The 72089-nt window shown below is 43.4% G+C and overlaps 1 protein-coding gene across 3 annotated transcripts; it reads left to right on the forward strand.

Annotated features, from left to right (window-relative positions):
• Nucleotides 1-12333: 12333 nt before the first annotated feature.
• On the forward strand, nucleotides 12334-47750 carry TMEM174 (transmembrane protein 174). 3 transcript variants are annotated; one of them, XM_077462509.1, is made up of 3 exons: nucleotides 12334-13056; nucleotides 14410-14546; nucleotides 47439-47750. In XM_077462509.1, exons 1-2 carry the CDS (start codon nucleotides 12431-12433, stop codon nucleotides 14507-14509), a joined length of 726 nt encoding a protein of 241 aa, XP_077318635.1. In that variant the 5' UTR covers nucleotides 12334-12430; the 3' UTR covers nucleotides 14510-14546; nucleotides 47439-47750. The 3 variants fall into 3 exon arrangements, with proteins under 3 accessions (XP_077318635.1, XP_077318634.1, XP_077318633.1); XM_077462508.1 differs by lacking the exon at nucleotides 47439-47750 and adding an exon at nucleotides 34666-34955; XM_077462507.1 differs by lacking the exon at nucleotides 47439-47750 and having other exon boundaries at nucleotides 14410-14866.
• Nucleotides 47751-72089: the final 24339 nt, after the last annotated feature.

The following is a 72089-nucleotide window of genomic DNA, read 5'->3' on the forward strand; positions in this document are numbered from 1 at the left end:
TTTTTTTTTGCATCTTTTTTTGTTTGTTTAGCAAAAAATAAAACTCCGAGCTGTAACTAAATACCACCAAAAGAAAGCTCTATTTGTGGGAAAAAAATTATAAAAATTTCATTTGGGTACAGTGTTGTATGCCCGCGCAATTGTCATTCAAAGTGCATCAGTGCTGAAAGCTGAAAATTGGTCTGGGACTGAGGGGGGTTTAAGTGCCCAGTAAGCAAGTGGTTAAACATTAACATTTATCACAATGACATATTCAATGCTGTATGCAGACCACCCAGCTAACTTTCTAAGCCCACCCAGACTCCAATGACCTTGACAGCCGATCTCGATGCATCCTGAAAGAAAAACATAATACAAAAGACAAAACTATACACTATACTATACACAAAGTTTTGAAGGGCAAAATTCCATCATTGACACAACGGAATTTCCTCCTTCATAAGCACATGAAGTATCTCTCTAACACGCTCTAATTGCTTTCCTGCCGACTCACGCCACCTAGTGGTCAGAGCCACTGCAACTCCAAGTCCTTTAACAAATGAACACGGTGGGCCAAAAGTCTGAAGAACTTGACATGCATCTTCTTGTAGACTATCTGTCTAACTGCCCCAGAGTCTTTGTGGATTGCAGAAACACTGAAAAAAATTGAAGACACAAGGAAGCTCTCCTGTCTTTCTGCAAAACTTCTCAAAGACGACTCCAGGAACAGCTCACCAATAGAACCTTGGGCCAGGTAGAGTCAGATCTTTCCCTTGAGCATCAACTGTAGTAATGAAGTAAATGGCACTGTCTTTAACCCGGTCGGCATATTATAACTTTAGCACTGTAGACCGTAGCTCCAGTGTAACAAGCATTCTTGAAATCTGTCTGGAAGAACATCGCTAGCCATGACTCCAAGATTTTAGGCTAGCTTTGTACACTTTCCTCATGTCCCTTCCTTTACAATATCCAAAACTTCGCCCAGTATGAGAGGGGGAAATCAAGTCCATCTCTGTTGCCACCCGCTTATATAAAGTTTCACGGGCTTAACAGCTCCGTCATCCTCCGGCAGTGTCTATGCACAGGCAACATTTAGAACCAAGCTAAAAGCATTTAAAAAGTTAAAACCTTTACTCACGGCAGTCTAGGTTCGAAATACCAATCATCTCCCTCATCGGAGCCGGTCTCAGTTGGTAAACCAGACGAGGAATCTCTGGTGGGCCAATAGTTTCCTGCAACAGCATCCACAGCTACCCACGGTCGACATTTTAACACTTTCCCCCAGATATCCGGTCTAGGGGTGCAGGAGGCAGATCTGCTTCAGCGGTGGCAAGGGTTGCTGAGCCGCTCCTTCACTTTAAGGACTGGTGCTGCAGCAGCAGATTTATCCTGCAGGGTCACGTCCGTGACTTCTGTACAAGTCTCTAGAACTTCAGAAGGGGCAGGATCCCTTCTGGCATTCTGAGCCCCGAAAGATGATGCCGGGGCATATCTGATGGACTCCTCAATAGCGATACCCTTGGCCCAGTCATACTGGAAGGCCCGGGGTTGCACAGTGAGTTGTTCAACTTTGAACACGTACTCGCTGCACTTCCGACACCTGGCGAACGGCTGAGGGTTTGCGACCAACCCGTCACATCTTCCGCACAACATTCCGAGGGCCTCGACATCCCCGATGTTGCACAGAACAAACCGCCCCTGCGGCAGTAACCGAATGCCCGTGTCCGTGATTACTGTGTCGGGCGTCTGCACACTTTCTGGACCCCTCACTGTAGACATCCTGGGTCCTGGTGCTGGCTGCACATGCGGAAGCTGATGCATCCCTTTTTTTTCTCTCCAAGCTCAGAGAAAACAGGCTCACTCCTTCCTTCCGCAACACCCACTCATGCGGTGCCTCGTGCGGAGAAAACATCAGCTCAGACTTCTCCTACTGGGCGCTGGCTTCTGTGTATTTTCGCGGGCTTTTGATACAGACTCCTCCTGTGCTTACACACCTCAGTGAAAGTCTCTCCAAAATGGCGCTGATCTTTGTGGCGCGGTTCAAAAAAACATTCTTCACCCTCTGTTCCAAGGCCCTGCAAGGTAACTGTAAATCCCGGACTACGAGCCCCCACGTGTAGCGGCCACAACCCTTGCTGGGCGGCCTTGACTTATTGCCTCGTGCGGAGAAAACATCAGCTCAGACTCCTCCTACTGGGCGCTGGCTCCTGTGTATTTTTGCGGGCTTTTGATACAGGCTCCTCCCGTGGTTACACACCTCAGTGAAAGTCTCTCCAAAATGGCGCTGATCTTTGTGGCGCGGTTCAAAAAAAACATTCTTCACCCTCTGTTCCAAGGCCCTGCAAGGTAACTGTAAATCCCGGACTGCGAGCCCCCATGTATAGTGGCCACAACCCTTGCTGGGCGGCCTTGACTTATTGGGCTTACCAGTTACCTTCCTTTGGCCTGCTCTTCCACGTCTAGGGGTTCCCAGGGTTGATACCCAATGACTTGAACACTGACACGGATAAAGTCCTTTAACAAAGGTTTTATTTTGCAGTAGTAACATCCAATAACACAGTCTCTCATGAGAACAGAGGGCATGGGTGAAGAACTCAGGCACCTTGAACTGCAGGTCTAGCAAAGTCTCTAATTCCACCCAGAGAGTAGCCACTCACAGCTGGGTACTTTAAAGCTGAACAGATCTCTAGCCAGAGACCATGGCAGTCAGCACGTTGACTTAAAAACTTGGAGCAATCCTATGAACATATGCAAGTTGTAACTAAGGGTAAGCAGGAACCTTTTTCCTCAGTACCTGGAACGTTTCCCGTCTCCTCAATGGTACGGAAAAAACGTGAATTCATCAATGCCCTTCCCAACTCAGTAACCAGGCACTTCCCAGGATGCCACTTGCCGGCCCTCCTCCGAAGAGTCCTCCCCCGGTCACTTCCACAAGCTGTGGTACCTCTCCAAGCCGAGAGCACCTCCAGAGACGCGTTGAATCCACCCTCAGTTACTGCGCCTCGGGCCAGCAGGGTCCGAGACTCGGGAACAGATGGATCCCTAGCCCAGACCAGGCAGATCTATCAGGGGCCTCTAACCGGAACATGTTGCGGGAAGTTGAACACCCCCTGACCGGGACCCTTCACGGGGCTACCCCGGTCCTGGAACCAGAACAGACCACATGGGTCTCACAAATTCCTCTCCTCCCAACACATGACCCACACATCTTATGTACCCCTTCCCAGACTCTTCAGCGGGCCTGGCACTCCCACTTATTGGTTCCGAGAAGGTTGATACTCAAACTGTCCAACCAGGCCTGGTTCTGGCCTGCCATGTACACCTCACTGCTCCCATGACCAGGCAGAACTTCCAACACAGCCCAGCCAGACTGATATCAAGGCCAACCTATGTAATTAACCCTCAGAACCCGTACTGTTCTGAGGCAAAAACTAAATTTACATGCGTATGGCATTTTGTCCAAAACTTTATCCGCTACACAGGATAAAACTTTTTTGCAAAAGGGAGTTTAACAAGACTCGTGGCCACTCATTAAAATGAGAAGAAAAGAGGTTTAACCTTAAACTACGTAGAGGGTTCTTTACTGTAAGAGCGGCAAGGATGGGGAATTCCCTTCCACAGGCGGTGGTCTCAGCGGTGGGCATTGATAGTTTCAAGAAACTATTAGATAACCATCTGAATGACCGCAACATACAGGGATATAAAATGTAATACTGACATATAATCACACACATAGGTTGGACTTGATGGACTTGTGTCTTTTTTTCAACCTCACCTACTATGTAACTATGTAACTATGTCAGTCAGTACCTAACTACACCTAGTCCTGCCCACTGCTTTCTGGATTGGCAGTATTGTCTCTGCTACTGAAACCCTCCCACTGTAGGCTGCAGTGTCTGGAAGGGGAAGCATGTGAGTCCCAAATGAAGGAGGATTTGGCTAACCCGAGGAAGCTATAGGAAGTTTTCTTTATGGGGCTTTTGCATTGCACAGTAACTGAATTTAGTATTTGTTTAGATTGTCATATTGGAGCCTTTGGTTGTAATTTTAGACCAATGCAGGCATATTAAGTCATCTCTGGAACAGGAATAAATTGAATCTTCCAACAAGGACACTTGTTACCTTAACAACTGTCTAAAATTGGCAATACATGGATATAAATTCATCGAGTTCAGCAGGGACCAGACAAACTTTGATCCTTTTAAGGGGACAGTGTTTGTACAGAAGTCAATCTACCAAGCGATTTCTGTACAATCAGCCAGTCAGATAAATGCTGTTCGATCAGCACCACCAGCTACAGCTGGCGGCACTGATCAGTGTACTCTGATGGAGGGGAAGTCTCCCCTTTGTCAGAATACAATAGTTCAGTGGAAGTGATTCCCCCATCAACTTCAAATGTATGGACGGGGATGCAGATCAGTTTTTTTTTCATTCAACCACAGGTTGAACAAAAAAAAAAAAACAGAACCACCTATGGGCTGTTTAAAAGAGGATTTGTATTCTTTGAAGAGATCTTCTTTCTCTTCCTGTTGTTCTGCAAGACAGGAAGTGAGGAAAAATCTCTTCAATTAAATACAGTCAGCAAAAAAACTTGAGAGGAGCATTAACCACTTGCTTACTGGGCACTTAAACCCCCCTCCTGCCCAGACCAATTTTCAGCTTTCAGCGCTGATGCATTTTGAATGACAATTGCGCGGTCATACAACACTGTACCCAAATGAAATTTTTATCATTTTGTTCCCACAAATAGAGCTTTCTTTTGGTGGTATTTAATTACAGCTGGGAGTTTTATTTTTTGCTAAACAAACAAAAAAAGATGCAAAAAAATAAATAAATCATGTTTAATAGTTTGTTATAAAATTTTGCAAACAGGTCATTTTTCTCCTTCATTGAAGTGCACGGATGAGGTGCACTGATAGGCTGCACTGGTGGGCACTGATAGGCTGCACTGGTGGGCAATGATAGGCTGCACTGGTGGGCACTGATAGGCATAGTTAAGGCGGCACTAATAGGCACAGATAAGGTGGCACCGATAGGCACAGATAAGGCAGTACTGATGGACACAGATAAGGCGACACTGATGGGCAAAGATGGGCACAGATAAGATGGCACGGATGGGTGGCACGGATGGGTGGCACTAAGGGGCACTGATAGGTACCACTGATAGATGGGACTGATGGGCACTGATAGGTGGCACTGATAGGTGGCTCTGATAGGTGGCACTGCTGGGCACTGATGGGCGGCACTGATGGGCACTGATGGGCACTGGTAGATGACACTGATGGGCATGGATATGTGGCACTGGGGTGCAGCACCGTTGTTGAGGCAGATTGTGGGTGGCACTGTGGGCACTGATATGTGGCACTGTGAGCACTGCTGGGTGGCAGTTACGGGGGGCACTTATTTATTCCTGAGGGGGGGCAGGTGGGCACTGGTAAGCTGGTGATCGGCCGCCGGTGATCGGCTCTTTTTTTTTCTCCTCGCGCTGTCAGCGTGAGGAGGAATAATAGCCGATTACCGCCTCCGTTATATCACATGATCAGCTGTCATTGGCTGACAGCTGATCACGTGGTAAGGGGTCGGGATCGACCCCTTGCTCGGATCGGTGATCAGGCGAGTCTCATAGACTCGCCGATCACAGAGCGCGCCGCGCGCGTGCCCCTCAGGGGGCGCGCAGGCCGCTCGTGCACAGGATGACGTCAATAGACGTCGTCCCGGCAAAGGAGGTCCGCACTGTAGCCGTCATTCGGCTATAGCGCGGGTCTCAAGTGGTTAATCATTTCCTACTTCATCTAAAGCCAAAAAAGTTTTTTTCTAGAGCTATACATTAAGGCTAAGTCAGGCAAAAGTAAAGTAGTATTAAGCCCTCAGCATTTCTGTTTAACACAATGAGCACAATAAAAAAAATGTTCCTTAGTAAAACCATTTGTTAACATTCCTACCCCAGCACTTGCAACTGTCAATTCTGCTCACTTATGCCGCGTACACACGTAGCGTAGCAATGACTTTCCGAACGAGCTACTTGCCCACACACGGCACTTTTGCAGCAGACTAATACGGCGTGCTAAGTCCGCCGGACTGTGACATCATATTGGGCGGGGACATCATCCGGGATGTCCCTATATAAGTCGCTGCACGCCGCATCCCTGTCATTGTGACCGGAGACAGCGACGAGGCAACATCTCCAGAAGAGAAGAACAGAAGACGGCGATGGCGACATCAGAAGACCGGGCCACCGCTTGTAAAAGAGCTAGAAGAAGGCGCGGTGGCCCGGCAAGAAGTACCGAAGAGGGGGACAAGACCCCCGAAGAGGGGGACAAGACCCCCGAAGTCGGAAGAAGAGGGCGGCGGTGGCGAAGAAGAAAGCCGGGCTCCTCCGCTAGTAAAAGAGCTAGCAGAAGATAGCGGAGGAGTCTGGCGAGAAGACCCCCGAAGACGGAAGACCCCCGGAGCTGTGCAATAAACTATTTTAACCCTTGTGTGTTGTGTTTTTTTTTACTTTATTTTTACAGGTGAATGGGTAGGGGTACATTGTACCCCATACTCATTCACATAGGGTGGGGGGCCGGGATCCGGGGGCCCCCTTATTAAAGGGGGCTCCCGGATTCCGATAAGCCCCCTGCCCGCAGACCCCGGCAACCAATGGCCAGGGTTGTCGGGAAGAGGCCCTTGTCCTCAATCTTTCGGCGTAGGGGTTCCCCTTTAAGTCCATACCAGGTGACGGGGCCAGCGACGCCTCCTTTGCTGGCCCACGGCTACCTGGAGACAGGCTCAAAATGAGCGGACTTTTCTTCAGGCAGGAAAAGTCCGTTCATTTCAAAAGTATGGCGGACTGGCACACACACGACCGGATTGTCCGCCGAAATGCGAGTCCAGCAGACAGATTGGAGTGCAAAAATACTTTCTTAGTCCGCCAGACTTTTGGGTAAAAAAAGAAAGTCCAGACACAACTCTAGTCTCTGCATTCAGGAGTGCCTCCATAGGATGTGGCAGAACACAGGAGCTGTGGTCTTGGCAGCAGTCGTTGCACCAGATTAAAGGCTACGTTCACCTTTTAACAAGTAATAAATGCCCATATTTTTGTAGGTAGAAAAATTTGCACTTAGTTTTTTTCTCTAAGGAATATGTAGCGCAATGCACTTGCGGTCATTAGATCACCAGTGCAGTGTCAGGATCCTGCAGACACTAATTCCAGCTTTCTTGCCCTTACCTATGTACAGGCTGTCAGTTTGAAAGCTGAAGGAAGTGTCAATGAACTACGAGGGTGCTCATCAGCGCCCTCACAGGTAATGGACAACTACAAGCTGTTTACCTCAGTGGAATGGGACTTGTAGTTTCTTCATTCACAGAACCCTGTGAATAAATGACCATCTGTGCAGCCATGCTGATTTTTACTGTGTGGGTACAAAAACCCCCACCCGCTGTCATGGGGGAGGGGGGGTTAAGGAGGCGAGAAGAGGGTACTGCATAGTAATATGTTACTAAAGGTGAACTTATCCTTTAGGCAGATCATACATAATGCACTGTTCTTTCCTTCAACCATGAGTCAAAGGAAAGAAAATTGCCTGATACCCCCATTAACACAATCAGTGTTGATGGGGGAACCCCTCCCGCAGTGCTATTGTGTTCTGCTGGTGGGAGGTGCAGGGAGCCTTCCCCACCAGTAGACTGCAATGATCACTGCTGGTGGCTATAGCCGCCAGCAATGATCAGGCAAAATATAAAAAATGAGAGCCGCGTTTTACTGAATTGAGTACAGTACAACTAGTCTGCCCATAGACGGACTGGAATTCAGCCAGTTTCTGCTGAAATGGCTGAATTCAGATCTGTCTATGGACAGCTTCCAGGTTTGTGGCCTCTGACTACATGAGTGGCCAGGGGGCGTGATGTAGGCTGGACCTTCAGAGAATATGCACCAATGATGTCATCGGCTGAATGCACTCCTAGTATCCCCTAAACTGTGCAGGTTTGGGAGATATCCACAGCACCTACAGGTAAGGTTTACTATAGGCTTGTCTGTAGGTACACAGTTTACAACCACTTTAAGAACTGACTTTAAAGTGATAATAAAGGCAATGTTTTTCTTTTTTTTTAAATAAACATCATACTTACTTGCTCTGTGCAGTAGTTTTGCCCAGAGCAGCCCTGATCCTTCTCTTCTCAGGTCCCCCGCCAGTGTTCCTGGCCTCTCTCTTCTGTCGAGTGCCCCCAGAGCACCTGGCCATGTGGAGGGAGCTCAGATAAGTAATAGGGGGACTGGCGAAGGATGCTGCACATAATGTAAAAAACCTTCAGCCTTTAGAACCACTTTAAGCCTCAACTCAGGGCACAATAACCTTATCCTTAATGTAACCTTAATGTAAGAATTGCCGGTCCCATTGACCTGAGCTCTGTGGTTGTTCCACCCCTCTCCTTCTGGTCTGTTTAGTTAATGGCCAAAGCACTGGTCATGTTGCTTTTGATACAAAGGTGTATATAACTGCTATAACCCCAGTAAGTATATTGTGCCCACTGCCCAGAACAAATAGATTTTAGAGATATACAGTATGAGGCCATTTTTAACAGCTTAAAAATATTGTTTCTTGACTGGAGCTCTTTATTCTGCCTGAACATACAAAACAATATTAGCTTTAGATGCATGACCATCATTTCATATGAACTAACAGAATGAATTGGATTTGTACACAAATGATCATGGTTATTTTGGCACGTGGATAAGGATTGTAGTTCATGAATTTCATTGTTCATTAAACAACAACCATATTCATCGTTTTGTGTAAAACATAAACGTGGATTGCTTTATGCTCTGGATGTTCAGGATAATAAATAGACTTTTCATAAATGATTAAACATTGTTTAAATGCTGCAATATTTTATGGCAATTAAAGATGTCATATTATTTATACCAGAAGAGAATTGAGCAAGGATTTAATGAGGCCTGGGCTCAGGATGAATGTGGCCTTCAGCGAAACTCCTTAACCCTGACATTTTGAGAATTTTACAAGTTGAATACACCATTATGTGAATTTGTTTTACATTGTACATGAAAAATGCCACTCTCTACTAGTATTGTATCTGTATGAGGGAATTGTATTTTAATTTTATCATTCTAGTCCCAGAATTTGTCTTTCTACTGATGTAAAACTTTACATCTTCAGTACTCTACTTAAAACATTTTTTTTTAGTTTTGGCTGGACATCTTTGTAGTCATTTATGGTGTTATAATTACTATACAATATAGTTGTTAATGAAATGCTTGTAGTAAAACTCAGTTGTCTTGTTAGGTCTTGAGAGTCACTGGTTTGGATTAAAAATGTAATGAAATGTGCTTTCAATGAGAAAATTCCAGTTAATAAATCTTAAGATTCTAAGCCATCAGAAGGCTGTGTCACCTTTTATACAAAGGTGGCAAAAGGACTTGGATTTGACATTTACCGATAATCAACAAGACCGTATCTTGTATTTTGCTCTTCCTTAGCTAGTAGGCTCCAGGAATCGGGATATAAGGTTCTGACACAATGGTATAGATTGCCTACCCTTTTACACAGGATCTACCCTGCAGTCTCAATAACGTGTTTTGTGTTGCCAAGAAGAAGATGGTACCATGCTACACATATTCTGGACGCGCTCCTGCATTTGTCCCTTCTGGGACTTGAATTGGAACCTTGTCTTCAAGTTGACTAACATACACTTGGAGGATAGGCCAGAGACACGTCTATTCCACTTAACTCTGCTCTTGCGGCATAGATACAAGAGATCTGTTTTGATACACTTATTAAATGCAACAGAAATCTGTATCCCTTAATAATGGAAATGCTCAGACCTCCCCAAGGTGGGCCACTGCATCACTGTGGTGAAGGAAATTGGCGAAATTTAGCGTTTAACGGCAGCTATATAATGGAAAAAGGAGCAGTACTGGAAAACAAGATGCTATTGGCATGATTTCCAATATTCCAGTAATTACAACACCTATGTATCATGTGCACTTTCTTAGAATGAATGCAGTCAGGAGAGCTAAAGTGGATTGTGTGGGCTGTGACATGGTGGCTCAGCCTCCGGGGGGTCCCAGCTGTATTATTATTACCTCCATTTCCCTCCACTACCCCCTCCCCCCTCCCCTTTTTTTTAATTTTCTTTTCTCTCTATCTTTATCTATTACTGTCTTACACCTATACCATAGGACATGCTAATTGATGCATGTCAGAGGGCCATATACTGTTAGTAATTTGGGGCACTGTGGAAGTGCTACCGGTTTACTCTCTTGACTTTTGGTTCTTGTTTTTTTCTTTTGTTTTAAGTCCTGTTTTAGAAATAACTTAAAATTGTGCAGGCAAGACCTTGCTTAGGAAGTAGCATAATCTCATAATCTTATAGCATATGGCTTTGCTGGGTTCATTTATTAAGGTGATTCTCCCCAATAGGTAGATGCTTTTGATTTAACCACTTAAGGACTAGCCTTGTTTTGAGATTTTGGTGTTTACAAGTTTAAAACATTTTTTTTTTGCTAGAAAATTACTTAGAACCCCCAAACATTATATATTTTTTTCTAACACCCTAGAGAATAAAATGGCGGTCATTGCAATACTTTTTTTCACACGGTATTTGCGCAGCGGTCTTACAAGCACACTTTTTTTGGAAAAAATTCACTTTTTTTAATGAAAAAATAAGACAACAGTAAAGTTAGCCCATTTTTTTATATTGTGAAAGATATTGTTACACCAAGTAAATTGATACCCAACATGTCACACTTCAAAATTGCGCCCGCTCGCGAAATGGCGTCAAACTTTTACCCTTAAAAATCTCCATAGGTGACGTTTAAAAAATTCTACAGGTTGAATGAATTATTGCTCTCACTCTAATGTCTGCAGTGACGGAGCACGTTAAAAAAACATTCTTATTTATTTTACTTGATTTTATTTATTTTTTCACTGTTTAAAAAAAAAAAAAATTGGTCACTTTTATTCCTATTACAAGGAATGTAAACCCCTTGTAATAGAAAAAAGCATGACAGGTCCTCTTAAATATGAGGTCTGCGGTCAAAATTCCTCAGATCTCATATTTAGACTAAAATGCAATGAAAAAAAAAATGTCATTTTAAAAAATTACATTGAAAAAATGGTCCTTTAAGCCCTTGTACACATGACTTTTTCCGTCGGAATGTCCAACCAACAGTTTGAGAGCTGGATATAAAATTTTCCGACAACATGATCCGATCGGAGTTTGTAGAGAATTCCGATCGGATAAAGTGGCATGCATGCTCAGATCAAATTATGAGACCAAAGCTATTGGCTACTAGCCGCAACGTAGTCCCGTCGCAACAAACAAACATCATCACGTTCCGAACGATCGGATTTTCTGACAACTTTGTCCGACTGTGTGTATGCAACACCAGTTTCGGACAAAAGCCATTAGAAAAAAATCAGACGGATTTTGTTGTCACGGGAGAGCGGCAGGAGGGGGGGTGGCACCTCTTCCGCCGCCGATAATGGTGATCTCGCAGAGACCACCATTATCGTAAACACGACTGGCTCCTGAAGAGATAGATATCTCGGTTGTGGCAGCAGCTGCTGCCATTACCGAGATTACCGAGATATCCATCTTCAAAGTGCCGACATATATATACAGGAGCCGGTCGGCAAATGCCACCCTTTATTACATGTCGGGTATGCATTATTTCAGTTTACCGTTTTGTACTTGAAATATGCTGTGACTCATCCTGTTTCACAATTATTGGGATGATGAATGTACCTCCAAATTTTGTATTATTTTTTTCCTTACTCTAAGTTTTAATGCCTTGCTAAAGTACGTAATAAAAGTTCAACTTTAAAATAAATAAATTTAAAAATGTTACCACTGTTACATCCCGTTCTTGTATGATTAATCAAATTCTACACCAATCCATTACAATCCAAATGTGGTGCATGGCCCAAACACTGAATTAATAATGGTAACACAAGCTGAAAAAATAGGGGCAAACTGCACTTCCAAACTATAATGAGTATAACAAAATATTTTGGTATTGCAAAAATATATCAAAATAATTTGACACTCAACCAATAAAAAAAGACAGATCTGTCATTAAAAAGCCACCAAAGGGGCACCACACATATTAATACCACAGCCTGACAATTACTTGTTTTGAGCTGCCCCTGATCCCTCATCAATGTACATAAATTGTATCTATGTTTCTCAAAGCATGCTTTTTTTAAAATATTCCAGTTCGTGTAAGTTTATACTCAGTCTTCTAGGTTATTCTACAAATATACAGTACATTCCCTTGTCCTTTATATTTAAGCTTCACTGCTCAGACCTTTATACCTGCATACCAAAGTCTACTCTCTATGTACAAATCATGTGAGTCTTGTGTTTCTTATACCTCCTGATCTTTTAGCTTGGCAAGCTGCTAAGTATTTCTTTTTAGGCTGCAACAAAAGGCAACCAGCAAATAAGAATGGAACAGAGGAACCCTCCAGTGGATGATTTCTCCCTCAACATATTTTCCATTACCCCATTCACCAACAACCAGCTGGATGTTCAAGTCTCGGAAAGTGATAAAGCTGGGGCCACCTTGCTTTTCTCTGGAATTTTTGTGGGACTTGTTGGAATCACATTTACTGCAATGGGATGGATCCAACGTGATGACAAGAATAGGTTTGAGTGGACACAGTTGCTGGGACCCCTTTTATTATCAGTAGGGGTGACCTTTGCACTGATATCCGTATGCAAGTTTAAACTGCTGTCATGTAAGCCATGTAATAGCAATGAGGATACGGTGCTAGAGGCAGATCAGCTTTCAGCTGGACAGTCCATTGTTTTTACTGGAATAAACCAACCAATAACTTTCCATGGAGCTACTGTGGTACAGTATATTCCTCCTCCATATAGTGCTCAAGATGCCAATGAAATTACATCTCCGGTGCCCACACCTGTCATTACTAGTAATAGTGGATCGAGTACTCCTATTGTGATGGCATCTCCAGTATTTCCTCCTGAATATAACTGTGTTTATGCAAGGGACAATCCAGAATTTGTGGAAGAAATTACAAACCTAACACTTACAGATAATGAAAATGACAGGTATGTGCCTATTGTTAAGTCTGTGCAAATTTCCTTAGAGTTGAAGTTTACCTAAGGCCTTTTTTTGTTCATTTCATTTTAATTTTGTTAATTGCTATTTGTGCATTTCTATTTAATACAGAAAAATATATGGCTAACAACTAAAAGCTGGAAAGCTATATAGCTCTGCTGCCCATAGGTACAGGTCTACTGTGCCTAATGGTGTATCGAGCCCCAAGCTAGGGTATGTCTACTGTAAGATGCAATATGGACAAATAACTGAATTTTAACTCTTGTCATCAATCTTTTACAAAGCAATCATTTGGAAGCCTTCTGAAGAAGTGTAAAGCAGTCTCATACAGTTTGGGGGTTTCTGCAGTTAACTGAAAACATTTAATTAATGTTTGACCAAGAAAATGTACTGTGTCCTTTTCAGAGTCCTGCCCCAGGTTTCCTTAATGATTACCCCTGATATTAATAAGAATGTATAAATCCCATCATATAGAAGTGATTTCTTTTGCTTACTATGTCATGTGATGAATCAATCCAAAATGTTTAAATGTTGGATGAGGTGAAACTGTTTGAATGTCTTATGTCTGCTGGTGAGATCTCTGCATAACATGCCGGTGATATGAAGTCTTCTTGTTTGATTATTAGTATTTTAGAGAAGGATGAGTGATACCTAGGGGCAGGGATAGGACAGAAATGTAAACTAGACAAGGTGATTTATCCCATTTCTCCCATTTATCACTTGTATAAATGTATAACATGGTACCGGGTTATCAGACAAGATGGACCCACTAGACAATGTTGCCACCTTGCTTCCTTCTATTTCACAAAAAAACCTCAAAAAACTCAAAGCCCCCCTTTTTTTTTTACTGAGCCCACCATCATGTGACCCTCCACGTTGCCTCTTCCAGGTGTGTAAACCAAAGATCCACTTCTGCAGCCTGGGTCCACCGCAAACCAGTCTGCAGTGATGTTATCCTGCCACTAGAGTCTTCTAGGACCTGTGAGAACCCTTCTACTGGTTAGCAAATGGGATGTGTCCACATCACCAGGGCAGTAATGTGGGGAACATGTACCAGACCCGTACACACTGCAATACAAAAAAAAAAAAAGACTTGAAACCTGTTTTGTGACATAACCACGGATTCAGGTAAGTATTCGGGGCTTTTAGATTTTCTTTGTTTAAATCCAGCAATTATAAGTGTTGAGGGGTAGTAGGAGAGCAGGGATTTTCAGACATGAAAGCTTTATAGTTTTAGAAAAATACTAGCAAGGTTATTTTAAGAGAACATACTAGATTAATCTTTTCATCTAAGATAAGAATTAAACATTCTCAACTTTGCCTTTATTTCTCCAACTTTACAGATCTCTGTGTTTCAGAAGGCAGCATGAACAGTTCCAGAGTGTAAATACATACAGTGGCCCACCACCTTCATATGCAGAAATATTTCCTGAAACAAACTAGTTCATTCAAAAGTTACAGAAGTCCCACCTTCTATTAAGTAAGGATTTACAGGTTTCTTCACAGTACAGGCTGTGAAAATGTGGAATAGACTCCTTTAAGAGCTGGTTCTGTCCAACTCAGTAGATTGCTTTAAAAAAGACCTGGATTTTTTCCTAAATGTATATAATATAACTGGATACTAACATTTATAGGTAAAGTTGATCCAGGAAATATCTGATTGCCTCTTAGGGGATCAGGAAGGATTTTTTCCCTCTGCTGGAGCAAATTGGATCATGCTTTTTTTTTGCCTTCCCCTGGATCAACTGTTGTATAAGATTGTGTATGTGGGTTTGTATGATTTTTATTGGTTGAACTAGATGGACTTGTGTCTTTTTTCAACCTGATTAACTATGTAACTATGTACAGAAGTCAAATTCTGGGGTAATATATTTTCCGGCCGTGGAAAATATAATACTATAGACACGAAAAGCAATTATTCAGAGAAGCAGTACCAATCATTTATATGGAACGTATAGGTGCTCTCACCATTGGCAGCCCGTCCATAGGGGTGCACAGGTGTGTCCCCACCCCCCCCAAAAAAAGAAGAAAAAAAGGTCCACTGTGTTTGGGCGCTGGACACAGTGCACTATGGGAAGCGTGACGTCTATGCAATCATGTGATTACAGGTGAAACACTTCATTTGCCTGGTTTTGTCCTGCATTGTGGTGCAATGCAATGTGCCTGAACACTCCTATCTTAGAGTCATTCTTGTTGTTTTCTTGTTTTTGATTGGCACCACCGCAGGACATGGGTGGTGCTTTCCCTCTGAGCCGCGGCGTCACTTATGGTTTCTGGTCAGTGAGAAACCAGGAGTGACGCCACAGCTCCGTGGATGGAACGCACGGCCTGAACAGTGCCTTTTTTCAGAATACCTTAATGGCAATCCCTGTCTTAGATCATATTTTGTTTTTACCACCAATGTGATACTTACTTGGTTATATTCTGCAATGCTTCTACTCCTCCTTGTGTTGAATTCTTAGCTATATACACCCACCTTCTTCCTTTCTGTATATAGAGACTCACTATATACAGGAAGGAAGAAGGTGGGTGTATATAGCTGTATACACTACATAGATATACATAAATTGTGATTTCATCTGTCCTGTGTAGTGTATACAGCTATATACACCCACCTTATTCCTTCCTGTATATAGAGACCTTCCTCCATCATCATTAACTGCAGATATACATCATCTGTCCTGTTACTGTATATATACTGTATATATATATATATATACTGTATATATAGCTGTATACAGGACAGATGCTATATATCTGCAGTCACTGATGATGGAGGAAGGTCTGGAGGAAGGTCTCTATATACAGGAAGGAAGGTGGGTGTATACAGCTCGCTGTATACTGGACAGATGATGTATACCTGCATACCCTGATCTGTGAGTCTAAGCTATATACCCTGATCTGTGAGGCTGATCTATATACCCTGATGTGTGAGGCTGAGCTGTATACTCTGTCCAGTGATACTTGGGCTGTATACTCCTGTCCTGTGATTCTGGGGCTGTATACTCTGCTCTGTGATGCTGAGCTGTATACTCCTGACACTATAGGTGGAATCAAGTGAAATACAGGGGATGGAGTGGGTGGTTTCCTTAAGGAGTGGGGCTTATGAGAAGTGGGAGGGGCCAAAAGGAAGCCTGGGGCCTGGTGCCCCCCATCCTAAAACTTCACCTACCACAGTATTCAACAGCACCTTACAGAGAACACTGGTCCATTCCGATCAACCACTTTGCTGATAAGGTATGATTGCACCTTCCACTGCTATGTTTTCTTTGGGTTTACTCTAGGAATGTGACGAAGGGACAATTTCCTTCTGTTCTTCATTACACAATACAATGAACTGTTACCAGTAACACTCTTCTTTGTGACATGATTTTTATTAGTATGTTCCAGTTGCCCTCAGGGAACCTCTTGATCAAACAGTGGTTATTGAAGTATATGCATGACTTGTGAAGAAGTTATGGGATCCAGAACAGTCCAGTTTTTGTAAGATACTTTTGTATGAATCAAGTCTGGCTCATGCAGATTGATTTAATGTCCTAACAGTAGGGGCACAACAGCTATAACCTCGAGAGACCCTTGGATCAATTCCTGACTCTTGCTCTTATTTGGGCAATGCTAATTCCTTTCTCCCTCATTGCACCCAACATAATAATGGAGTCTTTATACTCACATGTCTTAAACAGTATTAGTATATAATGCAGTTAACATAAGCAAATGTAATGAAACCTTTGTTAGCCTTTTACTCAAGGATGCAGAAAAGTTGTAACTTCTGTCCCTAAATACTTTATATCATTGTAAACGTGTTTGTTTTTTTTGTTTTTTTTTTCAAATATATATTTTATTAGATTTCAACAATGGGGCAAGGGCCCGTTTAACATACAGTGGTAGCATAAAAATGGAAGTCGCAGCCTCCAAGTCACTCATCTTGACAGGATATAAAATACAGTGCATATTCCAACGGCACAAGAAAGAGAATATAACCAGGGTCTATATATCCCCGAGGCTCAGTTTGTTGGTATAGCCAAAATCTAAACAATATAGGCAAACATATCGCTACCAGAAAAAAATGAGAGAAGAAAGAAAGGTAAGTTACAGGGGAGAGGGGGGAGGATCGGGAGAGAAGGGGGGCGTGGAGGGACAATGAGAGGCGTGCGATTGAGATACCTGTCCATGGGGTTGGAACCTCCGTGTACTGCCTAGTGTCTATATAATCACAACAGCTCAAGTCGCAAGCAGCGACTTTCCTTCATCTGAAAGTATGAACATATTCCAGAGAGACCAGGTTTTCCTGTAGGTGTCCTGTCTGTGTTGTGCTGTCAACACCAAGCCCTCCATTTTATTCATGTCTTCTACCCTCCTCAACCACATTGCTACGGTCGGAGGACAGTCTTGTTTCCAAAGTAGGGGGATACAGGACTTGGCTGCGTTAGTCAAGTGTCACACTATAGATCTCTTATATCTTCTGGGGGGCAGGGTGGACACATGGAGTAGAAAGAACACTGGGTCGTTGGGAATCAGCAGGTCCGTAAATTTTTGAGACACCGTTCGTACTGCAGTCCAGAAAGGCGTCAACTTAGGGCAGGAACAAAATATGTGTAACATGGACCCCCTCTACTCATGACATCGCCAGCAACGTGCTGACGTGTCTGGGAAAATGGCGTGTAGGCGACTAGGTGTAAGATACCACCGTGTCATGATTTTATAAATGGTCTCTTGAATTTTAGTGCACAGCGACGTTTTAAGAGAATGGTCAATTATATTCTGTTTCTGGACTGCAGTAAAGGTGCATTGAAGCTCTGCCTCCCACTTGTCCAAGCACGCCAGGCTCGGCGGGTGGGCTGGTGTATTCAGTGTCGAGTACATTTTAGAGAGGACCTGAGAAACTGGTTCCGTGCCCTTGAGGAATTCCTCGTATGGGGTCAGCGGTCGTGTGTAAGACTGGGGATTTGGGATGCTTTGAAGAAAATGGTGTATCTGTACTGCGTCCCAGAAGGAGAGCTGGAATGAGCCCGCGGGATCGGTTAGCTCCGTTAACAAGGGCCACCTACCTCGCCGCACAAATCGTGCAGCCGTTACACAATCTGACTCCCTCAGCGTCTGAAAGCGGGTAGGTGAATTCCCAGGGTTGAACCGGTGGTTACCTAGAATCGGGGTCAAGGGAGAGGTTTTGGTAGTCAGGGAGTTTTGGAGTGTCGCCTGAAGACATTGCGTCAGAGTGTTCCCTATCAAAGGATGCGATTTTATCTCAGGGGGGAGGGAGTCACCACACCATAACGCAGATCGCAGGGGAATGTTTACCTGCTTTTGTTCTATCTGTACCCATAATTTCAATTCTTGATGTCTCCCCCAGTCCACGACTCTGCCTAAGTGTATTGCTTGGTAGTATCTCCTAACATCGGGGAGTGCCAGTCGCCCATATCGTTTGGGCGCAGAAAGTTGGGCACGTGGTATGCGCGGCTTCTTGTATGCCCAGACAAATTGGGCAAACAGGGTCTGCACCTGTTTAAAATATGTGGGAGGTATTCTGATCGGGAGAGCCTGAAAGAGGTATAACAATTTGGGCAGCACACTCATTTTTAGTAGATTGCATCTCCCAAACCATGAGTGTAGTCCCTTATGCCATGTGTCTAGCAGTGTCCTGATCTGTATCAACAAGGGGGGAAAGTTATAGTCATAGATGCGAGACAGGTCAGTTGGGATTTTCATGCCCAGGTAAGTCAAGGCAGAGGACGTCCATCTAAATCGGAAGGTGGATTGTAACACCGAGAGAGTACGTGCCGGAATAGATATTCCCATTGCCTCAGATTTAATAAAGTTAATCCTAAGGTTAAAGAGTTTCCCGTATGTCTCGAATGAACTAAGGAGGTTCGGTAGGGAAATCATCGGGTTAGTGATGGAGAAGAGCATATCATCCGCATAGGCTGACAGCTTACAGTGCAGTCGGCCAATTGCCACCCCTTGTATATCGGGGTTCATTCTGATCTTGGCTAAAAACGGTTCCAAGGACAGAGCGAAAAGGAGGGGGGACAATGGGCAACCCTGTCTCGTCCCATTGGTGATCTTAAAAGGTTCTGATAGTATACTGTTTGCCTTCACCTGGGCTGTAGGACTACTATATATACTAGCTATGCGGCTCAGCATCACCTCCCTCAGTCCGATGTGTCGAAGTACTGTAAACATAAACGACCAGTTAACCCGGTCGAACGCCTTTTCGGCATCAGTGTTTAAAAATAGACACGGGGTCTTCTTTGATTTCACAATATGTAACAAATTAAGCACTTTGGTGGTACTATCCCTAGCTTCCCTCGACGGGACAAAACCCACTTGATCCAGGTGGATAAGTTGCTGGAGATGCGATGCCAGCCGAGTAGCCAGTATTTTGGTGAATAGTTTGAGATCTACATTCAGCAGCGATATAGGTCTATAACTGCCACAGGACGCCGGGTCTTTCCCCTCCTTAGGGATCGCGGAGATATGGGCACCCAGGGTAGCGGAGGCGAATGTTTCTCCCGACCCCATGGCATTAAAAACCGTGAGTAGTTGGGGGCCTAATACTGGGAATAGGGTTCTGTAATATTGTAAGGTATAGCTGTCAGGACCCGGCGCTTTTCCAGGCTTCAGGGACTTTATGGCCGTTTGGAGTTCTGGTAAAATTATGGGAGACTCCAAGATTCTTTGCGCATCAGGTGAGAGAGAGGGCATGTGAGAGGTCGCAACGTATTCATCCATTTCTGATTGGGGCGCTGTCACAAGAGGCAGGTTGTACAGGGTGGAGTAGAAAGAGTGAAACTCCCGTGTGATATGTGTGGGTAGGATTGCCCTGTCGCCCCCTGCCTTGTTAATGTGAGGGATGTATGTGGAAAGTTTTAAGTCTCTGACCATTCTTGCCAACAATTTCCCGCATTTGTCCCCTGATTCATATGTCGTTCTACGGCAGATCTGTAAATGTGCCTTAGCTCTGTAGTGGAGGAGATCGTTGATCTGTTTCCGCAAGGTTGTCAAGTCAGATTCCGAGGACAGTGTGGGATTATGCTTATGTTTGCCCTCAGCAACAGCAAGTTTCTGTAAGAGTTGGGTAACTTGTTGGGTACGTTCCCGTTTAATTCGGGCCCCATGCTTAATAAGGATCCCCCTAATCACTGGTTTGTGAGCCTCCCACAAAATCCCAGGTGTACAACCAGGTCGGGCATTCTCCTGGAAGTAACAATGCAGCTCCCTAGACACCTCCGCCAGCACCTCCAGTGCCTGCAGGAGGCTCTCATTCAGACGCCAGAATCAGTGTCTGGAAGAGGCGTGATCAGATATACGGTATGTAAAAAATATAGGTGCATGGTCAGACCAAGTCCTAAGTCCAATAGACGTGTGTTCAATGGCATGTAGTTGCGCATGGGGGATCAGGAAGTAGTCTATTCTAGTGTACACCTGGTGTACAGAGGAATAGTAGGTATAGTCACGCTCTCCCGAATGCTGCAGACGCCAAACGTCTATCAGCTGTGATTTATGGAACGTCTTAGACATACGCTTGAGTTGGCCTATGGGGATGGAAGTCTAACACCTTGTCCCTCACACAGTATAATATTTGCATATGGCGCTTGGGAGCCGTATGGCAGAACCCAGCGACATATACCAACCTATTTGGGGGAGAGGTAGGACAGGGCTCAAAAAGAGAGCGCCCAGTCACTCCTCCCCTCCCCGACAAAGCATAAAAATGAAAAAACATGTATCACTCAAAAATATTGCAACAGGGATAACCCCCAAACCAGAAAAAAATTCAGATTCAGGTTTCCGCAAAGTAAACGATCTCTGATCTTTCTTAAATGTCACTGATAGTGGATATCCCCAGCGGTAAGTTATATTTCTTCTGCGAGCAAGGTCAAGCAGCGGCCTCAGCATGGCTCGTCTTTGCAGGGTGGGGCGGGAAAGGTCCGGGAGGATCTTAATGGTCGCCCCATCGAATTCCAGGTCCCCGGCGTTCCAGGCTTTGCGTAGGATCTGTTCCTTATGAGGATAGTGGTGGATCCTGCAGATAACATCCCGGGGTCGCAGGGGGTCCGTAGATTTAGGGCCTAGTGCTCTGTGGATCCGAACGATCTCCACCCAGTCCGGGAGCTCGATGCCTTCTATAGCGCGGAAGATAGCAAGCGCGGTATCCTGCAAGTCTTCAGGGCCTGTAGCCTCAGGTAAGCCCCGGAGTTGCAGGTTGTTCCTGCGACTCCTGTCCTCCATTTCCTCCAAGTGGAGTTGTTGTGCCACCAGAGTCTCTGCGTGTGCCTCCTGGAGTCTCTCCACCGCCGCTACACGTTGTTCAAAAGCAGCCAGAGAGGTCTCCCCCGCCTCCACCCTAGAATTAAGCGCCGATACGTCTGCCTTAACTGCCGCCATCTCTTTTCGGTGAGCCGCCTCCATAGTCCCTATCAGAGCGGTTATGTCCGCCTTCGTCGGTAACGCTTGGAGCAGCATACGCAGTTCAGCGTCCACTCCGCCTGTCGGCACGGCAGCCCGCCTCAATTCGTCGTCGATGGGGCGGAGGTCCGGCGGAAATTCCCGATAGCCATCTGCCGGTGTATGCTCTATATGCGAGAGTGGTGCTGGACCCGGGGACACGCTCTCCTCCTCCGTGCGAGTCGCCGCCATTTTGGCCTCCGGGGATAGAAATTGCTGGCGGTGAAATAACCGGCTAAGCTCTCCGGAGGTCGGGGTTTGAGGCGCTGATTTCAATAGTTTGTTGTTCCGCTTGGCTCCCTTCTTCTTAGCGGAGTGCATAGTGCTCTGTAAGGCACTGAAATGGTCGGGGTGGTCGAGAGGCGACCGGGCGCTCCAAAAAAGAAAGTGCTCCTACTCAGCCATCTCTAGTCCACTTTTCCGGTAGGACTGCAGGACCCTCGGCCGTAGTGGTAGGCCGGAACGGCCGCGGAGCGCGATCCCGGGCGGCGGCCGCAGGAAACACCGGGGATCCGTAGGCCTTACTAGGCTGCACTAGGCCGGAGCCAGCCCCAGAGTCCAGGGAACGCCACCGGAGGGATCCTGGCAGGAGGGTGATTAATGTGGGGAGACCGATGGAGGCCTCTTACCTCTCCAGATGGCAGGGCCAAGGCTTTTCCGAGAGGCCTCGGGGCAGAAAGCTGGCGGCGGCCGGCGGATAGCGGAGTCCACGGGTCGCCGAGCGCCGCAATATATGTCCGGAACACTGCTGCGCGCTCCAACTAGCCGGCCGAGGTGGCTTGTGTAGGTATTGGGCACCGTATCATGTGGATGGCGACGGATAGCTCCGCAGGTATCAGGAGCATACAATCAAGCATCCGTCGCCATTCGCATCAGGCCACGCCCCCACGTGTTTGTTTTAAAGTGATTGTAAAGGTTCATTTAAAAAAATAAATAACAAACATGTTATATTTACCTCCTATGTCCCTGGATTTGATTGCAAGCAGCAGGAACCAATGGCTCTTGCTCCTATCAATCTATCCAATGATGAGAGAGCCACTGGGCTTGTGCACATTGCTGGATCGGATCGGGTTCAGGTAAGAAAAAGGGGGGCTCTGGGGGCAGCTGCAGCAAAGAAGGCTTTTCACCTTACGCATTTCATTCTTGTGGATTTTTCATTAAGGTGAAAAACCTTGAGACTTTACAGTCCCACAGCACAAGACAATGAAATTACATGGCAAATCCAAGTCCTTGGTTGCCATATAGATTAGTTTAGTACTTCTCTAAAGCCACATACTTGAATTTATACCTTCCCTGTATTTTTATTCTAATGCCCTGTACACGAGGTCGGACTTTGCAATGGAAAATGTGCGATCGGAAAATCTGATCGTGTGTGGGCTCGGTCTTTTTCCATCAGAATTTCCGACACACAGAGCTTGAGAGCTGAATCTAAAATTTTCCGAGAACAAAATCCAATCGTTTAAATTCCGATCATGTGTAGACAATTCCGATGGACAAAGTGGCATGCATGCCCAGAATAAATTACGAGACGAAAGCTATTGGCTACTGGCCCGTTTATAGTCCTGTTGTATGTGGTTTATGTAACCTAGTTCTGAAAGATTGGATTTTCCGACAACTTTGTGTGACCATGTGTATGCAAGACAAGTTTGGGCCAAAATCCGTCGGAAAAAATCAGACGGATTGTATCGTCGGAATGTCCGATTGTGTGTATAGGGCATAAGAATGGATTGTCTGCCACTGAAATATTACAGTTTCACCCCAAATATCTTGGTGGATTATATTTTCACAGAAGTTTGCATTATTGAATATACTAAGGAGAGGACTGGGAACTTTTGGCTTTTACTAAAGTAAGGTAGGCGATTCTCAAAGTGAGTCCCATAACCTACAAGCCACCATAATCTTGCTCATGTGTCTGCTGCTGGGCCTAGTTGGCAGTTACTTGGGTGTCATACTGATACTTCGTCCACAGTACTTGGTACTGCCGTGAGCAGCACAGTAGTGGCATAATATCACACCAAATCTCATAAGACTATACAAAGTTTTATGACTTTTAGCAGTTTTATGTACCTAGGCTCAAGAAGTCCACTACTTTATTTCAGAAGGCATTTAAGGCAAAAGGTAAATCTTTCGGGATAGTGCACAGGCATAATAAACTTTTCTAGATGTTTTCTTTCAGGTACCAAATCCTTACTTTTAGAATTTAGGTCCTCTTTAAACTTTTGCATATTCAATTATTCAGGAGCTCTGCAGCCTAGCCTAGGCATATGAAAGTTATATTTGACCCCATTTGTAGTAATTTCATGAATAATATTGTTGCTTGCATCCACCAGAAGTCCATCTGTTTCTTTGTGATGTGTTTGTACTTTATGTTGAGACTGTTTTGTTTTACTGAATGTAAATGATTGCTATCCATTTAGTGTCTGGTCAGCACTTTATAAACACATTATGAATAATTGTGAAATGATCTCCATAACGAAAGTCATAATAAATGGGACGCTGTGTAGTGCGTATTTTTATCGCCTCTCTAGAGAACACACGGACTGCGTCATTGTCAAACGTACAGCGGTTCCATCGCCATATGGTGCGGATGACTGAAATAGTTACTCAAACTAATTGAGTTTTCGTAAATACAATTCTAATTAACCTTACAAGCCAATGGCCAAATTAAATATGCAGGTTTTGTTTATTTATGCACTTTGTGAACAATGTTGTACATTTGTGAATAAGTAAATCAAAGGTAACCTTGTGTATATTGCTGCTAAATTAGTAAGCTAGCATGTGTGCTGTTCTTTCATATTAATTAATGTGAGAAATGATTTTCAGTTCTTTAAAAGGAAATTAAACATGCTACTAAACAGTATATCAAAGAAAGAATAAAAGAATAGTACTGTCTAAAAGGATGTTTATTCAAACCTAAACAGTAGACTTTGAGGAGCTCATTTCATCATGCTTATGGAAACAACAGAATACATGGTACTATCCTATTGAAAAAAACATGTTAAAAAATCTAAAACTCGGAAATATCACATGCAATATCATGCAGAGAAAATGAGAACAGATGTGCAAGACATGAGACAGAAGTGGGTAGACAAGATCCAAGGAGAAAAATGTCAGAGACCCCCTAAAAATGTTGGTGGGGATGTAGCGGTATGGAGGGTGTTTGATAAGAGACAAGGACAGAGGCAGTGGGGGCCTCTTATACATTTCTCTTATAGATTTTTTTTATAAGGTTTTAAGCATATCTCTGGTAAAAATGTAAAATCATATATTCATTTCCACATTGTATGCCAATTATTTCTAGCCTACTCCTATTAAAGTACTAGTAACCTCTAATGTAAAACTTGTGCCTACAGGTAAGCCTATAATAAGTCTTACCTGTAGGTACCATGGTTATCTCCTAAACTCATGCCGTTTAGGAGATATTCACCTTGTCTCCAGCCAATGACATCACTGAGCATGCACAGTGTGCTCTGCACTGAGTGTGCCTTGAATGCAGAGATTGCTTTGCTGTGATCATGACAACCATGTATATGGGCAGCAGTAACATCATTGTGGTTTAACCATGGCCAGAGCGCATAAACCCAGAAGGAAGATAGGATGAAAATGGAAGCACCAGGAGCGGTGACAGCTCAGCGCTGGGGGACTCTGTTTAAAAAGTAAGACTGTCATAATGTGCTAGTATACGGTACATACTAGCACATTATGGCATAAACCTGCAGGGGCCCATTTTAAAAAAATCAGTAGCGTCTACTACCTATTTAATCTGAACGATCTTGACATTTGTAAACTTACTTAGTGAAGATCCATCCCCACACATTTAGTTATTTTTTTCTATTATTCTGTGACACACATTCACAATGCTCTGTAAATAGGCACCACTGTGTCACACATTTCACAGAGCCTGCCTTCTGAACTACAGAGGTGCTGAGAAGAGGAGTTTCAGGAGTCGATGTCAGTACAGCAATCACTACTTGCAGGCAGCAAGATGCCATGGTATATGTAGTCCTTAGAAATTAAAGGAGAACCTGCAAAGCCCACAGGGAATCCAGGAAGTTGTGTAAAGAGTTGCAAAGAGATGGACTGCAGAACACACAACAGGAAAGGATATTTTTCACATGAGCTAATTTTGGACTATCATATATAACTATGGTTTGTATTCTTATTACACTTCTGATGTTATAAATGTAAAGTGTTACCATAGATTTCATTTAATAGAAAATGATTTATTCCACTATAACATGGTTTATTCCATCACATCAGGGGAGGACTGGGAACCTTTTATCTGAGGGACAAACACAACCAATTCATGGTAGGGACAGAATTATAAAGCCTTCCATGCAAAGTGTATCCTGGTGCCACGTTGGTAGACATGGTGAAGGGTGTAGGGTTGCCACCTGTCCAGGATTCACCCGGACAGTTCGGGTTTGGAATCATGTGTCCAGGTTTCAGACTGCCTGAAACCCGGACACTTTATTTAGACTGGACTATGGCTTACCAGCAGGGTTTCTGGCTTAGAGTGTGTGTTACACCCTTTCTCACTGCCCAAGGCCAGCACTGACAACCCCCCCCCCCCAAACACACACACAGGCGGGAGAGGAGAGAGGGCTCGATTTACACCTTTGAGCTTACCATCCATCCCTATCTGTAACTGAAGTCTCCCCCTTCTCTCTCCCACATCTGAGTAAGTACACTAAGGCAAATCAGGGCTCTCAGAGCAACCCTTACATCAGAGTTCCCCTTTACACCAGAGGCCACAGTGTTTCCCCTTACATCAGAGTCCTCAGTGTCCTCCCATAAATCATGGTTCCCAGAGCATCGCTTATGTTATAGGCCCCAGAGTTATCCCTTACATCAGAGTCTGCAGAGTCCCCCCTTACAGTGAAAGTGAACTCTGCGAGTTCAGATGTAAAAGGGGAACTCTGTGGACTCTGATGTAAAGGGGGACTCTTGTGATTAACTTCATATGATTAGAAATGTTATTTAATAGAAAAATATATGTATAGTTTATACTATTAAAAAAAATTGCTGTGCGCCTCTAAAGTGTTCGGGTTTGACTTGAAGAAAAGGTGGCAACCTTAGAAGGGTGAGTGCTCCTAATGAGCACTGACTTATTGACTAAGACTCTTTTCACACTGGGGCCACCAAGCGTTAAAGTACCACTCGTTTTAGCGGTGCTTCACCTCTGTTTAAGCTGCGCTTTTCACCAGCCAGCGGGGCACTTTTGCACCCCGCTCGCGCCCGAAGAAGGGGTTAAAAGCACCCATGTTGTAGCACTTCCAAGGTGCTTTTCATGCGCTTTGGAAGCGCTGGCCATTCATTTCAATGGGCAGGACTTTTTGGGAGCACAGTATACAGCGCAGACAGGGAACAGAGAAAAGTAATTGATTTGACTTATACGGTTGTGGGTTTAAAATTGAGCTACTGAGCTCTGTAAACATCAACTGATTTGTACAACAGAGCAGCTATGGTTAGACTGGCAAATATATGAAAACAAAGCCTAGAACTCCACCTGCTGTTTGGAGCTAAAAATTCAAAATATTCAATATTTTAAAGGTTAGGATAGGGGTGCAGTGGTAGGATTCGGTTAGGTTATAAGGTTTCATTTTACAGGTTAGGACTATTTTACAGTTAGAATAGTGTTAGAGATTAGGAAAAGGGTTAAGATATGGTCTGGTAAAGGGTCTGTAGTTATGGGGTTCATTTAAATGGTTCGGTTTAGGAGAGAATAATGGGTTAAATGTTAAGTCTTGGGGCTAATTTTAAGGGTCTCTAGACTGGCTGTGCTTTCTGGCTGTGCCACGCAATGTCAGGATTGGATAGACAGAAATGATAATTCTTTGGTAGGTAAACAGAACTACTACGTGTCTTTCAGCTGTATATTTAGCTGTATGCTTTGGGTCCAGCTTTAATTATCCACATTTGTGTGCATTGTACCTTTTATGTGTGACACAGAGGAAGTCACAAGTTTGTTAATTATTTCCATAGTATTTTCATACCATTTGTTTGTAATCTGAAACCACTGACAGCAGCATTTATCAAACTGCTACATATTCATTAACTTTTCTTATTTTCTAAACATATGCAAAACATGCTAAGGAAAACATAAGAACAGGCAGCTATTGCGCACGTGGTTCAGGAAAAACACAACAACAGGACCCTGCACTGTATGAGAGGAGAGAACACAGAACCGGTTGTGTCAGAGTTTGCCGGGTTTATGATTGTCCAGACCTACTGCAAAAGCTGCCAGCTATTCAGTCACTGAAAAGTCATTATCACATACCCTTAGTTGCCTTGCTAATATAGGAAACCTGTACTGAGAGAAATATGGGGGCTGCCATTGCTGATCTCCTGAAACAGCTAGTTGTATAACTGTGTTCATTAAAAAATTCTTAAAGTGTATTTCCACTTTGCCACCTGAATTTGGATAACATCTGACTTATATTTGTTTAGAGTTGGGAGAACAACTTGACCTGAGCATCAGTTTGGGCCAAACATTGGTTGTTCCCCCCATTCAGGGAACACCTGAATTTGCAGGGTTTGCGGCAGGTGTTCGCCCTGCCAAATGCCCTCCAATGCACAGTGCATTTTGTGCGCTGATTGGACAAAGCTTTGCCCGATCAAGGTGCAGTATAAGCTGGTTGTTAAGGAGCGGGGCTGGGAAGCTGGCCACGGCATCCTTAACAACCAATGAGTCATCAGCTGTCAATGGGCTTCCCTGCTAACAGCTGAGTAAAAAAAAAAAAATTGCCAGTAAAAAAAAGTAAAACAAAAAAAAACCTCCGTCTGCAGACCGCCTCAACCACAGGCCATGGTTGTGAGGATGAGGCCCTTGTCTCCCTCAACATGGATTCCACTATATAGTTATTGATTAACACATTAAAGTCCTGTAAATAATAAATCTGCTAATCTGATATAGTAGCAAAAAGCTGGGAAATAGAGGGATTTGTCAACAGACAAAGCTAAATCATTTTGTTTACAGGCCAGTAATAAATTAGTGGCCCACCCAGTAGTGTCAGGGAGTAGAACAGGGTCATCAAAGGTTCAGTAGAAGAAGCTGGCACTTGACTAGAATGCTGAGCTGTAGAAATGAGTTCATCTGAGCTTTCTCCAAGGGTGTTGTACGTTAGTCTTTTAGGTGGATGGATTTCCCATCTAAGTCTGGAGTATTTGCTCTCCAAAGGTTTGGGTCCACAGTTCGTACCCTAGAAACTACAGCCGGGCTCCGTTTCCTCCTCACTCTAGGGGCAGTCTCTCCTCCTATGTCATGAGTGAGGGAAGCTGGAACTTTTCCAAGATCTTGTATTCCCAAGTTGTCAGTTGGTTCTAGTTTAACCCCCCCCCCCCCAATTCTGCTCTCAGGGGTTGGTGCAGGTCCTTATTTTAGAAGGTTGAGATTCCACCCTTTTTGGTGGGGAGATTCCTTCCATGTCTTCTGCTGGAGACTGAGAAACTCTGGTGGTATCTTCAGATGGGGGTCTGACAAGTTCTAAGCCTCAAAGTAGGAGGGCAAACTGCATCAGAGCAAGGAGGCGGAGATACCCAAATGGCCTCAGATATTGGCAGATGATGGTTTCGATGGCATGTCTTTAGTGGACCAGTCTTCCCCTCTGGGCGAATTTGATACACAGGAAGCCCAGGAAGCTGTTTGCAAACAAAGTATGGTTGAGAACGGCATTGGTCAGCCAAGTTGTGTTTTCCTGGCACTCCCAAATTGCATAACAGCACCCGATCTCCTGGTTGCAAGTCTTGAACTATCACTTTTAGATCAAAGTTCCTTTTGTTTCTTTGTTCTCTGATGGTGAATGCTTCTTTAGCTCTCTCATAGGCAGTTTTCAGGTTTATTCAAAGTCTATCAACATATCCTTTGTAAGAAGCCTGAGAAGTATGATCCAGGGATGTTCCAAAGGTCAGGTCCACAGGTAAACGGGCCTCTTTTCTGAGCAACCGATAAGAGGAGTACCCTGTGGAGTCGTTCACTGTGCTGTTGTAAGCGTGGACCACTAAGGCAATGTAATCACTCCAATGCTGTTTCTTTTCGGAAGGCAGAGTGCTTGGCATATTTAGCAAGACAATTGAAACGTTCTGTTTGTGGATCCCCTTGAGGATGATAAGGGGTAGTTCTGGACTTTTGAATGGTCAACATTTCACACAACCGTTTTACAATTTTGCTCTTAAAGTCCTGACCTTGATCCAAATGTAGACATTGAGGCAGACCGTAGTGAACGAAAAACTTCTCTACCAAAGTTTTGCCAACTGAATTGGCTTGTTGGTCTTTGGTCTGGAAAGTTGAGCATAGTGGGTGAAATGATCTTTCACAACCAGGACACTACTTCACCCACTCTGGTCAGGTTTGAGATACAAGAAATCAATGCACACCAGGTCCATTGGCCCCTTACTTTGTAAATGGCCCATTGGGGCAGCCCTACCAGGCAAAGTCTTTCTTTGGATGCACTGAACACAAGAACGGCAATAACTTTCAACGTTTGGCCCTCATGGATGGCCAATAGAAATATTTTCTAGCTAGTTTAAGGACCCCAAATGCCTATGGTTATCCTGAAGAGCTGCCAACACAACCTATCTGTGCTTTTCTGGAAGAAACGGTTGTTGAACACCTTCTGGTTCTTCAGATGGGCCTTTTCTGTATATGACGCCGTCTTCCAACTGCATTTGCTCCCATTCTTTGTAGACTACTCTTCCACCGTCAACAGAACTCTTCAGCAGCATCTGAGAATCTCAAGCTATCAGCGCCTTCTTAACAAGGCTTCACAATGGATCCTCCCGCTGATCCCTTCTCATGTCCTCCTTTGTCAACTGATGCAACTCTTGACTACGCACTCCTGCAGGGGTAGCTCCCACAGCCTCAGCTCCTGTGGCCCCTTTATGACGATGCTCTACTCTTTGACACAGTGCATGACGTCCTTCAGGAGTCAAATGAACCCAGTTCCTTGCACCATCACTGGAGACGTACTGTCTTCGAGATAAGGCATCAGCATCCTGGTTTCCTATCCCTGGCCGGTACTTCAGGCTGAACTGGAATTTAGATAGGACGACCATCCGTCGATGACCAGTGACATCTAGTTTAGCAGTAGACAATAAGTACGCCTATAATACCTTTAATCCTAATGAGAGATAACGTACCATAGTTACCAGTAAAGTGTCCCTTTTAGGAGCAATAAACAATATTGTCTTAAAAGCAAGGCCTACATAGATGCTTGTTCTAACAAAGGGATAAAGATATCAAGACTTGGTTGGTACATTGTAAGTTAATGCACTTAAAAAACTGTCCCTCAGCCCGTTCCCTAGTTACACAATGGAAGCTATTCTAAAGAAATATAAGAAGTATTTTTTAAAATATTTTTAGGTATGCTTTGTCAATGGAGATACCTAAAAAAAAAAAGAAAATGTAGAAGAGATTTTAGTAATTATACTGCAAACGTGTAAATACATATTAACTGCTTGCTGCCCATGCTATAGCCAAAAGACCTACAGCGCAGGCTTCCAATAGTGAGCAGGCACCCATGGACGTACTCTAGCATGCCCCCTTTGGGTGGCACTCTCTATGATTGCCGAGTTGCTGATTACAGATAGGGGTAACAGGCCAATCACAGCAGCCCTTTGCCACATGATCAGCTGTCAGCCAATGACAGCTGATCACCGGGTGTAAACACAAGCCGGTTATTAGCTTTTCTCTTCTCACGCTATCAGTGTGAGAAATGCATAGAAAACAAATTCGCCCATGGGACTTTAAATGAGTTGGTCATATAGGTCAACTTAGATAAGTATAAAAATATTTTTATTCAATTTCAAAAGAGACATGATTGAATGCACATAAACATAGTAGCATCGTCAGGCATGATTTAACCATTGACATAGTAGTAAAATAGATCATATACATATACAACATAATACTCGACGCGTTTCACGAGCACAGCTCGCTTCCTCAGGAGTTGGTGTATATGCAGGGTTTCTAAAAAATATATATAATAGATAACAGTAAGATGTAGCATTCAATGGTAATTTAGGTTGAAAGAAAGCATGTGGCCTTATAAGAGGCACTACATACTTACAATGTGGACAATGGGTCCAAGGCACCGATCCGTGTGTGCAGCGGCAGAAAATGTTCCAACCGGGAGCTGAAGAGGCGTGACCAACAGCAACCAACAACGGGGGCCAGCAGGGGGCGGACTAGGCGAGAGCAAAGACTAAAAGTGAAGTATATCCTGAACTGCTCCATAAGCCATAGATGTAATGGTAGCTGTAATATAATTATATATGTATCTAAGTAAGGTAAAATCAGATAAGTATAATGTAGTATCACTGTTTTGTCAACAGAACTGTGATATTATGGGCATGGATGGGAACAGGAAAACAAAAGGAAAGAGTGAAGAAGTGTGCCAAGGGAAAAGGAAGAAGATAAGGGAAAGAGAGGTGAATGGATGAAATGAATAGGTGATTGAAGGAGGAGAAAGAGAAAATGCTGATCCTGGGTGTGCCTCATTATCCATACACAGCATAGATACAAACATTAGCCAGAAATTGTTTGTAAATATTGAAGTGATCACCCAAAAGTGGTGAAGTAACAGTATAGAAAAATATATATATATTAATAATATCCGTATAATATGCTGGTACGGGAAAGGAGCACAGACAAGGATAAGTGGAAAGAAGGTATAAAACGTGAAAAAAGTAAGTCAAACTGATAAAAGAAAGAAAAATAAATAAATAATGTGTCCTATGAATAGTGATGGGTGAAAATAAAGAGCACACAGTGTGTGTAGGTAAGTAAAATGAGTTGGGATAGTATATTAAATATCTCCAGTGTGAGAAAAGAAGAAGAGAGACGGTAAGTGGCTTGTGTGATATGGGCACTGATATTCAGTGCACTGATTATCAGTGTCCTGATAATCAGTGCAGTCCAAACAGTGCCCAACAGTGCTGCCAATGTGTGCCAACCAGAGCTGCCAATTAGTGCCCACCATCATCATCAGTGTCACCTATCAGTGTCTATCAGTGCCGTCTATCAATGCCACCTATCAGTGCCCATCAGTGCTGCCTATCATTGCCACCTATCAGTGCAGCCTCATCATTGTCACCTCATCAGTGCCCATCAGTTCAGCTGATCAGTGCCCATCAGGGCAGCCTCGTCAGTGCACATCATTGAAGGAGAAAAATTACCTGTTTGCAAAATTTTATCACAAGTTATGAAAAAAAAAAAGTTTTTTTCAAAATTTTCAGTCTTTTTTCATTTGCTTAGCAAAAAATAAAAAGCCCAGGGGTGACTAAATTCCACTACAAATAAGCTCCATTTGTGTGAAATAAAGGATAAAAATTTAATCTGGGTACATTGTTGCATGACCGCGCAATTGTCATTCAGAGTGCGACAACGGTGAAAGATGAAAATTGGCCTGTGCAAGAAGGGGGTAAAAGTGCCCAGTAGGCAAGTGGTTAAATTATATTTCCAAATGTCAGAAAATGTTATGTGTTCATATTCACACAGCATACCTCAAAAAAAAATTAAAACGTTTCCTACCTTCTAGATTTCCTGAGGAGCAGGGATCAGGGCAGTTTGCAAGCGTTTCAGGACAGTCTCACAGTGTTCATGTCCCCACACAGATTGAAGCTGAGCTATTCCTCATTAATATACAATGAAATAGGCAAGCCTATAATGTGAACGACAAGAAATATAAAGTAGATGTTATCTCAATTTGGCTGCAATCGTTGAAATACACTGAACTGTAACAGGCATGCAGCAAGAGAGTGAAGCCTGAACATTTTGTGCTGGCCCAATTACTCAAAAGTATTGATCTCCTTGGATGACAGCTAGTTAACCTGCATTTACAGGAGGAGAGTTTGTCAATTACAGATTTATGGCATTTTTATTATACATTTTTTTTATTAGTAATGGCGGCGATCTGCGATTTTTATCGTGACTGCGACATTATGGCAGACACATCAGACATGTTTGACACTATTTTGGGACCATTGTCATTTATACAGCGATCAGTGCTATAAAAATGCACTGATTACTGTATAAATGACACTGGCATGGAAGGGGTTAAACACTGTGGGCCATCAAGGGGTTAAGTGTGTCCTAAGGAGTAATTCTAACGGTGGGGGGGATGGGCTACCTAGGACATGACAGCGATCACTGCTCCCGATGACAGGGAGCAGTAGATCTCTGTCATGTCACTAGGCAGAATGGGGAAATGCCTTGTTTACATAGGCATCTCCCCGTTCTCCTGCTCCATGACACGATCACAGGACACAGAGTCTGCGGGTCCTGTGGGAAGGGTCACAGAGCACTTGGCGGGCGCATAGCTTACTAGCTCAGTATGAATTACTTACTTTAGATCGAAGCCCCCGCAGCGGTCCTCGTTCAGCGCTCCAGCCGGTGCCATCACTCCCAGAGTTACTTCCGGGTATCGCGGACTCCGGCACTGTGATATTTATACACAGTCACACTTTTTGGTTTATTTGCATCACTAGTTTATTATTATTATTACTATTAATATTATTGTCGTCATTTTTGAACTACATTCACATTATTCAGCATAATACTGATTGTCAAAATATGGAATATCACACCTGTTTATTATTTGTTTAAACATTACTTGGGAAACAAAGTGGCATTCCCCTCTCATTTCACTATTCCCACTTATCTATGCTTTTGTAGACTAACACAATATACGCAATACTCCAATCAATAACTAGTTATAATATACATTTTTTGTGATGTATTTGCTCCATATCATATTGTATTTCATTATTTTATTTTTTTGGGTGTGCCAAGAACCTCCTCCTCTGTTCCTCTGATCACCCTGGGGAAACTCCAGACACTGTCAATTCTTGTAAGCTAGCGTTTGATGCCCCCGTGAAGTCGTGTTCTGCCTTTTTTCTCCCCTTCTTTTGTCCCCCCCCCCCCCCTGTGTCCATCTTGGTGGGTGGCTGAGGTGGGTCAAAATAGTGGGGCAGCGGATCCAGGATGACCCTTTGAGGGAAGGCACTGTTCCGTTTTTCAGATTTTATTAGAAGTCTCTGGTTGAAAAGCATTGGTTTGGTGGAACTGGTAAATATTATCGAAATAAGTTTTGATATTACATTCATTTTTCGGTTAAAACCTATTATATTGAAAGCCTTTTTTCTTTGATTACCTGCAGAATATACACTATAACTACTCCTTTCGCCAGGGCTTTGTTGCTTTTTACCCCTTGAAGAAGACCCTGACTCCCTGAAGGTCGAAATGCATTGGGGCAGCCCGGGTGCTATTTTGCAACTTTTGAAAAAGTGCTGTACTTGTAAATTGTTCCTGTAACCTATTTTGTATTAAACGTTGCATATACTGTTTATCCACTGATATGCTATAATATTATATACCAGAGCCTGTATTTTTAATCTATGATGGTAAATAAGCCGGTGAATCAATAAAATAAATATAACTTTTTACGGATTTATCTCTGCTTCTTGTTGCTGCCTGAAAACCCCAAGGGGAACTCTTCTTTTTATTCTCTCTAGAATACTTAGGGGTGTGCAGCTAGCTCGTTTTTAATTCATTTATTTATATTTATGCACTTTTTTCCTCCTTACGTCCGGCACTGTGATTGGCCAGAGCCGTGATGATGTCACTCCCGCGTATGGGTGCAGGAGCTGCCGGTAACGGCATACTAGCTGAAGCAATGGCACAAATGTGCCATTGCATCAGTGCGCATGTGCCGATGACGTCAGCATATACTGATACAGGGGATATCTCCTAAACTATGCAGGTTTAGAGTATATCTGGGGTAGCTACAGGTAAGCCTTATTATAGGCTTACCTGTAGTAAAAAGTGGTTTTACAACCACTTTATGTACTCCTGATCCCTGCACTCTGGTTAGTACAGTGTTTCTGACCGGAGCTGCCAGTTTTGTTTTTGTGCAACTGGCACCCAGCTTTAGGCCATGTACCCTGCTTTAGGGTGTAACATGCAACATGCCACAATCCCCTCCCTCATCCCCTGAGCACACCCCCCCATGTCAGCAAGCGGGGGTTCCTCTCCTCTGCACTTACTGTCACATTTCAAAATTGGCTTGACTGTGAGGTGTTCTGCTTTACATCATTCATTTACATAAATCTGTAAGTTTGATACTGTGATACTACAAGTCCCATGTTCCACCGCAACAGATGGCTTGTAGTTCTCAAGCACAAATAATGGAAAAACTTAATTTAAAAAAATATATATATTGTTCTGATGTTTGTATGTATCTGTTAGGCTGGATTCACACCAATGCTATTTTAATGCATTTTGAAGATTTTCACTATAGTCCATTTAACATGTTCTCCTATGGAACACGTTCTGTAGTGCAAATCTACATACTGCAAAAAGCACAAAAAATGCATATGTGTGAATCTAGCCTAAAGCTTCGTACACATAATCGGATTTTCAGCAGACAAAGTGTCAGGCCGCGTACACACGCGGGGACTGTTCGCCCAACTTTGTCCGTCAAACAGTTTCAGCAAACAGTCCGCTCAAAATTAGCATGGACGGACATGGCCACACACGACGAACGAACAGTTTGCTGAAACCGTGCGCGATGACGTGAACGGCACGTACGACGGGACGAAAAATACGACGTCCTATACACTGCATTATAACTTTCGGCGTGTAAATCCTTTCTGAGCATGCGCGGAACTTAGTTTGACGAACAAGCCTACACACGAGGGGACTGTTCGCTGAAACAAAGTTTCAGCGGACAGTTTTTCGGAATTTCCGAAAAACCTTGTTCAGCGGACTGTTCGCTGAAACTGTCCGCTGAAAGCCCACACACGAGCGGACTGTCCGCCGAAACACTGTTCAGCGGACAAAGTTGGGCGAACAGTCCCCGCGTGTGTACGCGGCCTCAGACTTTTGTGCGAAGGGCGTGTGCCAGAAACTTGTCTTGCATACAAACAGCACACAGCTGATGTCCAACAAACACGAAAGTAGTGACGTAATAAGAGGAATTTCAGCTCTTGAGTGCCACGCTTTGGGCACCTTCTGCTAATGTCATGTTTGGTGAGCATTGATTCCGAGCATGCGTGTTTGTATTTTTAACTTTTGTGTGAAGGACTTGTGTACAGAAGATAGGAAAATCTGACAACAGACCGTTATCCGGTAAAAATTTACTAGCCTGCCATCCAACATTTGTCGGCAGAAAGTTGGACAACAATTATCTGATGGAGTGTACTAACGGTTGGATTTTAGGCCAACAGTCTGTCATCACACAATTCCCTGCCGAAAATCTGATCATGTGTACGAGGCTTTAGACTCTTGTTTGTGGTACAATTTAAAGCAGCCAAAATCAAAAAGAGAAAAATCAGGACACTTAAGCAGACTATTCATTTTGAATGGGCTGCCAATGCATGACAAAAAATCGGTATGATTTGAATGCAGTGTACCATAGTACTGCAGCACGGGTCCTTTGGCACGCACTGCGCCTGGTAGAGCAACACATTGCATAGTGCCAAGCATTAGCGTGTGGGCTGTGGTATCACGTGTTACTACAACATATAGCTGTGAAGGGGTCCTAATACTTTACTTTTTATCATTCTAGCAATATTCTATCCATGGCATGATAAATGCATGTTTTGGGAAATGATTACAATGCACATATAATGTAAAGGGCAGCTGGCATTTCATAAACACGCCTTGTTTATTTTATCTGTGTTTAAAAGCTAAAATTAACTTAAAGCACATTCCAAAATTTTGCAATGAAAATTATGATTGCAATCAATTCTCTAGAGTTACTCTTTTTCTTGTAAATCTGCTGTTATTGTTCCATGTGATGTATAGCATTTTCAGGTGGTGGGATTAGACTGCATGTCTGAGTTATATTACCTGCCAGATGTAGTACATATTCATTGTTATTTAAGGTCATCAATGTGTCACATGACCTGCTCAGTGTTTTCACAGATGATGGATAAACGGCGGATTCAAGGAGAGATTGCAAACTCAAGTCTGGAAGAACTATTTAGTGTCACTGCCTAATAAGAAAATCACTAGACATATATGCCAAAACCAAAAACGTGACAGTAGTAATCTGCTGTCTGACTGCCACTATTCTACAAATGAATGTTATTGTGGTATTAACCCTACAGTGGACATTTACCAAACAAAGGAATACATGTTGCAGGCACTATAAGGGTGCATTTAAGCCCATTGCACCCTTATAAACCACTGTAATATTACCATCCACATTAACTGTAATGCACGATCGGATTTTACAACAACAAATGTTGGCTGTGAGCTTGTTGGCGGAAAGTCCAACTGTGTGTATGCTCCATCAAACATTTGTTCTTGGACTTTCCGCCAACAAATGTTGGCTATCAGGTTCTCAAATTTTCCGCCAACAAATGTTTGTTGTCGGACGTTTCGATCGCGTGTACACAAGTCCGTTGGACAAAAGTCCACGCATGCTCGGAGTCATGTATGAGCCGGAGCTATAACTAGCGTTCGTAATGGAGACATCATGTACGGCTTGTACGTCACTACGTTCGTAATTGTTGGCCAGCATTTGTGTGACCATGTGTATGCAAGACAAGTTGGAGCCAAAATCCTTTGAACAAAAATCTGCGCTTTTGTTGTCGGAAAGTCCGATCGTGTGTACGGGGCATTATGCATTTTGCCAACATGCTGAAATGGTTTGTTTTTTGCTCATATTTTAGGGAAATTAAAACTCTAGTTTGGCTCATTAATTTAGTTAGTGATCTTCACAAAAGTGCAGGGGTAGTAGGTTATATTTGTCTGTACCCTCTAATGAAGTATCATATTGGATGCAACGCGCTGGTGGGAGCCAACCTGATGAGATCATCACACTAACCAACAACAGCCATCAGTTATCATTGCAAAATAAGATGGAGCTTTGGTTCATAGTGCTGTGTGACACTTTTTAATAAAAGCTTGCAGGGAGTACTTTGTGATTTTTCTTTTTCTGAGTGTGTTTGGAGCAAACTGCTGAGTTTAAGCCTTTGCATCTACTAAGCTGATGGGTATAACTGGAGTCAGTGGATGAATTTAACCCTGCACCGCTTTTAGACCTCCTATAAGGCTGGTTTCACATGGACCATCCGTTGCTTTGTTCAGTTCAGTCACGTTTTTTTTTGTAAAAATGGATACGGATGTAAATTTTTACATCCGTTTTCATATGCGCTGACATCCGTTTTTTACAAAAAAGGAAGTGACCGAACTGAACTTCAAACACTATATATAGCTGGTTGCTAAGGAGGGGGCCAGGAAGCCAGCCACCACATCCTTAACAACCGATGAGTCTTCAGCTGTCAGAGGAGTTCCTTGCTGTCAGCTGAATGTAAAGAAAAAGACACTGCCGGCAAAAAAATAAAAATAAAACGCAAGGGGGCCCACAGATTCCACCCTCCCTATGTAAATGGGTATCAGGTACATACTTCCCCTACCCATTCACCAAAAAGGCAGTGAAATGTAAAAAAAAAAAACAAGAGCCAGTTTTTGACAATTCCTTTATTAATAGCTCTGTCTTCTTCTGGTGCTGTCCTCTCCACCGCGTCTCTCCCAGTGCCTTCTCTCCCGCCGCCACCTTCTTCCTCGCCGCCGGTTACCCACAAAAAAAATTAAAAAGCCGCTGTTCTTCTGTTGCCGCCATCCTCTGTTGTTTTGTCGTCTACTGTCTGGCATTTGTTATATAGCCATGGGGCATGGCCATCAGATGACATCACCTGGAGAGCCCACCCCCTGTGATATCACAAGGGCGGGCTCTCCGGGTGACATCAGACTGCGAACGACAACACAACGGAGGAAGATAGCAACAGAAGAACAGTGGCTTTTTAATTTTTTTTTAGCGGGTAACTGGCGTTGAGGAAATATACAGTGGCGGGAGAGAAGGCACCTAGAGAGACAGCAGCAGAAGACGGCGACGGGAGAGAAGGCCCCCAGGAGAGACAGCGGCACTAGAAGACAGCACCGGGAGAAGACAGAGCTATTAATAAAGGAATTGTCAAAAACTGGCTCTTGTTTTTTTTTTACTGCCTTTTCGGTGAATGGGTAGGGGAAGAGGCCCTTGTCCCCATCAACATGGGGGGCAGGTACTTTGGGGTGGGGGGCTGTAGAGCCCCCCTGCCCCAAAGCACCCACTTCCCCATGTTGAGGACATGCGGCCTGGTATGGTTCAGGAGGGGGGGTGCGATCGCTCGTCCCCTCCCTTTCCTGACCTGCCAGGCTGCATGCTCAGGAAAGGGTCTGGTATGGATCTTAAGGGGGATCCCACACCATTATTTAAAATAAATCTCCTCTGAATCCATACTAGACCCGAAATCATTGTTTTACGGCATATTCCAAGAATTTTTTATATCATTCTTATTTCACATATAAAATGCTGATGGTGATGATATGTTCACGGACATCTGTATTTGCTGAGCACTTTATTATTGTTGTAACAGTTTTTATTTTTTATTTTTTGAGTGCTGCACTTTTTTAGGCAAGTAATTAAATTAATAATATTGAATCCTTTTCATTGGCTGTATACAGTAAATATAAATATATATATATACAGTATATACAATATAAAAAAAAAACCTTTACCTTGTGGCATCTACTTTCTGTTTTATTTAATACTTGTGATAGAAAAGTTGGAACTTGTTTGATGTCATGGTGCAAATGTTACAGTAGATGGTGATATGCTACCGCTATAAGTATTCCTTATGGAGGAGCACCACCTAGTGGTAGGAAGATAAATATACTGCTTATGATTACAACATTTTTAGATTTGAAAGTTTAATGCCAAAGTTTAGCAAAAAGAAAAAAAAAATCAAAGCAAAAAAACAAAAACAAAGGAAAAAAAAATCTCATCCAAACGTTTTATATTGCAAGAATTTTTGTAAATCTTTTTCTAGAGTCATACTACTGTGACCCTTACCATGTTAATAAACTAGTCTCAAAATCCAGAGGGGTTGCTTGCTTTAAAACCAGCAGAGAAATCTCAGTTTTATATAATGAATATAAACAAGAGAAGAAACACTGCAGATCTTAAATATGTTAATCATAAAATCATAGAAAATGTAATTTATATACAGGAATAAAGCTAGCAGGACCCTAGCAAAAGCATTGTGGTTTTATTGATTAGTTTAATATTCGTTATACAGTTAAACGTTAAACATTGCTTTGCAGTTCAAACTGGATACAGACATTTTATATATATATATATATATATATATATATATATATATATATATATATATATATATATATATATATATATATATACACTTTATTTAATTATAAGGCCTAAGGATTGTTTAAACCTTATGTTTATACACCATTGAGCTTGTGTGAAAATTCAGTATTTATAAGTCTGAAAGCTAACCCACCTAAAAGTCCAGTAGATAAATTCACTAATCTATAGGCTGTCATGTCTCTTAAAGGCCATAGCTTAGCTGGCCATAGGCTGTCATATCACTTGTCACTTTGGTGGCCATAGACCTTTCCATCAAAGTTCCAAACTCTGCTCTGCCCACCAGTGTATACTTCTCCTTGTTCATTTTCAGTAAGGTCAATACTAGGTAGAAAGAAGTGAGTGTATAGATTTTGGTGAAATTGCTCCAAAAGATGTAACATACCAGCATCCTACAACCAAAAGTGAATAATGGTTTTAAAGGTCTTATCTCTTAACAGGTTAAGATGCAATTCCAGTTTTCTTCAAGAACACACAAACCCTTCTAGGTGAACTATATCTATTGTAAGGATTTTGGTAAACATTCATTTGGATTCTTACCTGCTACTCGGATATTGATGTAGAATAGGCCATGCCCTTTCTGAATTGAGCTTCTAAGTAGGAGAGAACACCTTTTAGCAAAAGAAAAAAAAAACTGCATCCCACCATCCCAATGCATGCAAAAAGTACCTAAACAATGATCATATTCTTATTGTAGGAGATGCCTGTAATTTGACATCAAGCTTTGTAAAGACTTCTACTACTACTTCATATTAGCACAGAGATACGATATCAGAGATGTTTGGCACACAAAAACTGTTATGCCGCGTACACGCGTTCGGAATTCCGGCCAGAAAAAGGCAGATGAGAGCTTTTCATTGGAAAATGCGACCGTGTGTATGCTCCATCGGAATTTAGCTGTCTGAATTTCCACCAGCCAAAAATTGATAGCATGTTCTCAATTTTCCATATGGAAAAACTTTCTATCGGAAATTACAATCGTGTATATGCAATTCTAACACGCCAAAAATCATGCATGCTAAGATTCAACTACGAGACGGAGGCTATTATCTACTGGGTATTGAACTTCCTTTTTCTAGTCCCGTTGTACGCGTTGTACGTCACTGCGTTCTAAACAATCGGAATTTGGTGTGACCATGTGTAGGCAAGACAGCTTGAGCGTAATTCCATCGGAATTCCGTTGGGAAAACCATCAGAGCTTTTTCCGACAAGAATTCCGATCATGTGTTGTTACAAAGAATCCACATTTACAATTTTGTCAGCTTTAGGGCTCATGCATACATAACTCTGCCTTTTATTTATTATTACACTTCCTTTTAGTTATTTGAGGCATGTAGGTGTGATTATGGTTTGTGGGTTTGTGTCAATCAATGAATAGATTTTTGTACTTGTATATTTATATTGAATTATTGGTATGACAAGCTGTGTCCATCGGCGCTCTGGTGGTGCGTTTTGGCAGTTTGGTGTATTGGTCCCTACCCCAGACAGGGGTGATCTTCACTAGCTTTACTGGGTCCTGTGTTGAGTGGATGCTCTGCTGCATTGTGAACACAGGGGGTCGTTGGCTCGTCACAGGTGCCATTCAGGGAACACTTGTATTTTATCAATGAATTCAAAGAATTCACTGATTGGACAAGGTGGAGAGGTGGGGTGGTGACATCATGATCTCCACCTCATCTAATTAGAGAACGCTTTGCAGTCATTGAGCATGCAAAGTGTTCCCTGAACACTCATGCCAAACAAGCGAACTGCTCTGTTTAGTGGGCATCAGGGGGAAAAAAAAGTGTAAATAAATAATTTAAAAAAAATGAATAGCACCCTCATCCCCCACTTCCTATATAAATAAATAAATAAATAAATAAATATATATATATATATATTGCACCTCACACGTGAGGTATCACTGTGAACCTTGGAGTGAGAGCAATAATTTTAGGGACCTAATTCACGATTACAGTAACTATAAACTGATAACCTGTAAAGTCGTTTAAATCGTCAGCTATGGACAATTTAAAGTACCATAGTTGGTAGCCATTTCACAGGTGTGCACAGTTTTAAATCTTAACATGTTTGGCATCTATTTACTCAACAAGACATCATATTATATATTATATATTTTACCAAAAAATTGGGTACTATATTGTGTTTTGGTGCCCTAAAATTCATGTAAGGCCGCGTACACACGAGAGGATTGTCCGTCCAACTTAGTCCACTGAAACGTGTTTCAGCGGACAATCCGCTCGTGTGTGGGCTTCAGCGGACTTTTTCAGCGGACAGTCTGGCGGACTAAGTCTTTCGGAATTTCCGTAATATTGTCCGTCCAAACTTGGTTTCAGCGGACAGTCCGCTCGTGAGTAGGCTAGTTCGACGGACTAAGTATGGCGCATGCTCAGAAAGGATTTACACGGCCGAAGGTTGCATTGCAGTGTATTGGACGTCGAATTTCTAGTCCCGTCGTACGTGCCGTACATGTCATCGCGCAAGCTTTCAGCGGACTGTCTGTTCGTCGTGTGTGGTCAAGTCCGTTAATTCAAAAGTAGGACGGACTGTCTGTCGGATTGTCTGACGGACTTAGTTGGACGGATAGTCCGCCCGTGTGTACGCGGCCTTAAGCCCCGTACACACGAGCGGACTTTTCAACATCCAAAGTCCGACGGACTGAGTCCGTCAGACTATTCGATCGTGTGTGGGCTGCAATGGACTTTTGACTCGCCAAAGTCCGAAGGACTTTAGAATATGGAACATGCTTCAAATTTTTCCGAAGGAACTCCGCCGGACCCGGTCCCTTCGAAAAATTTGCTCGTGTGTATGCTATTCCGACGGACTAAAACCGACGCTAGGGCAGCTATTGGCTACTGGCCATGAACTTCCTTATTCGAATCCAGTCGTACGTCATCACGTTCGAATCCGTCGGAGTTTAGTGTGATTGTGTGTGGCCAAGTCCGCTCAGCCGAAAAGTCTGTCAGAACTCCGTCGGAATTCCAGCAGAACTCCGACGGAACTCCTTCGGAAGTCTGTCGGACATAAGTCCTCTCGTGTGTACGGGGCTTTAGTGTTTTTGTCCTGAAAATCTGAGTTTGATAAATAGCTGTGAAAATATTGTGTGACATAAAATATTACAACAGCCACTATTTTATTCTCCATGGGCTCCTCTTTCAGAAAATATATAATGTTTGGGGGTTATAAGTAATTTTTTAGCAAAAAATGCAGATTTTTACATGTATGTGAAAAATGTCACTCTGCAACTTTTCACTGCGACCAAATTTACTATTACGAAGGCTTTGAAAACCCCTGTAATCAGTTTAGAAGTTGTCAAATATCGTATGAATGATAATATGGTTATTGAGAAACTGACAGCCATATTATCAGACTCCCATGAAAAATTCCTTTGGGTTTGGCAACCTTGGATTGCTCACATTCAGTCCTCTAGATTCGACAATACCCTTCTGTCGATTTAGTGATCCTCCGTTGTGAACCCAGTGGGACTCTTCTTTCCTCTTCTCCTTTCTCTATATTCTGTTTTCTTCTGTTTCTACTTTTTCCGCTCCTTCTGCCCTTCTTTTTCTGGTTATTTGATATGCTTATCTGTCCACTGGGCGTTGCCCTGGTCTGGATGGTTGCAAATGCAATGTATGTAATTGCTTTGCCTCTGTTTATAAAGAAAGCCCTCAGCTTAATATTACTAGGGTCCTACATATGTGCACCCTGCCGTAAGGTTGGATGTTTTGCAATGTTCATTTCTATGCTAAGGCGTGAATCCAGAATTATCTCCACCATTTATTTTACTTTGTCGCCCCCCCCCCCCCCTTTTTTTTATATACAGTGCTTTGAAAACATATTCATACTCCTAGAAAATTTCCACATTTTGTCATGTTACAACCAAAGACGTGAATTAATTTTATTGGGATTTTATGTGATAGACCAACATAAAGTGGCACATAATTGTGAAGTGGAAGGAAAATGATAAATGGTTTTCAAATTTTTTTTACAAATACAGTATCTCACAAGAGTGAGTACACCTATCACATTTTTGTAAATATTTTATTATATCTTTTCATGTGACAACACTGCAGAAATGACACTTTGGTACAATGTAAAGTAGTGAGTGCACAGCTTGTTTAACAGTGTCAATTTGCTATCCCCTCAAAATAATTCAACACACAGCCATTAATGTCTAAACCGCTGGCAACAAAAGTAAGTACAATCCTAAGTGAAAATGTCAAAATTGGGCCCCATTAGCCATTTTCCCTCCCCGGTGTCATGTGACTCATTAGTGTTACCAGGTCTCAGGTACGCTCTCATACTGGTCACTGGAGGTTCAACATGGCACCTCATGGCAAAGAACTCTCTGAGGATCTGAAAAAAAGTATTGTTGCTTTACAGATGGCCTAGGAAATAAGAAGATTGCCAAGACCCTGAAACTGAGCTGCGGCACAGTGGCCAAGACCATACAGCGGTTTAACAGAACAGGTTTCACTCAGAACAGGCCTCACCATGGTCGACCAAAGAGGTTGAGTGCATGTGCTCAGCATCATCATATGAGTGCTGCCAACATTGCTGCAGTGGTTGAAGGGGTAGGCGGTCAGCCTGTCAGTGTTCAGAACATACGTTGCACACTGCATCAAATTGGTCTGCATGATTGTCGTCCCAGAAGGAAGTCTCTTCTAAAGATGATGCACAAGAAAGCCTGCAAACAGTTTTGTTGAAGACATGCAGACTAAGGACGTGGATTACTGGAACCGGTCTGATGCAGTGGCATTGCTATGGGGGTGCGGCCCGCACCCGGGTGACACCTGGCTCAGACTGGCACCAGCACCGCATTGAGAGGGGTGCCACGGCTCCCTACTTCCCTTCTGGGATCTCCTCTCCTCTGCTCTGCTCCATGCGATCAGTGTGGAGAGTGGGGGAGGAGGGAGTGAGGCAGAGATAGACTGGGTGCCCGAGATCCGACCGCCCCCACACATACCTCCACACAGTGCGCCCGCAATCAGATCTTTTTCCCCGGTGGCTGCACTCACTGTCGCTTGCTCATCAGCTCTGATGTGTCCACAGGTAGGGAGGAAGAGCCAAGGATGTGGTGGGACACCATCCACACTACAGCACCTGTCCTGAGGTATGCAACAGAGTATTGCAGAGGAGGGGGATATAGTTGTTGGGGGGCATTGGCAGGTAACAATTATGCTGCCAGGAGTGATTTTAGGGGGGTTAGAGAATAGGTGCTAGGGGGTGCTCTTTGTTTTGGGTTAGAGAGGACTTGTACTAGAAGTAGGAGGGGGCAGATTTGAAGTCTGACCCTCTCTCCCCCCGTGCAATTCCTCTCCCCTCCCAAAGCACCCCATAGCACATATACTTTCACCCCCCCAAATAAAACCTGGCTCCATCCACCCCCATCCCATCCCAGCTCCATCCACCCCCTGATCCCATACAGCTCTACCCACCCCCGAACCCATACCCGTTCATCTATTCCCCCAATCCCATCCCAGCTCCATCCACCCCCCCTGATCTCATCCCGGCTCCATCCATTCCCCTGATCTCATCCCGCTCCATTCATTCCCCCAATCCCATCCTGGCTCCCTTCATTCCCCTGACCCCTTCCCAGCTCCATCCAGCCCCCGATCTCATACCTGCTCCAGCCATCCCCACTGATCCTGATCCCATCCCAGCTCCATCCATCTCCTCGATCCCATTCTGGCTCCATACATCCCCCCTGATCCCATACCTGCTTCATATATCCCCCCCGATCCTATACCTGCTCCATCCATCCCCCCTGATCCTATCCCTTGCTCAATTCACCCCCTGATCCCATACCCACTCCATCCATCCTCCCGATCCTATCCCCATGCCATCTACCCCCCTGATCCCATCCCTGCTTCATCCATCCTGACCTGATTCAAACCCGACTCCATCCATCCCCCCCAATCCCATCCCAGCTCCATCTATTGTGGTAGTTTAAAGTGGGGAGAACTGTACCGACCCACTAGCCTGCTTAGTGCCTGGGGTGGGGGGATGACACCATGTATTACCGCACCAGGTGACACCAACCCTAGTGATGCCACTGGTCTGATGAGACCAAGATAAACTTATTTGGTTCAGATGATGTCAAGCGTGTGTGGTGGCCAAAAGGTGAGGAGTACAAAAACAAGTGTGTCTCGCCTACAGCTCTGGTGAACTCCATGACCAAGAGGGTTAAGGCAGTGCTGGAAAATAGTGGTGGCCACACAAAATATTGACACTTTGGGCCTAATTTGGACATTTTCACTTAGGGGTGTACTCACTTTTGTTGCCATTGGTTTAGTCATTAATGGCTGGGTGTTAAGTTATTTTGAGGGGACAGCAAATTACAATGTTCTACAAGCTGTACACTCACTACTTTATACTGTAGGAAAGTGTAATTTCTTTAGTGTTGTCACATGAAAAGATATAACAAAATATTTACAAAAATGTGAGGGGTGTACTCACTTTTGTGAGATACTGTATTTGTAAAAAAAAAATGTAAAACCATTTATAATTTTCTTTGCACTTCACAATTATGTGCCACTTTATGTTGGTCTATCACATAAAATCCCAATAAAATAATTTACATTTTTGGTTGTAACATGACAAAATGTAGACATTTTCTAGGGGTATTGTCAGGGCTCGCTTAGCCCTTCCTTCTCTGGGCTGGCTGCTCAGCTGTCGGTTAATTGCTAGTTCTCATCTCTCTCCACATTTACCAGCTGTTCCTGATCCTGCTCGTCTGACTTGCCTACTTAAAGCTGTCCAGCTCACTTCATCTCTGCATTTGCCTTGGTCACATCACTAGAAACCATCTCCTGCGGTTCTGTTTAAAGACTGGCTTGCTGACATCTCTTCTGGCTACTTATCCTGCTTGCTGTTGCTCTACTTGGATCCCTGACTTCTGGCCTGGCTGATTACCCAATCTGGTTATTGAACTCTGGACTGGCTGACTACTCGATCCGGTTACTGGACTCTGGTTATGCTTTGACTACGCTTACTCTATTTACCTTTTTATTTTTTATGAATAAACAAGTGTGATTTAATTGTACTTCTGTCTTGGTCTGGTTCATGGTTTCTGACAGGTATGAATATATTTTCAAGGCACTGTAAGTGCGACATGCATTTGTATTCAGCCCCCTTTACGCTGATACACCTAACTAAAATCTAGTGAAACCAATTGCCTTAAGAAGTCACCTAATTAATAAATAAAGTCCACCTGTGTGCAGTTTAATCTCAGTATTAATACAGCTGTTCTGTGAAGCCCTCTGAGATTTGTTAGAGAACCTAGTGAACAAAAAGCATCGTGAAGGCCAAGGAACACACCAGACAGGTCAGGGATAAAGTTGTGGAGAAATTTAAAGCAGGGTTAGGTTATATAAAAATATCCCAAGCTTTGAACATCACCATCATTCAAAAAAGCAAAGAATATGACACAACTGAAAACCTACCAAGACATGGCCATCCACCTAAAATAACAGGCCGGGCAAGGAGAGAATTAACCAGAGTAGCAGCCAAGAGGCCCATGGTAACTCTGGAGGAGCTGCAGAGATCCACAGCTCAAATGGGAGAATCTGTCCACAAGACAACTATTAGTCCTGCACTCCACAAATCTGGCCTTTATGGAAGAGTTGCAAGAAGAAAGCCATTGTTGAAAGAAAGCCATAAGAAGTCCTGTTTGTAGTTTGTGAGAAGCCATGTGGGGGACACAGCAAACATGTGGAAGAAAGTGCTCTGGTCAGATGAGAGCAAAATTGTACTTTTTGGCCTAAAAGCAAAACACTGTGTGTATAAGAAAACTAACACTGCACATCAAACTATCACATCACACTATCTTCACCGTGAAACATGGTGGTGGCAGCATCATGTTGTGGGGATGCTTTTCTTCAACAGGGACCAGGAAGCTAGTCAGAGTTGATGGGAAGATGAATGGAGTCAAATACAGGGCAATCTTAGAAGAAAACCTGTTAGAGTCTGCAAAAGACTTGAGACTGGGGCGGAGGTTCACCTTCCAGCAGGACAACGACCCTAAACATACATACTTGGGGGGGTGGCAGTGGTGGGGGTGTACAGTACTTGGGGGGTGGCAGCAGTGGTACTTGGGGGGATGGCAGCGGTGGTGTTCTTGGGGGGGAGTGGCAGGCAGCGGTGGTACTTAGGGGGGTGGCAACATTGGTGGTGCCATCCTCTCCCACCACCACCTCTGCCTCTTACTGATCCCATCCCCCACCACCACTGATCTCATCCCTACCGTATCTCCCCCATCACCTCTGTTGTAGAAGTGATGGTGGGTGGGTAGGGATGGGATCAGTAAAAAGCAGAGGTGGTGGAGGACTTGGGATGGATCGATTGCACTGCAATTCGAATTGTCAGACAGTCACTTACTTGAATGCCTCCAGGGATGTCTTTCCTCATGGGGAGAGAGAGAGACCATCCCCTTCACTCAATTGGTGCCAGCTGGTCAGCTGACTTCATTATTCAGTGTCTGCCCTGCCTCCCTACATTCTCTCTCTCTGGATAGGCGGGGCAGGATGGGGCCTCTTCTCAGCTCAGCGGGCGAAAGCCCCCCTCCCCGTGGTAGAACGAACAGCCAAGCAGCGTGGCCACGGTGGGCCTCCCGGGTGATAGATGTGATTGCGGTAACGCCGTCCAAGTAATAGGAACTGAGTTACCATGAGGGGAAGAGTAATCAGTTAGATTACTCGTTACCCTCTAAAGTAACTGCGTTAAGTAACTCCGTTTATTTTAACCGAGTTACTTACATCACTGGCAGTGAGTGACTGTGTGGAGTGTGGACAAGATGGAGGGAGGAGGTGCTGCCGGTGGGAGGGGCCAACACACTCAGGGACGGCCACCTAGAAGGTAGATTGCTGGCGCTCTGACACACAGTGCCACTACACACTACTGCAGTCTGAGACTGCAGCAATAACTGTTCCCCTAGGCTCCGCTCCAGGCAGCTCCTGTCACTGTCATGTCGGCTCTGAGTCTGAAACTCAGAGTCCAACGTTACTGACTCAATTACATCACTTGTTGCTAGACGCCAGACGGCCCAGGCGCTAGCAATGAGCGCAGGGTTGCCAAGCTCCACCCACCTTCAGGCTCCTCCTGGTCCAGGCGCTGTGTAATTACACACTCGAGTATCTCTGCGCTGCTGATCGGCTGATGAGATAGAGAGATACTCGGGCAGAGCAGCGCTGCAGCCTGTAAGTGACTGTGACAATCAAATCATGCAAGTCAGTGTGATATTTTAGGGGGGGCAATTGCCATGTTGCCCCCCCGGATCCCCCCCTGCTGACACTAGTGTTGGGGGTTATTATTGTGTCCACTGACACCAATGCTGAGGATTATATTGCACTCCCTGACACCAATACTGAGGTTTTTATTACATTCACTAACACCAATGTTGGGGATTTTTAATGCATCTACTGAAACAACTGTTAGGGGTTTTTATTGTACTCGCTGACACCAATGTTTAGAATTAATATTGCAGCCATTGACACCAATGTTGAGGATTAATATTGCATCCACTGACATCAATGTTAGGAATTATTATTGTGTCCAACTGTCTTTTAACAGAGATGCTGGAGGTTATTATTGCACTCACAGATAATAATGCTGAGGGTTAATGCACTCTAACTTCTTCAGTGTGCATTCCTATATGCTGTAAAAAAAAAGCAGCAGGACTGAATTTTTTGGGCAGTGTGGTGTGAAAATGCGCTGCCATTATGCAGCTCCTGGGAGTGTTAGGACCTGCACATGAGACCTCTATAATTTTTCTGCTGACCACCTCTGCTCTAAAGAGCCAATTATAAAAAAATAAAAAAAAATGAGCAATTCATCCAGCAAAAAAAAAAAAAATAGCCTTGTCAATTCGGATAACTCTGGTATTGCTGTGTTACAAGTAGATACATTAAAGTAACACTAAACACGGATTTAAAAAAAACAGGCAGGCCCTTGCACTACATGTTTTTGGTAAATCTGAATACAAAAATCTGCAGAAAATCTAATAGTGTGTATGAGGTCTAAAAAACAGAAGTGGGGGAGGGAGGGAGCTCACGTCACATAGAACATTACAAGGAGGCAGAAAAACACAGTAAGAAACAATTTCATGAAAAATAGTTTACAGGGTCATTAAGTAGTGGAAGTGTATAGATTATTTTTGTAAAATAAGGATCTAGTTTAGTGTCTCATAAACAGGTGCTGATGATTGACACTGACAAATCTGTGCAACCTACCGACTCTACGTGGTTATCAGAGTAGTCAATACATTTATTTTTTCTGTTTTTCAACATTGTGGGATTATTATTTCCACAGGATCATCATATACAGCTCTCCTGTGGCTAATGTATCTATGTGCAATACATCTGCACTGGTGTTATGGAAATTGACCAGACTTTTCATAATGTACTAGCTAGGACTCATTTAATTGGCAAGTGGGAGCAAGCGCCAACTGAGTTATGTTATTTATATTTTTAAGAACATGCAACCAAAAGAGACAATACCCAAGAACATTCAACTTTGCCCCGTTCTCACAACAGCGGGGTTAATTTGCACAAAACTAATGTGCATGCAGTTTCGCCAGACAAATAGCTATGCATTTGTTCTTTTTTTTATAAACAGACCTCAAATGTTAAAGGTTAGACGAGTCTTTTTCAACCAGGGTGACGTCAGGTTCCTACAGGAGTGCCTTGGGAAATAATAATAATAATAATAATAATAATAATAATAATTGGCCAAAAATGGTATACAAGCCTGCCTTTTAGTTAAACAAAGCCACAGGTGTGCACGGTTACAACCTTCTAGCTACCAACATCCTAACAACCCATGATGTCATTGGTTAATAAGGAGAACATCAGGCCCCTGCACAGCATCTTTGTTTGCCCCTCTCCTGCCCCTCTCCGTCAGCACTGGGGTCATATTAGCTGAGTGAGTGAGTGAGGTTGAAGAAAAATATTAGAATACAAGTCAGTACCCGTGTGTAATGCCGCATACACACGACTGGACTTTCTGGCAGAAAAGGTCCGACAGAATCATTTCATTGGATATTCCGATCGTGTGTGGGCTTCAGCTGACTTTTTTTTTCAAAAAGTCTGATGGACCTAGAAATAGAACATGTTTTAAATCTTTCAGACGGAATCAATTCCTATCGGGAAAACCGTTCGTCTGTATGCTAGTTAGACGGACCAAATATGACGCAAGGCCAGCTGTTGGCTACTGGCTATTGAACTTCCTTTTTTAGTCTTGTCGTACGTCATTGTGCTCGACACGAACGGACTTTGGTGTGATCATGTGTAGGCAAGTCCGTTCGGTCGGAACTCCGTCTGAAACTCTGTCGGAAAGACCGTCAGAGTTTATTCTGACGGAAAGTCCGGTTGTGTGTACGCGGCATAAAGGTGTGTTAGCTTTGGAAGAATAAATCACCTCTAATGTTGGGTGTCTTACGGATGCAGATGTTGCTGCATTATGTAAAACTATTAGTTTAGTTTATCACATTTAAAATAGGGTGTCTCGAGACTGTGCAAAATTTTAAAGTGCCTCAACTTGGTTGTGAAACACTAGGTTAGACTTTAGACTTATATTTAAGTGTTAAGCCTCGTACACATGTTCTCATTGTTGGACGACTGAGCGTCTGATTTTTGTCAAAAGGGCATGTGCAGGATTTTGTCTAGCATACTAACTATCCGCAAATTGTTGTTTGACAAACACAAACGTAGTGACATACTATGAGAGTATAAAGAGGAAGTTCATTTCTCAAGCGCCACCCTTTGGGCCCCTTCTGTTAATTTTATGTTAGTAGAAGTTTGGTGAATGTTGATTCGCGATTTTCAGATCGTTCAAAACAAATTACTTTTAAAATACGTTTGGCATAACTACATGCAAAGCAGATTCATGATTATCCCATTAAAGAAGATCAGAATTTTGACATTTCATCAATTGCCGCTTCATAAATGTTAATTCTAGATTAGGAACAGTAGTTTACAAGACCAAACTCTTCCCAGTCGTTCCTTGATTCTGAGCATGCGTGTTTGTACTTTCGACTTTTGTGTGACGAATTTCTGTACTGACCACCCAAAAATCAGACATTGAGTTCACATCAGACAAAAATTTTATAGCCTACACATCCAGCTTTTGTCTGATGTAAAAGTCAAATTGTCTGTTGAATAGTAACGATCCGAAAATCTGCAGACAGCTCGTTTTCAGACTTTTCCCTTCTGATTTTTGTACCGTGTGTACGAGGCCTTATAGTGAGAGCTTAAAGTGATTGTAAAGGTTAATTCTTTATAAAATAACAAACATATTATATTTACCTCCACTGTGCAGCTCGTTTTGCACAGAGTGGCCCCGAACCTCGTCTTCTGAGGTCCTCCAGCGGCTCTCGCGGCTCTTCCCCACATCAGATAACCCCCTAGGAGAAGCACTTGCCCGAGGGGGTTACCATTCGGGCACGCTCCCGAGTACAGCATTCAGCGTCCGTAACTGCCGAATATATGACTCGGCCCCGCCCCCGGGTCCCGCATCATTGGATTTAATTGACAGTAGCGGGAGCCAATGGCTGTGCTGCTATCAATCTATCCAATCAAGAGCCGAGATCCCCGGGCAGAGAGATAGTGCGTCCTCGCCGGGTCAAGTTCCAGGGTTCAGGTAATTAAAACTGGTTTTCTAGGGGGCCGGGCACTGCCAGGTGGTTTTTCACCTTAATGCATAGGATGCATTAAGGTGAAAAAACACGAAGATTTACAATCCCTTTAAGTGGTAAAGAGTTAATGAAGACGCCTATGCACTTTTTATTCAGCATTAGTTTTCAGTGCGGCCAAAAACAACATCAACAGGCTTCCAGTACTGAAAACACGTATTCCGTACAGATTCAAAAAAATGCTGCAAATGTTCCTTTGGGATTTTGACACATTTAGACTTAAAGTATCAGAGTTACATCACCAACCCCAGCCTGAAGCTTTGACAGAAGACAGGATGTATTCATGAGTTCATACTGTGTACAGTAAATTGTGACCCTTCCACTCACAAGTCAGAGCAGAAATCCAGGTTTCATCACACCAGAAGATGTTTTTCCATTCTTCAGTTGTCCAGTTTCGGTGAGTCAGTGCCCACATTAGCCTTTTCATCTTGTTGTTAGCTGAGTGGAGACCAGAATGGTTTTATACTTCTGTAATACTTTTCGTTCATGGGTAGTTAAACATATCCTGCATTTAGAAACCGCCTTTACCAATCATTGTTGTAAAGGGTCATTGTAATTGCATTGCATAGAGAATATAGCAACACTTTTAGTGAACATCATTTTGTGTTGGTCATGCCCACCCTGTTTTGCTCCTTTCTGTATTGGGTTGCCTGCCTTTACACGCACATGACCGTTAATGGCATCCTGGTCTTAGTCTGAAGGGTTTAATATTAAGTTAGCCCACCCTTTTCAGCTATAACAGCTTCGACTCTTCTGGGAAGACAAGGTTTAGGAGTGTGTCTATGGGAGTGTTTGAACATTCTTCCAGAAGCACATTTGTGAGGTCAGGCACTGATGCTGACGAGAAGGGCTGGCTCGCAGTCTCCGCTCTAATTCATCCCAGAGGTGTTTTATCAGGTTGAGGTCAGGACTCTGTGCAGGCCCAGTCAAGTTCCTTCACCCCAAAAATGCTCATTCATGTCTTTATGGACCTTGCTATGTGTACTGGTGCGCAGTCATGTTGGAACAGGAAGGCGCCATCTCCAAATTGTTCCCACAAAGTTGGGAGCATGAAATTGTCCAAAAATGTCTTGGTATGCTGACACCATATAAGTTCCCTTCACTGGAACTAAGGGGCAAAGCTCAACCCCTGGAAAACAACCCCACACCATAATCACTCCTCCACCAAATGATTTGGCCCAGTGCACAAAGCAAGGTCCATAAAGATATGGATGAGCAAGTTTGGGGAGGAGGAACTTGACCTCAACCCAATGGAACACTTTTGAGATGAATTAGAGTGGACACTGCGAGCCAGGCCTTCTCGTCCACATTTCCCCGTCTAATAGTGCCTGACCTCACAAATGTGCTTCTGGAAGAATGGTCAAACATTCCCATAGACACACTCCTAAACCTTGTGGACAGTCTTCCCAGAAGAGTTGAAGCTATTATAGCTGCAAAGGGTGGGCCAATTCAATAATGATCCCTACGGACTATAACACTGAGATGCCATTAACCGCTTGCCGGCCAGCCACCGTCATTTTACTGCAGCAGGTCGGCATGATCCCGCAAACCGTTGTAGATATACGTTGGCTTGCGGGACCGGGATAGCAGGTGCACAGCGGGGGGGGGGGGGAGGGTGCAATGCTCGTGGCCGATTTACCAAAAATATGTAAAAGAATACATATTGGCCTAAATTGAGAAAAAATTAGCTTTTTTTAAATAAATAATGGGGATATTTATTATAGCAAAAAGTACAAAATATTGTGTTTTTTCAAAATGGTTGCTCTTTTTTTGTTTATAGCGCAAAAAATAAAAACTGAAGAGGCTGTTTGCCACCAAAATACCACCAAAAGAAAGCAGTATTTGTGGGAAAAAAAGGACACACATTTTGTTCGGGTGCAGCGTCTCACGACCGCGCAATTGTCAGTTAAAGCAACGCAGTGCCGAATTGCAAAAAAATGGCCTGGTCATTCAGCAGTCAAATCTTCCGGGCCTGAAGTGGTTAAATATGTGGCGTTCCAATACTTTTGGAAATATGGTATATATATATATATATATATATATTCCCTTCCTCTCCATCTACCTATACTACCTAATCTGTGTAAAAACTTACCTTTCTTAATCTGCTCCTGTTCAGTCATGTGATCGTGCAGCTGTGGCTCCCCTGTCCCAGTGAGCTGCTGCTGCAGGGGAGTAGAGAGAGTGGCTGTGCTATGGGAGCCAATGGGTGACCTCATGGCTCCCAGAATTCAGAGCCGCTGCTGAGCACTCCCTTACACAGAGCTGCAGGTTCATGTGACCAGAGCAGATTGAAAATAAGTAAGTTCACACATCTTTTTTAAACAGGTTAGGAAGAATAGAAGGAAGGTGTTGGGAACAATGTTATGCTGCATACATGCGATCGGATTTTCCGACAACAAAACCGTGTATTTTTTTTCTGAAGGATGTTGGATCAAACTTGTCTTGCATACACACGGTGGCACAAATGTTGTTGGAAATTCCAAACGTCAAGAACGCGGTGACGTACATGTGTGACGGGAGTATAAAAAGGAAGTACAAAAAAAAGTTGACCCTTTGGGCTCCTTCTGCTAATCTTGTGTTGATCTCGTGTTAGAAGAAGTTTGGTGAGAGACGATTTGCGATTTTCAGCCTCGTGATTTTCAGTTCGTTTCTGCTTGTCAGTTTGTGCTTGTGGGTTCATATTTGTTCTTCAGTGCGTGTTGTCAGTTTGTTACTGTCTTTCAGTGCATTCTATTTAATAGTTTGCTTCTGTTTTTCAGTGCGTTCTTGTCCGCTCATTTCTGATTTTCAGATCGTTCTTTTCAGGTTCTTTCTGATTTTCAGCGTGTTCTGCTAGTTTCTTCTGACCAGCCAACCGTTTTCAAGCCATGTTGCGGGTACGTTCTTGTCATAGCGTTTGTGCTGTGCTCAGGCTTGGTGTTGGAGTTCTTGCTTTGACCCAAGTCCAGTCCATAAACAGGGCGAGGAGGAGTTCATGGACGAAGAATTGGTTGCTCCAGCGTGACCAATTCTCGCACATGTATTTGTTGCGGGGGGATCCAGGAGAATAATCCTGATTGTTTCAGGAATTTACTCCAGATGACGAACCTCATCTCACCATCTGTTGGCTTTGCTGTCCCCTTATATTATGAAGCAGGACACCTGCATGCGGCAAGCCATCACTCCAGAGCAGAGGCTCGTTGCCACCTTGTGGTACTTAGCGACAGGGAGAAGTCTCCAGGATATCAAGTTCATGACTGGAATCTCCCCCCAGGCTCTGGGAATCATTAATCCAGAGACCTGCTCTGTCATTATTCAGGTCCTGCAGAAGGACTGTATTAAGATAAGTTTTTTCCTTTAACATCACATTCTATGTATTTAATGTTTGCTAATGTATTGTATTTATTTCATCATTCCCTAATTACCATGATTGTAATATGCTGTGAATGTCCTCTTTGTCCTCATGCATGCTGGAAGCTTTTAATGCTCTTTTTTTTCCTTCATGCATATTTGCCTTCATTAACCTCCCCGACATGCTATCCTGGGCCCATACACACCTAGCCTAGTGATGTAACAATGTATTTTGTCAGCTCCATTATAGTGCTTACTCTAAACACCCCCTAAAATGTGTAAAAATGTTTTATTGTCGTCCTTAATTTCATGCAGAGTGCCAAAGGCTTTTTCTTGGGGGCCCAAACTCATTTAGAATCCCCCCCAACCTCTAAGTCAGCCAATACCAATACTCTATCTGCTCACTTTGCCAAACCCATACAAACTATACCTACCTCTTTTGTGTTCATATTTATGGATGAATTCACCAAAGCATGTAGTGCAAGTACTTAGTACTTTCAAATGGTACTCTTTAAAATTTTGTTCTCCTATTATATTGATAGGTAATTGCAGAATGTAAAAATGTGCTTCAATTTGTACAGTGTGTATTCATATTTTTGTATTATGATGCTTCTTACCTGTCCAGCTCTCTCCATCCCCACTGACTCAGAGACAACAGCAGGGGCCACTGACTCCCACTTCTGTCAATCACAGCCAGTGACGAGGGAGTGGGGGATGGGGCTGAGCCATACTCGGTGTCTATTGACACATAGAACCAGCTCGTGAGTGAGCCCACACAAGTGCCCCATAGCAAGCAGCTATTAGTTGGGGGGAGGAGCCAGGAGTGCTGACAGTGGTCTCGAGAAGAGTAGGATCGGGGTTGCTCTGTCCTAAACCATTCCACAGAGCAGGTAAGTATAACATGTTTGGTATATTTTTTTTGTTTTTTTATAAAATTAAAGCCTTTGCAATCACTTCAAGACTTTGTGTAACTGTACTGTGTGAACTGAAAAATAATAACATGGCATTGAATAAGGGCATGATCGCATCGGTGCACTGTGGTATGGCCACAGTGTGGATGTATGCACCATTTACATCAATTTTTAGCTGCGGTTCTATTGTCTTCTATCAGGTTTCATGTTTTTGACGTATTTTCTGAAAGCATAACAAAAGTCTGTATGCTTCATCTTTGGTGTGCTTTCAGAAAACACGTAAAAAAAAGTGTGGCCTAATAGAAGTCAATGGAACTGTGGCTAAAGGCGTGTGTAAAATGCAAATAAACTGCGCATCAACCTGGAGTTTGAACTCTTCAAAGTCAATTTAAGTATCTTTCTAGGCCAAAAAATAAATGAATAGTTTTGGATAGAGTGGGGAGGGGTTAGACCTGTTAAATATTTAATATTGCCTGTGTCTGCATTGGGAATATATTGTGCATTGAAAAAGAAAGTGATGTGAAATCCAAAATTAAAAAGCTGTCATCAGAACAGTGGTGAGGGGAAATCCTTAAATTAAGTAATTCCACTGTGTGTGTAATGTTTCATGGTACACCTATATTTAGGTTGTATCTTGGAACATGAAGAAAAATTGCACTTTACCAAGCTCAACCCGCACCCCATCCTCCCTTACCTGAATCCTGGGGTTCTTCCCCATGCAGCATTCTGTATATTTTTTCACTGGTCCATTCATAAGATCTGTGAGTCTATCAGAGGAGCTTATAGTTCTCAATGGAACATGGTGATGTCCATTGATTACTTCCGCCCCACGATTGAAGGTCTATCTCTCTGTGTGGACCTGGGACTTAAGAAATAGTCTGCAGGAACCTGTGCATTGCAATTGAGATGCACTGACTGTGGTTTTTATACTTTGCAGGCTCCAATACAAAAAGTTAATAAAGGCACATATTTTTTCTTTTTGCAATAGGGGTGCATTTTTTGCTTTATATATATATATATATATATATATATATATATATATATATATATATATATATTTTTTTTTTTTTTTTTTTTTACAAAAAGCGGACTGTGCCTTTCAATTATATCTTAAGAAAGCAGCTTTACTCACTGGCAAAACTACAAGTCCCATCACGCCTCTGCCTCTGGGTGTCATGCTTGTGGCTGTCAGAGTCTTGCTATGCCTCATGGGACTTGTAGTTCTGCAACAGCTAGAGGTCCGCTAATTGCATATCCCCGATCTAGAGCCATTATTGATTTGTACTTAATTTCTGCCACTAGATGTCCTCAGTCTTCTAGGTTAATAAAGGGTCAGTATCATTCAACCATCTCCTGTCTGTCACTCTGTTTTCTCCTGCTATCAGTGTGCTTTTGGTCAGCTTATCATGAACTGATTGGCTTTTTATTACTCTTCAGCTCTGAGCCCTGTTGTACAGAGACCTCAAGAGGCTGATATCAAGTCAAATCCAGGTACTTGCATCTAAAAAAAAAATTATGTGTTAATGAGGATAGAGCTGCATCAATTTATGAATTGTTCTTTTGGAACAGAACTGGTTAACGGTTAAAAAGCATTTTTACAAAGGAAACAGAACAGATTACAAAACACATGTGTGCAATTCTTAAGCGTTTCAATTAGAGCAATCACACTTCACTCCTTCCTTTGAGGATTTATCTTTCCTTCAAGACAGCTTTATTCAATTTAATACATGAAAGATGGCTTTTGCACATTCAGCGGAGTATGAAATGATCACTTAACGTGGCTGAGCTCTCTGTCCGGTGTCTCTGCAGTCCTAAATAAACAAATGTAGCAACTGATTACCGGCACTAAGCATATTTTCCCCCTCTCTGTCTCCCATCACTAGGAGGCTTGAGAAACACTCCAGGCGGCCGCGGCGATTCCTTCTGCATGGCAGCATTTTCCTGGCATGCAAGCTGGGAGTGACCAATTGGTGAGGACAACCTGCTGACAATAACGCTATTCCTGACCTGACTCTGCCTTTCTAGTACACAGCCACTTTACACCGGTGTCTTCTAAAGGTGAAGGGGCTCAGACTGACCTCCTGCATTTGATATTTCTCCCCAAAGACAGAAAAGGCTTACATGAAAATTCTACATTACTGCTGAAGGCTGCAGCATGCAAATAGTCTGTTCAGCTAACAATTGCTGCATATTCTCACTGTAGAAATTAAATGGCACTAAAGTAATAGGGGGGAATTTAAGGCAAATAGGCTACACCCTTTGCAAGGGTCTTAGTAAATGTGCTGAAAAATTCCCCCAATTATCATACAAAGACAATAACACAATTGGATGATGGAAGGCAGTAGAGCTTCACCTCAATCAATAAGCTACCTAAAAATTATTTTGATATGTGAACACCCTATTTGCTTTTAGTTAATCAACCCCATATAGTTTAAAGGGGAACTCCACTTTAGTGGGGAAAAAATAGCAAACAAAATAAAAATAATATAGTGTATACAATTGCGAATATGAATTATGAAGTCATATTATAATTGAATGTTATTAAAAATTGACCTTTCCTTTTCAATCTGCAGCCGCTGTAATTTTCTGAAAATGCAATGAAATATGGCTACTTGGAGGTGTCCTGTACACAGAATGTGTACAGAACACCCCCCAGAAACATAATTTCCTGCTTGTATGATTGGCTCACAGAAGTCTGGACTAAGTCAGATTTCAGGTACTCCCTGCAACAAAAATGTAAGTTTTTGGGGATATTCTCCCAATAGGAAATCACGGCTAAAGGGTTGCAGGCCCAGCAGCTTTCCTTATTAGAGCCCTGCAGGTGCACAGCTGATTGATAATTATGAAACCACTCTCCCACATGGATACAGAGAAACACACAGGAATTTCTTCAGAATAACAAAATGTAGAAATCTGCAACAAAGTTTGTTAAAATCCTTGTAATGTACATAGAGCACCCAGAGGGGAATGTTTTTTTCTCAACAAAAGTGGAGTTACTCTTTAACTGATCAGAGCCATCATGAAACATTTACCTTTTGCGGGTAGAAAAACCAGCTTTAATTATATATATTGCTGGTATTTATATTGTGCCAACATTTGCTTAACACTTTACATTTTTTTTTTATGTGATCCCTTGCCATCAAAGTGTTAACAATCTAAAGTCCCAATCTCACATACTAGGGCCAATTTATGTAGAAGCCAATTAACCTACCAGCATGTTTATGGAAGAAACCCACACAAGCACAGGGAGAACATACAAACTCCATGCATAGAGTATCCTGGTTGGGAATCAAACCGATGACCTTAGTGCAGCAAAGCAGATGTGCTTACCACTAATCCACTGTGTTTTTAGTTAGATCCCCTAGTTTTTAGATCCCTCTTTGTGGCATCCTGTCCTTGTCATTATGAGATGTTGATGAGGAGTTTGCAGTGCCAGGGGTGATATATATATATATATATATATATATATATATATATATATATATATATACACAGTGCCTTGCAAAAGCATTCACCCCCTTGGCTTTTTACCTATTTTGTTACATTGCAGCCTTTAGTTCGATGTTTATTTTAAATCTGAATAATTGGCATGTGCGTATGTATTCACCCCCCTGGTTATGAAGCCCATAAAAAGCTCTGGTGCAACCAATTACCTTCAGAAGTCAAATAATTAGTGAAATGATGTCCACCTGTGTGCAATCTAAGGGTCCTTTCACACAGAGCGGATCAGTGCTGATCCGCCTGTGGATATCCGCTTGCTCAGCGATCTCCGCTGAGCAGGAAGATGACAGGTCCGTCTCTGCACACTGCGCAGGGATGGACCAGTCACAGTGCCGCTCACCCCTATGGGAGATCGGGTGGTGACGGACCGGAGTGTCCATCGTCACCCGATCCGATCCGATGACGGATGGAAAAATAGCGGAGCGGGTCGGATGTCAGCGGACTTGTCACCGCTGACATCCGACGCTCCATAGACCTCTATGGAGCATCCGTTCAGGTCCACCTGAAAAACTGACAGGTGGACCTGAACGGATCGTCCTTATGAAAGGGGCCTAAGTGTCACATGATCTGTCATTACATATATACACCTTTTTGAAAGGCCCCAGAGGCTGCAACACCTAAGCAAGAGTCACTACTAACCAAACACTACAATGAAGACCAAGGAACTCTCCAAACAAGTAACGGGCAATGTTGTTGAGAAGTACAAGTCAGGGTTAGGTTATAAAAAAATATTCAAATATTTAATGATCCCTAGGAGCACCATAAAATCTATCATAACCAAATGCAAAGAACAAATGCAAAGAACATGGCACAACAGCAAACCTGCCAAGAGACGGCTGCACGCCAAAACTCACGGACCGGGCAAGGAGGGCATTAATATGAGAGGCAGCACAGAGACCGAAGGTTACCCTGGAGGAGCTGCAGAGTTCCACAGCAGAGACTGGTGTATCTGTAAATAGGACAACAATAAGCCGTACATTCTATAGAGTTGGGTTTTATGGCAGAGTGGCCAGCAAAAAATAAAATGCCACATTTTGAGTTTGCGAAAAAGGCACGTGGGAGACTTCCAAAATGTATGGAGGAAGGTGCTCTGGTCTGATGAGACCAAAATGTAACTTTTTGGCCATCAAAGAAAACGCTATGTCTGGGGCAAACCCAAAACATCACATCACTCAAAGAACACCATCCCCATATTGAAACATGGTCGTGGCAGCATCATGCTGTGGGGATGTTTTTCAGCAGTCGGGACTGAGAAACTGGTCAGAGCTGAGGGAAAGATTGATGGTGCTAAATACAGGAATTTTCTTGAGCAAAACCTGTACCACTCCCCACTCTGTGTGTAATTTGTTTGCTTCACAATAAAAAAAAGAAAAACATCTTCAAAGTTGTAGGCATGTTCTGCAAATTCTCAAACAATCTATGTTAATTCCAGTTTGTGAGGCAACAAAACATGAAAAAATGGCAAGGGAGGTGAATACTTTTGCAAGGCACTATAGTCACTTCTTCAGGACCAGGCACACAATAGCTCCTTCCTTGAGATGCATCCAACCTTTCATCTCTTTACCAGTCTGCAGCTCATGGAAAGGAACAATGGACTAGCAAAAAGAGACAGTGGTGTACAAGTAAGTAGAGGGTGATCTAATAAAATAACTTATAATTAGCACACCTATGCACATTCACTTTTTATACACCTCAAAAAATCTCTTTTTAGTTACTTTTAAGGGTTCTATAATATAATATAATAATATAATTATAATAATAATATACATATATATATATATATACATACACAGCAGGTAAAATAAGTATTGAACATGTCGCAATTTCTCTAGATAAAGATATTTCTAAAGGTGCTGTTGACATGAAATGTTCACCACATGTCGGTAACAACCCATGCAAATTATACATACAAAGAAATCAAAACAAATAAGTCCATAAATTAAGTTATGTGTAATAAAATGGAATTTATATTTAGAATGTATAATGCACTAATATTAACCTCCCAATATAACACTAATGGTTCATCAGTGAATTTTACTTTAATAAAATGGAATGACGCATATTATTGCATGCATGAAGAAAGGGAGGTGCAAAAAGGCATGGAAAGTCAAGACACCAGCTGAAATCTATCAGTAGTTAGAAAGCAAGCCTACCCCTTTATCAGTGCAAATTAATATCTGCTGGTTCAGTCTCAACTGATGGCCTATAATAAAGTATCTTATTACCAAGGTGTCACACAAGAAACATCTCACGATGGGTAAAAGCAAAGAGCTCTCTTAAGACCTTCCCAACCTTATAAAGTAAAGTATCTTATTATCTTATTATCTTATCTTATAAAGTATCTTATTACCAAGGTGTCACACAAGAAACATCTCACGATGGGTAAAAGCAAAGAGCTCTCTTAAGACCTTCCCAACCTTATTGTTGCGAAACATACTGATGGCATTTACAGAAGGATTTCTAAACTTCTGAATGTTCCAATGAGCACTGTTAGGGCTATAATCTGGAAGTGGAAAGAACACTTGTGGAGAGCTTCAGAAAGACCTGGAATTAGCAGGTACAATTATTTCAAAGAAAACAATAAGTAATGCACTCAACTGCCATGGCCTATATGCATGCTCACCACACAAGATTCTATTGCTGAAGCAAAAGCATGTTGAAGCTTGTTTAATGTTTGCTGCAATACATTTAGAGAAGCCTGTGAAATACTGGGAGAATATAGTCTGGTAAGATGAGACCAAAATTTAACTCTTTGGATGCCATAATACACACCATGTTTGGAGGTCAAGTGGCACTGTACATCATCCCAAAAACACCCCCATACCAACAGTGACGTTTGGAGGTGGGAACATCTTGGTGTGAGGCTGTTTTTTAGCATATGGTACTGGGAAATTCATATCGTTGAAGGAAGGATGAATGGAAAAATGTACCGAGACATTTTTGATAAAAATCTGCTTCCATCTACCGGGATGATGAAGATGAAATGAAGGTGGACCTATCGGCAAGACAATGATCCCAAACACAAAGCCAAAGAACTTCTCAATTGACTTCAAAGAAAGAAAATAAAACTGCTAGAATGGCCCAGCCAATCACCTGAATTGAATCCTCTCCAATATTGCTTTGCCTCTATCTGATGACCACCTTATTAGTTTCACTCTCTCCTTGTCTGCCTCCTCCTTGCCTTCCAACTACCAAACTATTACTCGTAGAAACCTTTGCCATCTTAACCCTTCTCTTCTTTTTTCTGCTACAGATTGTCTCTACGACAAAATCGAATCCTTGTCCTGCCCCAACTTGGCTACTTGAGTCTACAACAGTTCACTGTCATCCACCCTGGATACCTTCGCCCCCCTCACTACGCACAGAATCAGGCCCGACCACTACAACCCTGGCAGACAAACAATACCAGAAGCCTCAAAAAACATAGCCGTGCTCTTGGGCGTCTGTGGTGTAAAACGAAGTGACAGCAAGATTTTAGCCAATATAAATTTGCCCTCCAAAAATACCATTCCTGCCTGCACACTGCCAAACAGACCTACTTTATCACTCTCATTAACACCCTCTCACGCAGTCCCCATCAACTCTTTTCTACCTTTACCACTGTACTTCATCCTCCATTACCCCCACCCACTAACTTACTCACTGCCCAGGAGATTGCTTATCACTTCAAAAATAAGATTGAGATGATTCGTCTCGAGATCTCCGCTCTACAGACATCTCCCTCACCTTACACTCCTTGTCCTCCTGCACAATCAATACTTTCCACTTTTAACCCAGCTACTATAGAGGAAGTCACTAAACTTTTTTCTAATGCCCACCTAACCTCCTGCCCCCTGGACCCAGTTCCTTCTCAAATACTATGGTCACCATCTGACTCAATCCTACACTCCTTAACTCATATCTTCAACCTCTCACTCTCTACTGGCATCTTCCCCAACCCTCTAAAACATGCACTAGTCACTCCCATACCAAAAAAGGCCTCAGGCCCCACCAATCTTAACAACGTAAGACCCATCTCTTTACTCCCTTTTGCCTCCAAACTCTTTGAACGTTTAGTCTACAACTGACATAGCAGCCACCTCATTGAAAATAACCTTCTTGATCCCCTTCAGTCTGGATTTCGTCCACAGAACGCCACAGAAACTGCCCTCCTAAAATTCACAAACGACTTACTAACAGCCAAAACCAACGGTCATTATTCCATACTCTTACTCTTGGACCTTTCTGCTGCCTTTGATACAGTTGACCACCCCTTCCTCCTCAAAAAACTAAATTTGCTTGGTCTCCATGGCTGCACTCCATTGGTTTGAATCTTACCTATCTCATCGCACCTTCAGTGTCACTTACAACTCCACTTCCTCTTCTCCAACTCCCTTTTCCGTTGGGGTCCCCCAAGTTTCTGTCCTTGGACTTCTACTATTCTCGATCTACACGTCCTCCCTGGGTCAGCTGATAGCCTCCCATGGCTTTCACTACCATTTATATGCTGATGACACCCAAATCTATCTCTCTGCCCCTCAGCTCACCCCATCAATCTCCTCCTGCAACACTGATCTACTAACAGACGTATCAGCCAGGATGTCACACCACTTCCTCAAACTTAATCTATCTAAAACCAAGCTCTTAATATTTCCTCCCCCACGTGCCCCTTCGCCTGACTTCTCTGTCAAGATCAATGGCAGATCTATCAGTCCGTCCCCACATGCCAGGGTGCTAGGGGTAACCTTAGACTCGGAACTGTCCTTTCAGGCCCACATACAAGCCCTGTCCAAATCATGCCGCCTTAGCCTCCGCAACATTTCCAGAATACGCCCATTTTTAACTAATGTCACCACCAAGCTTCTAATTCACTCCCTGGTCATCTCTCGCCTCGACTACTGCAACTCCCTCCTCATTGGATTAACTTTACATAGACTATCCCCCCTTCAGTCCATAATGAAAGCCGCTGCCAGACTTCTCCACCTTACCAGTCATTCAGTGTCCTCCACCCCTCTCTGCCAATCTCTCCACTGGCTTCCACTCACCCAACGAATAAAATTCAAAGTACTAACAATAATTTACAAAGCCATCCATAACTCTGCCCCTAGTTACATCACTAACCTAATCCCAAAATACCAACCAAGCTGCTCTCTTCGGTTATCCCATGACCTCCTGCTCTATAGCTCCCTTGTCACCTCCTCCCATGCTTGCCTCCAGGATTTCTCCAGAGCTTCTCCCATCCTTTGGAACTCCCTACCCCAATCTGTCTGACTGTCCCCTAATCTATCCATCTTTAGACGATCCCTGAAAACCCTTCTCTTCAAAGAAGCCTATCCTGCTTCTAACTAACACTGTTTTACTTCCTCCATCAGCTCATCTCCCCACAGCTATTAACTTTTGTATCAATTGACCCTTCCTTTTTAGATTGTAAGCTCTAACGAGCAGGGCCCTCTGATTCCTCTTGTACCAAATTGTAATGTAACTGTAATGTCTGCCCTCATGTTGTAAAGCGCTGAGAAAACTGTTGGCGCTATATAAAACCTGTATAATATAATAATAATAATAATAATAGAAAATATATGGAAAGAACTAAAGCTTAGAGCTCATAGAAGAGGCCTACGAAACCTTCAAGATTTAAAGACTGTGTGGAAGAATGGGCCAAAATCACACCTGAGAAATGCATGCGACTAGTTTCTCCATACAGGAGGAGTCTTGAAGCTGCCATTACCAACAAAGGACTTTGTACAATTAAATCCATTTCAGTTCAATACTTTTTTCCCTGTGGCATTCAATTTTATTATACATAACTTAATTTCTGAACTTCTCTGCTTTGGTTTCTTTGTATGTATGGATTGCATGGGTTGTTACCGACATGTGGTGAAAATTTGATGTCAATAGCACCTTTAGAAATATTGTTATCAAGAAAAATGGTGACGTGTTCAATACTTATTTTACCCATTGTATATCTGTAGCACTAACCCCCGAAGGAGCTGCTGGTTAGATTGGGCTTACCGTTACCTTCTTTTCTCCTTACTTCTCCTCCCGTGGTAGATGGCCCAGTAACTCAAGAGACTGACAACAGATCCACTTGAATGGATTTTATTTGCAAAACGTAGACAATGAACAGTCTCTTAAATTGGGATAAGAGGGTTGGAAAGGAAGTTCAGGTACTCTTATGACGTGTACACACAATCAAACTATCCGGTGGAAAAGTCGTGTGTGGGCTCCGGCGGACTATTTTACCCACTCGCAGTCCGGCGGACAATATGGCCTTGAGTGTGCTAGTCCACCGAACTTTTGAAATGAATGGACTTTCCCGCACAGAGAAAAGTCCATTCATTTTGAGCGCGGCTCCAGGTAGCCGAGACTAGCGAAGGAAGTCAATGTCGCCGCCTTTGGTGGCAAGATTGACACGTCGCTGGCCCCGTCACCTGGTATGGACTTAAAGGGGAAGCCATACATCGAAAAAATGGAAATATGACACCCTTATCCGAGCACGCTACCCAGCCGGTCAGGAAAGGGGGTGGGGATGAGCGGCACCCCCCCCCCCCGAGCCGTACCAGGCCGTGTGCCCTCAACATGGCCCCAAAGCTCCTTGTCCCCATGTTGATGTGAACATCTCAAGGAAGAAGAACAAGAAGTACAAGAAGAACAAGAAGAAGAGAAGGTGGCGATGAGAGAAGACCGTGCCACCGCTTGTAAAAGAGCTGGAAGAAGGCATGGAGGCCCAGCAAGAAAAACCGAAGAGGAGGACAAGACCTCCGAAGTCGGAAGAAGACCCTGGGCGGCGGCGACGAAGAAGAAAGCTCCTCCGCTAGTAAAAGAGCTAGCAGAAGATAGCAGAGGAGTCTGGCGAGAAGACCCCCAAGACGGAAGACGACCCCCGGAGCTGTGCAATAACATTTTTTTAACCCTTGTGTGTTGCGTTTTATTTACATTTTTTTTCACAGGTGAATGGGTAGGGGTACATTGTACCCCATACTCATTCACATAGGGTGGGGGACTGGTATGCAGGGGCCCCCTTATTAAAGGAGGGCTCCCGGATTCCGATAAGCCCCCCTCCCGCAGACCCCGACAACCAATGGCCAGGGTTGTCGGGAAGAGACCCTTGTCCTCATCAACATGGGGACAAGGTGCTTTGGGGTGGGGGGGCCACGTGGCCCCCTTCCCCAAAGTACTCCCCATGTTGAGGGCACGCGGCCTGGTACAGCTCAGGAGGGGGGCACTCGATCGTCCCAACCCCTTTCCTGACCGGCCCGGGTTGCGTGCTTGGATAAGGGTCTTATATGGACCTTGGGGGGACCCCCACGCAGTTTTTTTGGCGTAGGGCTTCCCCTTTAAGTCCGTATCAGGTGACGGGCCAGCGACGTGTCAATCTCGCCGCCGAAGGCGGCGACATTGACTTCCTTCGCTAGTCCCGGCTACCTGGAGCCCCGTTCAAAATGAACGGACTTTCCTCCGTGTGTGGGCAAGTTTGTTCATTTCAAAAGTATGGCGGAAAAGTCCGGTGTGTGTGCAGGTCCACTCATTGGGAAATTTGGTGGACTTTCTGGCGGTTTGTCTGCCAGACTAAGTCCGCCGGATAGTCTGATCGTGTGTACGCGGCATAAGTGTCAAAGTCAAAAATTGAAGAACTTGCTTACTTTGACTGCATCCAGAGAATAGCCATTCACAACTGGATGTTCACTCAAGTTGGACAGTCCCTCTCTCACAAGGCCTAGCAGCCAACAAGGTGCTTAACTCAGGAGCAAGAGCGCCACTCCCACTGGGTGGGCTCCGAGAGAGAGTAACTTAAGCACCCAACCAGACCATAGTTCCATACCTGCCAGAAGAGACAGTGCCCCCTGTGGTCAGGTGGAACATCTCATAGTCCAGTCAGACTGATGCTGAAGTCCAAATTTAGACAATTGTACCCAAACCAAACTGCAGTTTAGGTATAACCTTAACTTTGAAAAACGCATAGCGCGTACTCTTCAGGAGCCGGCAATACATATCCATTTAAGGATTCATTGAAAATTTCCATATTGAGGCTGAGCTTCAGTCTGTTTTTTATGTATTTTTATGATCACTAAACTTACACAGCTTTTTCACAAAAACTGTAAGATATCAAACTGAAAAGATATAGCCAGATAGCTGAATATTTTGTGAACATTTTAAAGTTTGTTTAGCGTCTGTAGCTGAAAGCTAAAGCAGTCCCACTAATAAAATGAAAAAGATGATTAATAAATAAAAAAACGAATAACAATAGTGGGACTGCTGAAACATTCCCATTAATTACAATTCTAAATGATAGATCTTGTTATTATAATTGATCGATCTTGTGATTATAAATTATAGATTCCTGTGGTTTTAGACCCCATAAAGGTTATGAGGAAAGGGTTAACGTTAAATGCTATGACTGCAGTGTAATGTCTGCTCTGTGAAATCAGTTGACAGTTGTGAAGGCAAACTTTTTCCACTTTCAATCAGGCTCAATTTTCCATTATCATCGCGATTAAAATAACACTACCTACAAAACCGCTAAAACAATAGACACATTACAGCTAGTGAAGAAAATGAAGTTACCTGATATATTTGGCCGTATTCTCACTCAACACTTTTGGCTTTTCTTGGCTTGGCAGCACAGGGAAGTGGTATGTCCTGTGGAATGTACTGTAGGTTGAGGACAAACATATAGGTCTGCTGGTTACAAGAATAGGAGTGCAGCTGAGATATGTGGGTTTCATGTGAATGTAACTGCAGCATCCTATGTTTGCTTTCATTATTTCATTGTTAAAATGCAGCTGAAGGGTGTACTCCACTTCCCAGATATTGGAACATGTCAGGTGGTCCTGTATAGCATAAAGACAAGAGCAAAAACAGTGCACATATTATGTTTCTGGTGTGCTGCGTATGTGAACATTTACCTAAAGTGGTGCTAAAATCAAAAAGTGAAGATTTGCTTTGTTATAGGGAACATTAAGGCAGAACTCCAGCTAAATAATAATAAAGATAAATAGTCAATTAATAGAAAAAAAAAAACGGCTCTTACTGCAATATTCGCTTTTAATCCAGAAATGATCCCTACACTACTTTTTTCTGCCACTAGATGTCCTCATGGTAGACCGCAAGTCATCCTGAACTCACCCCAGGCTGTGACTGGTAGACATGTGCAGACTGAAATATTTTGTTTCGGAATTTAGTTTTCGTCCAAAAAATACATTTATTTAGTTACTCCCGAAATTCGGTTTTATTTATGTCGTTTTTTGTTAAAAAATTTAATTCGTCCAAAAATCCAAATGAATTAAGGTTAAATCTGTCATTAACGGCTTATGGTGTCTGTTGAATGTTTAAAGGAGTTTAGATGGAGCAGCGAAACTCACTGTATGATGCTGCAATCATACATTCCCGGTCAAGTATTTCGAGTATAAGCAGTAGGATTCTAATGTTGTTCATCTTCTATGGTTTTTTTTTAAGGCTCTTTGCATTGCACACAGGTCATGTTAGCATTAGCATTAAGAAAAAAAATGCATGGGGGTCGCCCGAAATTCCATACCAGGCCCTTTGGGTCTGGTATGGATATTAAGGGGAACCCTGTGCCAACAACAAAAAAAAATGGTGTGGGGGTCCCCCTCAAAATCCATACCAGACCCTTCAGGTCTGGCATGGATTTTAAGGGGAACCCCGCACCAAAAAAAAAAAAAAGGCGTGGGGTCTCCCTCAAAATCCATACCAGACACTTATCTGAGCATGCAACCTGGCAGGCCGCAGGAAAAAAGGGGGATGAGAGAGCGCCCCCCCTGGACCGTACCAGGCCACATGCCCTCAACATTGGGAGGATACTTTGGGGTCCCCTCCCAAAGTACCTTGTCCCCATGTTGATGAGGACAAGGGCCTCATCCCCACAACCCTGGCTGGTGGTTGTGGGGGTCTGCGGACAGGGGCTTATCGGAATCTGGAAGCCCCCTTTAACAAGGGGACCCCCAGATCACAGCCTCCCCCCCTGTGTGAAATGGTAAGGGCCTACCATTTCACCAAAAAAGTGACAAAAGTGTTAAAAATGACAGGAGACGATTTTTGACAAGTCCTTTATTAAAGTCTTCTTTCATCTTCTTTCTTCTGGTCTTCTTCCTTCTTCTTTTCTTCATCCTTTGGTTTCTTCATCTTCTTCTTCCTCCGATCGGCTTCTTCTTGCTCCGGTGTTCTCGTCCGGCATCTTCCTCCACGGCATCTCTTCTTCATACTCGGGTCGCTCCGCGCAAAGGGAGGCTCCCGCTGTGTGACGCTTCTCTTCTTCTGACAGTTCTTATATAACGGAGGGTGGGACCACCCAGTCACTCCGCCTCCTCTGATGCACGGTTCCATGCACCAGAGGGGGGCGGAGTCACTGGGTGGCCCCACCCTCTTTTATATAAGAACTGTCAGAAGACTAGAAGCGTCACACAGCGGGAGCCTCCCATTGTACGGAGCGGTCCAAGAACGAAGAAGAGACGCCGTGGAGGAAGATGCCGGGTTAGAACACCGGAGCAAGAAGAAGCGGATCGGAGGAAGAAGAAGATGGAGGAAGAAGATGAAGAAACTAAAGGATGAAGAAAAGAAGAAGGAAGAAGACCAGAAGAAAGAAGATGAAAGAAGACTTTAATAAAGGACTCGTCAAAGACCATCTCCTGTCATTTTTAACACTTTTGTCACTTTTTTGGTGAAATGGTAGGGGTACAAAACCCCTTACCATTTCACACAGGATCTGGGGGTCCCCTTGTTAAAGGGGGCTTTGAGTTTTCTGATAAGCCCCCCGCCCGCAGACCCACACAACCACCGGCCAGGGTTGTGGGGATGAGGCCCTTGTCCTCATCAACATAGGGACAAGGGGCTTTGGGGGGGACCGCTTACAAAGCGGGGGGCTTAACAGAATCTCGAAGCCCCCTTTAACAAGGGGACCCCCAGATCCCGGCCTCCCCCCGTGTGAAATGGTAAGGGGG

The sequence above is a fragment of the Lithobates pipiens genome, unplaced genomic scaffold (genome assembly GCF_037356315.1).
Source record: "Lithobates pipiens isolate NorthernLeopardFrog02 unplaced genomic scaffold, aLitPip1_a1.2 Scaffold_3, whole genome shotgun sequence".
NCBI lineage: Eukaryota > Metazoa > Chordata > Amphibia > Anura > Ranidae > Lithobates > Lithobates pipiens.

What these genes read in the sequence shown, in the direction of transcription:
- TMEM174 (XM_077462509.1), top strand. Translation starts at nt 12,431, where the DNA reads ATGGAACAGAGGAACCCTCCAGTGGATGATTTCTCCCTCAACATATTT. An exon ending in ACAGATAATGAAAATGACAG is followed by an intron (nt 13,057 to 14,409) that starts GTATGTGCCTAT and finishes CCAACTTTACAG; the next exon opens with ATCTCTGTGTTTCAGAAGGC.